The 72089-nt window shown below is 41.9% G+C and overlaps 2 protein-coding genes across 2 annotated transcripts; both read right to left on the bottom strand.

Annotated features, from left to right (window-relative positions):
• Positions 1-40674: 40674 nt before the first annotated feature.
• On the bottom strand, positions 40675-46570 carry LOC146638325 (sterile alpha motif domain-containing protein 3-like). The gene is made up of 9 exons (XM_085367689.1): positions 46477-46570; positions 43663-43858; positions 43414-43575; positions 42845-42932; positions 42590-42754; positions 42093-42299; positions 41691-41859; positions 41450-41529; positions 40675-40971 (listed from the first exon to the last, which is right to left on the bottom strand). The coding sequence occupies exons 1-9, from the start codon at positions 46568-46570 to the stop codon at positions 40675-40677; spliced, it is 1458 nt and encodes a 485-aa protein (XP_085223815.1).
• Positions 46571-57146: 10576 nt separating this feature from the next.
• On the bottom strand, positions 57147-60716 carry LOC146638324 (uncharacterized). The gene is made up of 11 exons (XM_085367682.1): positions 60534-60716; positions 60258-60436; positions 60069-60162; positions 59313-59669; positions 59100-59217; positions 58934-59025; positions 58718-58832; positions 58246-58347; positions 57877-58044; positions 57596-57751; positions 57147-57361 (listed from the first exon to the last, which is right to left on the bottom strand). Exons 1-11 carry the CDS (start codon positions 60714-60716, stop codon positions 57147-57149), a joined length of 1779 nt encoding a protein of 592 aa, XP_085223808.1.
• Positions 60717-72089: the final 11373 nt, after the last annotated feature.

Here is a 72089-nt window from a genome sequence, read left to right as displayed (position 1 = left end):
TACTGAGACTATCATTCCCTGAGTATTTAAACTGTGTGATCGACCTGTTTAGTTGTGCATAAGTGAAATGCTTTTCCTGTTTCACTAAATGACTGATGTACAATGCCAAGTCATTAGAGACTACACCTTCAAATAAATCATGACCCAAACATGGGGGAAGCCCAGTACAGACATGAAAATATTTCAGAGAATTAAAGGATGAGTCAAACTTTACCCCCTGTACCATGTCTTGGTCAGTGGTGGATAGCTGTTGTACACTCTCCTTGTGACCAGTGATGGTTCTTTTTGGACCAAGCTTTAGTGGTGTCTTTTCAAAGTCTGTCCTTTCAATCAAGCAGTATCTACAAAAATGCGTACTACAACTGAAGTTTTCAGTGAAACCACCTAAGCAGTGTGAACCAAGATTATCTCCACAAATGGAAATCAAGGCCGCTTTGAGGGTATTTCCATCATCTGTCTCAATCCCTGTATCTTCTAGATCTTTAAGGTCTGTGATAATACTTGAGAAAACTTTCTCCTGACCAAATGTCTTGAAGTCCCTTTCTCTGCACAGCATCACCAACTGCATGGGATCAACTGAAGAGCGATTGTGTGGCTGGACCTCACCTAGACTCATGTAAACCCCCAAAACTTTATGTTTTTTCTTCCCTGACCCAAGAGGATTCACAACCTCAAATCCATCCTGGTAAAGGATGATGGACAATGAAGAAGGATTGTCTTTTAACAGAGCATTTCTTTTACATTTCTTCCATCTGCCACATCCTCTACAACCATGTTGGAAGAGGTATGATTTTTGGATTGGTGATATTGCTCTTTAACACTTGACTGTCTAAGGAGTGATTTTAATGTCTCTTTGATGGAAATGTACTGGCAAAAGCATTCCTTTCCAGCAGCATCACTTCCCAGATAAATCTGGGTGGGTTCAACATAGTCAAAATACTGCCTGTAAAATGTTCTCCTTGTTTTGTCAGATCTGAGTATTCCTTTGTTGTATATTGTGAAGACATCCTCTTTAGAGAGATTTTGAATAATCATTTCTATCTCAGTTTGTGGTATGTCTAGCTCAGAAAGCTTGCCCTTCAACTTGTCAAAAACATCTGCCATAGAAGTGCTATGGACATGCAGAAATCCATCAAGAATACATTGTATTGTGCTCGCTGGCAACAGCATCTTGGCTTGCATTTTCAGGTAGAAAAGAGCCAAATTATGTAAAAATGTCTCTTGTTGATTATCACACTCCTCTAGATGATCACATGGAGTTGGAGTCAGATTCTCCTCAGAAGGCTGAGTACAGTCTATATTTTCGGGGAGAGTTGACACCTGAGTTGTTATCACCGGCTTATGTTTCCTGGATAAATGTGTGGCAAAAGATGAGCGCACTCTGAAATGTTTGTGGCAGTCATCATAAGGGCAGACAACTTTCTTGCCATCTTTAATATGAAATCTCAAGTGAGTGCATAATGCTGAAAAATTCTCTGCCACATAGAAACATGCCTCAACTCCACAAGCAAGATTTCCTTTAAAATGGGTGTGTTTAGTCTGAGCCCCGCGATAGCGGTGGTTCCTGTGCATATGGGATCTGAATGCAGAAAATGTTCGATAGGAAGAAGGACATTGCTCTATTCCACATGTGAATCGATAATTAGCTGTGTGCTGATGTTTCTTCGTATGATAACAAAATTGTCTTAATTCTGAACAAAAAACACCACAAAATTTACACCTGTACATGGCTGCATGTGTCTGAATTTGAATTTCCAAAAAAATGTTGTCTACCTTTATTCTCACTAAATATGTCTTTTTACCTGCTGTTTTGTCTTGTCTGTCAAAGAACTGAGGCTACATCACACTGTCAGCGCGGCCAGCAAGGGCAGGAGGACAGCAATGCACCACACTGGGCGGGAAAAGACAGAGAGACAACTGTTAATTTAATATTGCATTTATTTAACCCTTGAAAAATATATTTACATAAGCAAATAAAAGAAAAAAAAACACACAACCCATCTTTTCCAGAATAATTCAACTAATTCCCTTTTGACCAACCTAACACAGACGTTACATGGTTTTCATATGAAAAAGACCCTGGAAGACGTTGTATTAAAGGAAAAAAAAACATGCTCCCCTTCCCACTTAAAAAAATAATAAATATTAAACTTAGGTTGGAGTTCCTCGCGCCACCAACCTAACGTTATATTAACTTTTTAATGTTGTGTACTGCAGCTCACACAAAATTAAATAAAGCAGGCTAACCTACATGAGCAAGCTCAAAACTGGATAAGATTGTTTTAGCAGTCTCTAAATTTCCCAAAAAAAAAGTTGTCTTACTTTATTCTCATTAAATGTGTATTTTTACCTGCTGCTTTAGCTGAAGCTAAATGTCCCACTGTTAGCGTGGCCAGCTTCTCAATAGTCATAGAACAGAAGCGCAGGAGGACAATGCACCACACTCGGCGGGAAAAAGACAAAGACTGTCGTTGCGCCTGCGTTCCTCGCCCCTCTCCGTGGAAAATATATGTCTAAATATTTATTTGAATAAGAAAAGAAAAAAACACACACAACCTATTTTTTCCAGAATAATTCAGCTAATGTGCTATTTCGACCAAGCTAACACCGAATTTAAGCCCCCCCTCCCCCACACACACACAAAAAATATATATGCTCTTAAAAATTAATAAACGAGTATGTTAGGTAGGAGAGTCCTTTGCATTACCTTATGACGTCCCGTTTGCAGTTTCCACACAGAGGTCCAACAATAACGAGGTGCAAAATCTTTTGTCCTCTCGAGCATATCGTAACGAAGAGTTAACAAAGTTGGCCTGTCTTTCCTCTCCTGTCAATCACTGGATCACAGGTCATGTCAGTCAGGATATGGAGTGGTGGTTGGTAGAGATAGGTTGGTGGGCGGGGCCAGCATGCATTCAGTGTGTGTTTCACTAAGTTGGGTTGACTAGTTCCCAGAAGAGTTCTGTACATGTAAATGAGCAATTCAGTTACTGCTCGACTGAGAAGCCTCCGCCAAATTATTACAATATTCTCCACTGACTGAAGTTCGCCTTTGGCAACGCAGTGGCAAGCACACATTTGCAGCAGCTGTGCATGTGCATACAACTGCATGCAGCCGTGCACAGAATGATCAGAATTCTTGAACCTTACACACAGGCAAGTCCCCTAAAAAGTCAAAACCATAATACTTTCACTGGTATCATACTGACAAATGGCATAGGTTGGAGGAAAATCTGGAAATGGTTGGCAGTGAAAGAGTTAAAATGTAATGCACTATTGCAACCAACCACTGAAAGAGTAAAAATACACAAACAGTATGATGAACCATTCAAATCACATAATACAGTAGCACTACTGCTAATGTGTTAACGGTAGGTATAACTACTACCGCAATTTTAAAAAATACAGTAAGTAAATGTAAAAAACCTTAATATACCCATAATGCAAAGCAAATTACAGTAATTAACTGTAGAAATGTTTTCAGGTAAGTTACTGGGCATTTTGTGGTATTTTACTGTGAAAAATACAGCAAAGGTTAACAGTGTGTTACAGATGAACCTGCATACTGGGTTTTGCTGGGTAATGTGACCAAGATACAGCCAGAGGTTGGCCATAAGATAGATTTCTCCTCTTCAGCTGCGCCAAAAAAAAGGCTCTTGATCAAAACATAAGCAGACCATCTGTAGTGACAGGTAAAAGGAGCCGTCCTCAAAAAAGAAAAATCCCACCTGCTACTGTGGAGGAGTTGTCACTGCTATAATGCCATGATGTTTTATCTAGGGGTCTAGATTTATGCCTGTAGTGCACTGCCGTGTAAATAATTTGCATTTACTGAATATGTACTGACTGAGTCCCACTGTTCAAAAGTTGAATAAAGAAACAAACTAATTTTTGCCTTTTTTTTCTTTTTTTTTTTATTAAAACCACCTTATAGAACATCACATCAGGTACAATGTAGAATCCATCATTTATAGTTTACAAATGACAAAATGTTCACACAAAATCATGACAGTGTTTACATGATATCACCCACTACTAACATTACTTTATTTACTGTATCTTTTGAAAAAAATACCGCTATTTTAACAGCACAATACTTAAGAATATTTAACAGGAGCAGGTTTCATTTTCCCTGGTTTTATTATCACACTGTTCACCAAACGCAGTAAACCTTCACCATCTTATCCAGGAGGGTCACCTCTTCACCCTCACATGGAAGAAGTAATCTGATTGGCATGGTGGTATGTTTGAAGCAGGTCCCTTGTGTAGCGCTGGAACCCAGTCACGATGTTTCATCCTTCTCATAGGCTGGTTTGCTGCAATAATGCCAAATAATTAGCAACTCTATAAATAGAAGGTAGTTCTGCAAAATCACTCAGTAGCATGTTTGTTCTAATTTGCTATGAGCTCAGAGCGCATCGAAAATAAAACTAATAGGCTATAAAGAGTGATATGGACATATTTAGAACTTACCGGAATGAAAATGTCTGGAGCACCAACAGATATTTGGAGATGGAAGAGAACTGATATCAGCTCGTCTCACAGCTGCTATCCAGGCTAAACGCCTTCGTTTGTTAACATCGATACACGAGCTGCCTCATGTTGCTTCCAGGTTGGGAAAGAATGAAAAGACAAACCCTTTTCAAGCTTATTCTCTTGCCGGTCGTGCGATCGAACATTGCAGCCGACCACACAGCAAGAACGAACCATGGCTATGCTTTCACTCCTTTTTCACTTAGACCCCCAAAATGGCGGATCGGGCCAAAATCCTTTCCACGCCCACCCCCGTGACATCACGCTCCAAAGCCCTATAGTCCAGTTCTGAGATCCCTTCCCAGATGCCTTAACGCCCACTCACATCCTGGGCCATCTGACCTCAGGAAATCACATGATAGGGTGGGGCCAGGTTTCACAATGAGCTCACCCGAAACCCTGGCTGATTGGGACCCACACCCGCTTTCACACCTTGGCTCAGGTGATTAGAGGAACATAAGGGGGTCCTTTTGTCCGTCTTTGGGGGGGATACCCCCCGGGCTTAAATCTGGGACTCTCCACCATTTGACCCTAGAACTGAAGAAGCTTCTCAGATGAGAGGTGAAACGTCTTCAAGCAATTTAAAGAAATCCAGATGCTTTTCTTTGCAAGCACCTTAGCATACGATGACCTGTGACTGAGAACCATCACAGACAACTGCATGAATATTATTGTTTAGTCAGATTGTGTTAGATTCAATGCTAGAAAATAAATTACTCAAAGTTTTTTGCAGTTTTTTTCAGTGACGTTCTGCTGGATTGTATAATAGCATACCTTTTATCTTAACAACATATACAATGTAATTGTTCTGTATCACTAAAATATTATTCCCAGTACGTTGTTAGTTATGTGTTTTTAGCGCCCTCTGTGGTCGTTTCAAGTAATGCACCGTAGAAATGGTTTGTTTTGAAACAACTTTATTGAACAGGAAGTCAGCTCAAGGAAAGGAAGCGAGCGAAAGAAAGAGAGACATATCGGCACACGGCTTATGGTGTCCTGTCGGAAAATTTACTGTCTACATCTTTGGTTTACGGTTGTATCGCCGGTATGTACTTAAAGTTAAATTACAACTTGTTTTTGTACATTATGTTGCCGCTAGCGCAGTATTTGACCGTAAAGCTAATCTCGGTGCTAAGCTAGCTATCCGCGATGTCGGAGGTCGTCTGAGATAGCCTCAGTAGTTGTTTAAAAGTTTATATAATTAGACGTATGCTGTGTATTAGTATTGCGGTGTATAAATGTATGTTATGCTACGCTTATGTATGTCTTGACTGTATTTTTTGTCTTGTTTCTAGTTTTACCCTTTTGAATGTCAGTAAACCTGTTGACAACGCCCATCGGTCTTCAGAGTGGTGATATGAGAAAGGTGTTCACGCCCTTGCATCAGACATGCACCCGTAACGGCACAGTAAAACGGCGTCATCCGCACGAACAAAGATAACGCAGTCATCGCACACTAGAGTGAAGCTGACCACTACTACGCCTGGGAGCAACACGGCATACAGCAGTGAGCCAGCAGTCGTCTAATCAACTCCAACATGTCCAGCAAGGCGTCATCCCTCAAGACCCGGTCCGAAGCTTCGTGTGCCTCCTCTACAGGTTCTGCAGCAGCCAAAGCCAGAGCAAAAGCTGAGGCAGCCAAGGCACGGCTCAGATTCGCAGCTAAAGAAATGGATTTGAAGGTAGAAAAAGCACAAATAGAAGTAGCAAAAGCTAAAGTCGAGGCATCCATCGAATATTTACAGCATGAAAAAGATGTAGCTTCAGCCATTGCTGAAGCAGAGTCATTAGAAGCAGCTGCTGCCACACAGACAGAAACGCGCAGCAACATCTGTCCCTCAGTAACAGCAGAACGAACTAAACAGTATGTCATTGGCCAATCTACATTTGTGAGAAAAGAAAATGATGCTGCTCTTCAACAATCACAAAATGAAAATGTAACACAAAGTAAATCAGAGCTCACCTGTGATCAGCCACCAAGCCCTAAAAAGGAAAATGACCCACAAAAAATTCCAATTGGTCTAACAGATGATCCTGACTGTTGCCAAAAAACTCCAGTCATTTCCCCATCTCCCCATGCTAATAAAAATTACAGTACCAATTGGTCAAATCAGGTGTCAGCATCTAGCTTCCATGATGCTAGGCCTTTATACAAAGAGCCTAGAGAATCAAATGTGAGTGACTTCATCAGATTTTTTGCTCGTCGTGAAATAGTGGCAACAGGGCTGCTCCAGTTTAATGACAAGCCCCAAAACTTCAGAGCTTGGAAACGCTCATTTGAAAATGCTATAAGCGGGTTAGATCTAACGGCAAGTGAAGAAATGGACTTGATGTTAAAATGGCTTGGCAAGGAATCGGCTGAACATGCAGAACAACTCAGAGCCATACACATCAACAACCCAGTCAATGGCCTCAACATGATATGGGACAGACTTGAACAATGTTATGGCTCAGCTGAAGTGATCGAGGATGCACTGTTTAAAAGAATTGATGCATTCCCAAAAATCTCATCCAAAGACTTTGCAAAACTGAGAAAATTTAGTGACCTGCTCATGGAAGTGCAGTGCGCTAAAGCTGAAGGAGACCTCCCTGGTCTCGCGTTCCTAGATACAGCAAGAGGAGTAAATCCAATCATCCAAAAACTTCCCTTCTACCTGCAAGAAAGGTGGATTACGGTAGGAGCCAACTACAAACGCACAAAATGTGTCTCCTTCCCACCATTTAGTGTTCTAGTAGACTTTGTTGCACAAGAAGCTGATGCTAGAAACGACCCCAGCTTTAACCTCACACCATCACCTGATGCACCCAGACCAGACAAACTATCTTGGAGGGCAAACAGACAAAAAGAGATTTCTGTGCACAAAACTGATGTCATCTCTCGCACTAGTTCAGACACACAGAGGTTCCCAAACAAAACTGTACATGGTGAAAAGATTTATCCAATTCACAAGAAAGCCCATCCTCTCGCAGTGTGCAGAGCATTTCGCATGAAAACACTGTTAGATAGGAAAATGTTCTTAAAAGAAAATGACTTTTGCTTCAGGTGCTGTGCTTCATCTTCACACATAGCAAAGAACTGTAAAGCCAAGGTACAGTGTTCCGAGTGCAACGATGAGAAGCACTGCACGGCTCTCCACCCAGGACCAGCTCCCTGGCTAAAAGAAACCGAACCAGCAGCAGAGCATGGCGGGGAGCCTGACACCACTGAATCAGAGGAGATCACTTCTAAATGCACTCAGGTTTGTGGTGTGAATGAAGCAGGCACTTCATGTTCTAAAATCTGTCTCGTGAATGTCTACCCAGCAGGCCACCCACATCAAGCAGTAAGGCTTTATGCCATCCATGATGAACAAAGTAACAGATCACTAGTACGTCCGGAGTTCTTCGAGTTGTTTAATGACTGCGGCCCTAGTTCCCCTTACTCGCTTAAGACATGTGCAGGTACCAAAGAGACAATGGGTAGAAGAGCTACAGGTTATGTAGTGGCAGCTTTAGATGGTTCAGTCCACATCTCACTGCCTAGCCTAATTGAGTGCAAAAATATCCCAAATGACAGAGACGAGATCCCCACACCCAGTGCAGCTAGACACCACAGCCATCTAAAGTCAGTGGCTCACCTCATTCCTGCCTTGGACTCTAACGCCCCCATACTAATGCTTCTTGGACGGGATGTCATTAGAGCTCACAAAGTCCGCAAACAGATAAGTGGCCCTAACAACGCACCCTATGCTCAAAAATTGGACCTAGGATGGGTCATAGTAGGAAACGTGTGTTTAGGTGACGTCCACAGAACTCCTGCAGTAAGGACTCTGTTCACAAATGCAACTGAAAGGGGACGTCCCACAGCATTCGAGCCATGTCCTAATGTTTTCAACATAAAAGAGAAACATTGTGGGATACAAGTTCCACTCAACTTCAGCTCCCAGCTGGCAGACAGTGCTTGTGAACCTGATCATTTAGGATGTAATGTGTTCAAACAAACCAGAAATGACAACTACATCTCACCTTCCATCCAGGACAATGCCTTCTTAAAAATAATGGAGGAAGGACTAACAAAAGACACAGATAACAGTTGGACAGCTCCTTTACCATTTAAAAATCCACGCCGAAAGCTCCCTAACAACAGACCACAGGCCCTGAATCGCCTAATGTCTCTTCTTCGCACCTTTGAAAAGAAGAAAGAGATGAAGGAACATTTCATCACCTTCATGGACAAAATATTCCAAAACAAACATGCAGAGATCGCCCCTACACTAAAAGAGGATGAGGAATGTTGGTATCTGCCATTATTCGGTGTCTACCATCCCCGTAAACCCACGCAGATCAGGGTCGTCTTCGACAGCAGCGCCAAGTATGAAGGCGTATCCCTGAATGACGTTCTGTTAACAGGACCAGATTTTAATAACTCATTGCTTGGGGTCCTAATACGCTTCAGAAAAGAAGCCGTTGCCTTCACAGCAGACATCGAACAGATGTTTTACTGTTTCAACGTGCGAGAGCAAGACAGGAACTACTTACGCTTCTTGTGGTTCCGTGACAACGACATTTCCAAAGAAGTTGTGGAGTACAGAATGACGGTCCACGTCTTTGGGAACAGCCCATCGCCAGCAGTAGCCATATATGGCCTGCACCAGTCTGTCCAACGCGTCGAACCGGACTGCGATGCAGATGTGAAGCAGTTTGTCATGCGTGACTTCTACGTTGATGACGGACTCAAATCTCTACCTACTGTTGAAAAAGCCATATCTCTACTCCAAAGAACCCGAGACGCACTTGCAAACTCAAACTTAAGACTGCATAAAATAGCAGCAAACAGGAAGGAAGTACTAGAGGCATTCCCGACTCAAGATCATGCCAAAAATCTAAAAAACCTGGACTTCGAAAGTGATTCGGTGCCCATGCAGCGTAGCCTAGGTCTCCTCTGGGACCTAAGTAAAGACCGCTTCACCTTTGAAGTATCTGATGAGTCAAAACCCTTTACCAGACGAGGTGTTCTATCAACAATAAACAGTCTCTATGATCCGCTGGGTTTTGTAGCACCAGTCACCATACAGGGGAAGTCGATTCTACGCGAACTTACAGCTGAAAATGGGGACTGGGATGCTCCACTCCCTCCCGAAATGGAAGAGTCTTGGACACAGTGGAAAGACTCACTCAAAGACTTGCCTAACATGACCATTCCCAGAGCATACACAGACATTTCCCCTTCAACAGCCGTGAAAAAAGAGTTGTGTGTTTTTTCAGACGCATCTACCAAAGCCATAGCTGCAGTGGCCTATTTAAAAGTGACAGATGCAGAAGGACACAGTCAAGTAGGCTTTGTAATGGGTAAGGCTAAGCTAGCACCACGCCCAGATCAGACTATTCCAAGATTAGAGCTTAGTGCTGCCATTTTAGCGGTTGAGCTCGCAGATCTTATCTCAGATGAACTTGACTGTAAACTAGATCACACTACTTTCTACACAGACAGTAAAGTAGTCCTAGGTTACATCTACAACGAGTCTAGAAGATTTTATGTCTATGTCAGTAATCGTGTGACTAGAATCCGCAGATCTTCTCAGCCATGCCAGTGGCACTATGTAGCTAGCAGTCAGAACCCTGCAGATCACGCCACTCGTTCTGTTCCTGCATTCCAGCTGCCGCTTAGTAACTGGCTCACCGGCCCTGACCTTTTACATCAGATTCAGAATTCTCCAAATGACTCCTATGACCTTGTAGAACCCAACATGGACGCAGATGTAAGACCTCAGGTAACCGCACTCAAAACAACAGCCTCAACTAAAGAACTGGGCTCAGACAGATTCACCAAGTTTTCTACCTGGAAATCCCTCACACGTGCTCTTTCTAGACTAATACATGTAATCCACAACTTCAAATCACCACCAGGCAAAGCCAATCACTGTAATGGCTGGCATTACTGTGAAACGGGACTTACTGTGGATGAGTTAAAGCAAGCTCAGAACCTTGTCATTCGAGCAGTACAGCAGGACGTGTATGCTGAAGAAATCAAGTGTGTGCAAAAACATGGAAAACTACCCAAAACCAGTCATCTCAAAACCTTAGACCCCTATCTGGACAAAGAAGGACTCCTTAGAGTAGGTGGTCGCATCAGAGACTCAAACATTAGCCAAGGTGAGAAAAACCCTCTCATAGTTCCTGGCCACCACCATGTTGCAGCGCTTCTCATAAAGCACTACCACGAGCAGACCCAGCATCAAGGTCGCCTTTTCACAGAAGGAGCCGTTCGCTCCGCAGGATGGTGGATAGTGGGCGGTAAAAGAAAAGTGAGCACAATCATCTATCATTGTGTTACCTGCAAAAGACTTCGTGCCCCTTTGAGCACACAGAAAATGTCAAACCTCCCTCCAGACCGTCTCACAACGGATCCCCCGTTCACGAATGTGGGCTTAGATGTGTTTGGTCCGTGGTTTGTGTCTTCACGACGTACAAGAGGAAGTGTCAACCAGAATAAAAGGTGGGCTGTCATATTCACTTGTTTGAGTATTAGAGCAGTTCACATTGAAGTGGTAGAGTCACTTGATACATCTAGCTTCATTAATGCATTCCGACGATTTCTGGCCGTGAGGGGACCAGTGAAAACTGTTCGCTCTGATCGAGGCACCAATTTTGTAAGTGCATGTAAAGAACTGAAAATCCCTTCAAACTTGGACAACACAGCTGTGCACACCTTCTTAAAAGAACATGGATGTAAATGGACTTTTAACCCACCTCATGCCTCCCATTTCGGCGGAGCATGGGAGAGAATGATAGGTTTAGCACGGAGAATATTGGACTCTATGTTTTTTCAGCTTAAGACCACTAAACTCACTCATGAGGTTCTCGTCACCTTCATGGCAGAGGTGGCTGCTATCATAAACTGTAGACCCCTCGTCCCGGTTTCATCAGAGCCAAGTGACCCCTTTATCTTGACTCCAGCTGTTCTCCTGACTCAAAAGGTAGCACCCCTTCAGGCTCCAGCTGAAAAATTCACAGCATCAGACCTCTACAAACATCAGTGGCGCCAGGTTCAGCACCTGTCGAACATCTTCTGGGACAAATGGAGGAAAGAGTTTCTCCCTACCCTACAGCCACGCCGCAAATGGCAGTCTATCCAGCCTAACGTGAGCTTAGGAAATGTTGTGGTACTCAAAGACAGTCGAGTGCCAAGAAATGAGTGGCCTCTTGGTCTCATAACTAAGGTGTTCCCAAGTAAAGATGGTAAAATACGTACCGTGGAAATTAAGGTAGTTAAATCAGATGGTACAAAGGTGTTGACCAGACCTATCTCAGAGATCGTACCCTTGGTGCCTTCTTAATGTGTTGTTTTCTTCAACGTTTAATCGTGGCGTTTATTCACGCCAGGCGGGGAGTGTTCTGTATCACTAAAATATTATTCCCAGTACGTTGTTAGTTATGTGTTTTAGCGCCCTCTGTGGTCGTTTCAAGTAATGCACCGTAGAAATGGTTTAAGATAAGATAAGATAAGATAACCTTTATTAGTCCCACACGTGGGAAATTTGTTTTGTCACAGCAGGAAGTGGACAGTGCAAAAGTTATGAGGCAAAAATTAGAATACAATAAGAATAAATACAGTACACAACTGTACAGAATAGAATAAAATAAAATACTATATACAGTAGAATAAAATAAAATAAATATACAATAAGATAAAAATAGAATACAAATACAAATACTATATACAACTGAGTAAAAATACAACGATGACAGAAAGGATTATTGCACTTAGTATTATTGCATATGTATGGATGTGTGTGCTTGATCAGTTAAAGTCTTTATTATGGAGTCTGACAGCAGTTGGGAGGAAAGACCTGCGAAATCTCTCCGTCCCACACCGTGGGTGCCGCAGTCTCCCACTGAAGGAGCTGCTCAGTGCTGTCACAGTCTGCTGCATGGGGTGGGAGATGTTGTCCATCAGGGATGACAGCTTAGCCGCCATTCTCCTGTCACTCACCACCTCCACTGGGTCCAGAGGGCATCCTAGAACAGAGCTGGCCCTTCGGATCACCCTGTTCAGTCTCTTCCTGTCCCCAGCAGAGATGCTGCCGCCCCAGCAGACCACGCCATAAAAGATAGCAGAAGCCACAACAGAGTCATAGAATTTCTTCAGGAGTGGGCCCTCCACTCCAAACGACCTGAGTCTCCGCAGCAGGTACAGCCTGCTCTGCCCTTTCCTGTAGAGGGCGTCTGAGTTATGAGTCCAGTCCAGTCTATTGTTCAGATGAACACCAAGGTACCTGTAGCTGTCCACAGCCTCAATGTCCATACCTTGGATGTTCAGTGGTTGCAGTGGAGAATGCTTGTGCCTGCGGAAGTCTACCACCAGTTCCTTGGTTTTACTGGCGTTGATCTGGAGGTAGTTCAGCTGGCACCAGTCCACAAAGTCTTGGGTCAGACCTCTGTACTCCTTGTCGTCCCCATCAGTGATGAGGCCGACTATTGCAGAGTCATCAGAGAACTTCTGCAGGAAGCACTGGGTGGAATTGTGGGAGAAGTCTGCAGTGTAGATGGTGAAGAGGAACGGAGCCAGAACCGTTCCCTGTGGGGCCCCCGTACTGCAGACGACCCTGTCCGACACACAGCCCTGAGTCCTCACATACTGTGGTCGGTCGGTGAGGTAGTCCAGGATCCAGGTAGTGAGGTGATGGTCCACTCCAGAGTTCACCAGCTTGTCCTTTAGAACCGAGGGAAGAATGGTGTTGAAGGCACTGGAGAAATCAAAGAACATGATTCTCACAGTGCTTCCAGCGGTCTCCAGGTGAGCAAGGGAACGATGTAGGAGGTGAATGACGGCATCATCCGCTCCAATGCCAGGCTGGTAGGCAAACTGAAGTGGGTCCAGTGATGAGCTTATTAGGCGCCGAAGCTGAGCCAGGACCAACCGCTCCAGGGTCTTCATCAGGTGGGATGTCAGAGCCACCGGCCTGTAGCTGTTGAGGTCCTTGGGGCGTGAAGTCTTTGGCACTGGTACAACACAGGAGGTTTTCCAGAGCTGTGGGACTCTTCCCAACCTCAGGCTCAGGTTGAAGAGGTGCTCCATCACCCCACACAACAAACAACTTTATTGAACAGGAAGTCAGCTCAAGGAAAGGAAGCGAGCGAAAGAAAGAGAGACATATCGGCACACGGCTTATGGTGTCCTGTCGGAAAATTTACTGTCTACATCTTTGGTTTACGGTTGTATCGCCGGTATGTACTTAAAGTTAAATTACAACTTGTTTTTGTACATTATGTTGCCGCTAGCGCAGTATTTGACCGTAAAGCTAATCTCGGTGCTAAGCTAGCTATCCGCGATGTCGGAGGTCGTCTGAGATAGCCTCAGTAGTTGTTTAAAAGTTTATATAATTAGACGTATGCTGTGTATTAGTATTGCGGTGTATAAATGTATGTTATGCTACGCTTATGTATGTCTTGACTGTATTTTTTGTCTTGTTTCTAGTTTTACCCTTTTGAATGTCAGTAAACCTGTTGACAACGCCCATCGGTCTTCAGAGTGGTGATATGAGAAAGGTGTTCACGCCCTTGCATCAGACATGCACCCGTAACGGCACAGTAATAGTATGAAATATCATGCTTTATTATGATGTTAGCAGTAGTGATGGGATTTCCGGCTCTTTTTAGAGAACAGTCTCTTTCGGCTCCCAACCGGCTCTTCAATTGTTTTGTTGCTTTAATTAATTTATTATTAACAACAATATAAAATTATGCACAAAAGGAATTACTAATGTAAAAAAAAAACCTGTGGTTTTATTTATATATGGTTATATATAAATATATATGGTGGCCCCTAGAGACAAAACACGTACAAACTCCAAAACACATTTCTAGCGTTAACTGAACTTAAATTACACAATTAAAAGCATATGTGTATTGTTTGTGTATTTATACACAGGCACTCATATATATTCAAATAATTTAAAAAAATGTTCATTTACCTGTTACTACCACACACCAAATCCGGTCGTTTGTACTTGCTGACTTGTGTAGCCACTAGGTAACAAAAGCCAAACACTGCGCCTAGCATCCTGGAGCACTTTTGTTGTGTTTTGTACGTGTTTTGGAGTTTGTACGTGCTTCAGGGTTTGTATGTACAAACATCCCAGCCCATTGTTCCTTCAGTGGGCTGGTTTCAGTCATTATGCAAATGTACTGTTTATAAGATTGGGGAAACCTACAGTCAGCTGATGAGTGACGAAACATTTCTCCCACAAAACGCTACGTCCAGATGAACAGAATCAACTTCTGGAGATACATGTTTTGGAGTTTTTATATGCTTTGGAGTTCGTACGTGTTTTGGAGTTTGTACGTGCTTTGTCTCTAGGGGCCACCGTAAATATACTTTTATTTATTCACTCCACATAAAATGTAATAAATAAATCATATAATACAAAAACCAACTAGTCACAGTTCAACTTTTAACTATTTAAATTTTCAGCTTTTTCCTTTTAAACAAATTTAAAGTGAAACAACACAAAACACTGCAAACCACAACACAATTAAATATAAATTAAAATATGAAAACAAAAAGAAGATGCACATTCTCTGTCATATGGGCCTGCATGAATAAACTTTCTGAATTCTTTAACATCCACAACTGAAAATAGTTGTGGATGATTACTATGCCTTTCTAATGTGACGTTGTTGTCCTTGGCTCTTTTTCTCTCTCTTTCCCTCCCGCTCTGTTCCTGTGCTACTGCGAGTGTAACTACCGCCCCTCCCCCCTCTTCCCAGCGCAAAGCACAAGGCTCACGTGCGGAGTGAAGTGGAAAAAAAGTGTGAGAGAGAGGGTGAGAGAAAGAAAAAAAAAAAAACCCGACTCGCGTCGTTCCCTTCAAAGAACCGGCTTGAAGAGCCGTTTCGTTCGCGACCGACACATCACTAGTTAGCAGTAGGAAATTTGTTATCTTAGCCACTCCAGAAGCAAAATGCTGTAAATGGGCTTACTTTCTGTTGCAGGAGAGACATTGCTTTACTTCACTTTATTCTTTTTAATTTTTAGATCAAAGTATAATGTATCCATTCAGTATGAATACTGCTTTCCAGGGAGTACAAAAAAAACCCAGATGAGATACTGTAAACCCTGGTTTATTTGGTTTGTTTAATTGATATTTAATTGAGTACACTCCAGATGCATCAGCTCAGTGTTCTGGCATCACGCATACTGACTCACCAAGATGACTTAATGGGACATTCAAGTGGTATGAGTCAATTGCTAATGCCATTAGTTACACTGCTTTACCTCTTTTGATTACATATAAAATGTCTGCCAACGCCAAGGGTGATAATTTTGGATACATCACGTTACCTGCAGTTTAACATCTACTCCTTCACTACATCAGTGCCAAATCATCTAAAGCTAGATTTAGTGGGGGGAAAAACATTGGAAAAGCTCTTAACCCAAAAAGAGGAATGCCAAGATGCATGAGCTGAAACAAAATCCAACCTTAACCCTCAACAGGTCAACAATGCCCTGGTTAGTTTTAAGAAGTTGAGACACAGACACAGTCATGGTACTGCTGTCCTGTATGACATGGTCTTGTTACAAGCTAATATTGTAAAGCATTATTTCATAATATATTGCTAATTATATTAAATAGTTTGCTGAAACCATGTGTATCATTTACACATTGCGGGTTAGGTCTGTTCCATCCATCCTGTCAGGTTTACATTGTTGGATTGTCATTTATGCTTAGAAATATTTACTCATATATGCTTAGAGTTGTATAATCAATGGCATGTTGGTAGAGGGTTGATCCTTAATAGTCTGCAAAGACTTTGTGTGCATTCCAGGATAAACATATATATGTATATATATATATATATATATATATATATATATATATATATATATATATATATATATATATGTATGTATTTAGGCCCTGCGACAGACTGGCGACCTGTCCAGGGTGTACCCCGCCTCTCGCCCTATGACAGCTGGGATAGGCTCCAGCGCCCCCCGCGACCCTGAAAAGGAGAAGCGGAAGCGAATGGATGGATGGATATATATATATATATTAGGGGTGCAACGATACACAAAATTCACGGTTCGGTTCGGTTCGATACTTTGGTGTCACGGTTCGATATTTTTTCGATACAAAAAAAATGTTCATGCCTTTTTAATTTGTCATTTATTAAAATTATAAATATATATTTTAACTCAAAAGTACAGTTTTTAAATTTAACCCTAACCCTTGTGCGTGTTTTTTATTTTGACAGCGAATACGCACCTGCGGACCACTTATGTGCAGCCCTGGTTATTTAGCTCGTCATATTACATCCACAGAAATTCTTTTGTCCGTGAAACCATAAAGCTGTACTTTCTTTTTGCCTTACAGTCTGATTTGTCATAACGTCTCCGTTTTGTGGTAAGCTTTTCTTTGGCTGTCACTTCTTCACCCTGACCTGTCTTATTTGGCTCAGCAGAACTGAAATGCTTTTACACACGCACTCACATAAGCTCAGCGATTCTCTGCGCGATCAACCTCTCACATGTTTAAGCTTGCTGCGGGAGATTTCACTTGTCATGTTTGCATAGTAAGCTAACAATTAATAAGACGATGTCAGAGGAATTGGTGCGCAAATTATCATCACTCACAGATCAGTGCTGTCGCTCTCTATACACAGTTCGCGCGATTGCAAAGTGAAAGCAAAAAAACAAGCGCAAATTCAAACGCGATTTCAATATGTCACATATTGACAGTGGCTCACCGATGCCAATGACATAATTACCCAGCTACATTTCCGAAAGAATGCAAAAGCATTGACATATATTTTTCCTTCCTACAAAAGCCCGACGGGCAGGGAAGAGATAGATTTTGGTACCCCGACTGAAAAAATCGCTAGCCCGACGTCCTGGGGCTAGCGATATTGCGAGCCCTGTATCTGATTGAGGAATCACTCATCTTTGGAAAAGAGAGTTTATTACAGAGAAATGTCTCTTTCCAAAATAAAAGCTATACTATCCGCTTCTTCTGGGCTATATTCTCAGCAGCATATTAAACAGCTGTCTAAATGACTCGGCTAAAGTTAGTAGCATGCTTGCTTGTTTTTTTTCTGCTTCCACTTGTCTTTGCACTAGGATGATGTCGGCGTAAATGTGCAGTCATATTCGTTGTGTTCCCACTAGTGCTTTCAGGTTAATCTCGTTGAAATGACCTTAACGCCACAACACGGCAAATCTCCGTTAACGAGCTACCGCCGATCGCCCCGTGCATGGGGCTAGACGGCCAACACGTTAACGAGCTAACTGCGCTAACACACTAGTTCCCACCCATGTAATTGAGCATTGCATGGCACATCCAAGATACTGTTTTACTTTAGTCCATGACTCGCTTACCTTCAGGGTCATACGTCACATGAAAACCAAAATAATTCCAAACGCCAGATCTGAATGAGGGTGGGGGAGGTCCATCTTGTAAGGAGAGCTTAACTTCTGTCTCGCTAGCTTGCCCTGCACTCTTTCTTCTGACGATGCTGTCTGTGTTGAGCGCTCAGTGAATCTGCGTTCGACTACTCCGCCTAGGCTGCACTGTCGACCCTAGGCGGAGCAGTCGAACGCAGATTCACTGAGCGCTCAACACAGACAGCATCATCAGAAGTAAAGTTGATAAAATAAATTACAAATTTTGTATTGTTCGATACATATGCGTACCGAACCGAAAGCACTGTATCGAACGGTTCAATATCGATACGAATATCGTTGCACCCCTAATATATATATATATATATATATATATATATATGTTTTAGTCTAAGTGCCTTTTGTTTAGATGAACTGCTGGACTTCCAGAGCAGCAGGTTTAGGGAAGCTGTTTATGTCTGACACGCCCCCCCACACACACACACACTTACACAACGCACAGGCAAGGTACCCTTTGTTTGTATGTATGCCTCACATATTAATGAACCTTTGTATATTCATGTAACCTCAATAAAAGAGCAGTGTTACGAGGGAACGGACGAGAGCAACTGGGGTCAAGCGAAGGAACCGCGTTGTCCAGTTCTCTCCCGTGCACAAGAAACATAAAGAACTTTGCCTACTCGTGTCTTGCTTTGCTGTGTAGTTAAATTGTCTTGAACGTTCCAGCGAATAGGTTTAAGCACCAAACCTATCACATCCATTTTCCTTCACTTATCCAGGACAATGTCACGGGGCAGAAGCCCAGACCTCCCTCTCCCGAGCCATCTACTCCAGCTAATCCATGGGAATGCCAAGGCTACAAAGTGGCTCTAGCTCAGGAGGTAGAGCAGATCACCTGCTGATCGGAAGGTTGGTGGTTCGATCCCTGGCTCCTCCAGTCTGCATGCTAAGTATCCTTTAGCAAGATACACTGTAAGAAATGGCAGTGAAATTGACATAAAAACCATGTAAAATCCCTACAGAAATGTATAGTAAAACACAATTTTCCTGTTTCAATCACAGTGAATTTTTGTAAAGTATTAAACAGAATGTTTTTGTTATATTTAAAACATCAATGTGTGATTATGATCCAATTTATTTGTTAAAGCTACAAATATTGGGAACAAAAACAGTGAAATACTTTAATACAACAAAACAATTATGTTAATTTGACATGCAAATATTGTAAAAACTATAGTTTTAGTCAGTTGTTTTTAAAAATACATGAATTACATGTAAGTAACTTTACAAGTTTATACTGTAGGCCTGTAACAGACCTACTTTTAACATGATTCATGAAATTATGCAAATTCAGGTATAGGGCTAATAAAAATGTTTTCACCAAAAATGTCATTGTGAACCTGAGAGGTTACTTCTCTATTTTTATGCTATACAAAGATATACAATTATAATGACATTGTCGGTTTTTTAATCATTCAGGCTATTTGGAGCCTATTGTAGAGTAACCTATAAGAATAGTTCAGTTGATATTTAGACTAATACTTGATAACTTAGCACTAGCATGCTAGTTCAGCTGAAAAGCACGGGCAAACTTTTTAAATACTAAAAATGGTCACCTGCATCTTTTGTAAAAAGATATTGGTCACATTAAGAGGCTGTGTACAGTGGTCCCTTGTTTATGGCGGTAGTTACGTTCTAAAAATAACCCGCCATAGGTGAAATCTGAAGTAGCCAGCTTTATTTTTTACAATTCTTATAGATGTTTTAAAGCTGTAAAACCCCTCACTACACACTTTATACACTTTTCTCAGACAAGCATGAACATTTTCACACTTTTCTCTCTTGTTTAAACACTCTCAAAGTTCAAACCTTTGTAGAAAAATAAGTCCAGTATTACTGAATGGTTGTATGCATGTGTTTACAAAAAAGTAAGGAAAACGTGTAGGAAGCATAAAGCATGTTCCCCAGATGGTATTAATGACATGCACAATCTCACCCTCAGCCCCCAAATGACAGTACAGATGATTAAGAAAACACACATAAAACCATGTCATCTGCTAGTTCAGTCAGTGATATGCCAGAGAATGATAGTCAGTCTTATCTCAGAAACATGTGTCTCTTTTACCTTAAACTGCAAGGACAGCTGCTAATTCCTGCCTCTAATATACACACTACTTGGATTTGAAGGGGAAAAGGTCTTCTGGACTACATGACCACAGTTGGTGTCAGCAAAAGCAAGATGTTCCTTCAGACCGATGCAAGGCTTCAGAGGATACGGGGACTGCAGAGTGGCTGCTCAGATGATGTGAAAGAGGTGGTCCTGCTTCTGTTCAGCTACTTTGAAGAGAAGGAGTTGTTCACGCTTTTCCATGTAGAAGATACATGTCTGGCAGATGAGGTGCAACTGGAGCAAGTGTCTCTGACACCCACTAATATTCTCTTTGGTAAGTCTGTTTCATAGCTCTGTCTCTCTTTTTTTAATTGCACTGTTTATAAAATGTCATGTACTGCAGTGCTTATTAATATAACCTGTTAAATAATTTGTTCACAGGACAGTCCTGCTATTCCTTAAGAAGAGTCTTGATCGGAACCTCGTCAGCACAAACATATCCTCATTCATTTCTGCATTGTGCATCATATTTGGGAGCTACTACAATTTTAACATCCATTATCTGAGCTGGCTTCCACTCTGGAGGTTCTTCAAAGGTGAGCAAATATGTCTTTCTTATTTCTCAGACCTGAGAATCTTGCGTTACAACAATTGTGATTGAGACTCTGGGATCTGGAGTCTGGCTCTGAGGTGGCTGGAATCCAGGTCTGGCTCTGACTCTAGGCTGGGTTTGGACCCGGATTAAGACTGTTTTTATAAAATAACAGTCTGAATCTGGGTCCAAGCCTGGCTAAGATTCGGGGCCAGACCAAGACTGTTTATAGGTTTGTTTCCCCACAGGTGGTTTCCAGATGTTTTGGTATGGTAACTACACATGTGTTTTCTATGACCAGGGCCACAGTTGTTATTCTGCCCTCGCACTTAACAAGGCAGACAGACAACCATCATCCCATGTAGAAAAAAACCACACCGTTGTTCCTTTCTGTTGGATTTATTTGATTGGATGCATAGCATGGCTTTGTTGAAATACATGAATGGATGAATGGTAAAACTGTAAACAAACACAAAATATTCCATGTGAGCTAATATAAGCAAACATTCTTACAATTAGAAGATCCTATGACCTGTTACTATGCAAAGCAAAGCAGAACGAAACAGGCTAACAAGCTAACGTTAGCGGTTAGATTAGCGCTAATTAGCATCTAGGCTAATGACTAATAAAGCACATCATTGAGTGAATTTACTTTCTCAAAATATCACAAACAACACACGGCAGGTAGTGCTAAACATTCACTGGTAAAACACAACATTACTGCCAACTTACAGACTGTGCTGGCTTAAGAGGCAGCATAGGCAAGCACAGGAGTAGCAAACTGTCCTTCTCCCGTTAGACAGGAAGTAATGAGAAGTAGCACTTCCGGTAGAATGTCAAAAATAAAATGAACAGTGTGCCAGAAACGAATAAAGATTGCATGAACTTGTATAACACTACATAACGTGAGTGGTGACTCTTAAGGAGCCAGAACAGCTGTGGTGACAGCAAAGTGCGTGTTGCACGGGATGGGGATTACGGTAATTTTCGCATGTCATTTTTGTTTTAACAGGTTACTATGTAGAGGGTCTGCCACATGCTTGTTTCATGAAGATGGTTCTTGCTTTGCGGGAATGTTCCACAGTTTTATAGCATTTTGACTGAATTGTGTGACTGTTGTGTAAGTTGGAAAAAATGCATCCAATTGTTGTCAATTGTTTTATTGATGATGGCTGAAAAATAAATTTCACAAAAGTGATATTTTCCTCACTAGTCTTCTCTGAAGATGTATTTTTGCATGTTTAGATGTAGGCATAGCAGTAAAAACTTTGCAGGTTTATGATTTAAACGTTTACATTAAAACATAAAAATACAGCATAGTAATAGATTTTATGTATAATATACAGAGAAGCTTCATTTAAAATGTACAGTTCCACAGTTGTTTTACCAGTTCAAATTAGTTTTTTGTTTGATATTTCCCTGTTAATTTTACAATTTATGGATCCACGATAAGCAATTTATTAAATGTAAAAAATACAGCAAATATTCTATGAATATACAACAATTGTTGTGTGAAATTAACTTCTTTTTTTGTAGATTTAACAGTTGTGAGTTTCATTCACTGTAAATCACTTTACATATTTTGTATGTAAAGCGATCTACTCAGTGATTCTTGAGATAAGGGACAAAACATGTCCGACAGATAAAACCCAATTTTGTGGTTAAAAATATGCATACAAGTGTTAACCCAACTGCCTAAAAGACAAACCAAGGCATTTTTTTTATACAACAAAAGTATGATTTTGCATTTGTTATACATATTTATTTATTTTAAATGGTACAATACATTACCAGTACCTTAAAAATCCATTGTCCAGAAGCAGGTGTGATAATATTAAAATACAGAAAAAAAATTAAAGTAATGTAAAATTAAACATCATGGCTCTCGTCACTAAGTATTTAAGTCAATACCTTGTATAATATCAAAATATGCAATTGAAAATTTATTTTTACATATTTTTTAGGTGATTAAAATCGTGTCCAGAGTTTTTGTCAACACCATCAGATTTTTTAAAAGTACAAAAAAATCAGGAATTATTGTGGGTAGCTTACACTCTGAGGACCCCTTTACCACTTCCTGTTTGATACACATGCCATGAGGTCACTGCTGTGATAATTATTTTTATTTTTATTTCATTTATTGCACACCTTTCTGATAAAACTCTGTGTCACAACCATATTGTGTCAACACCAAAGTCGATGTAATCCAAGATTTAATTTTTTTTTTGTAAAAACAGCGTCATTTAGGTAGATTGTAGAGGCCATAAGCAACTGATGAAAAACAAGATGGCTTCTGTCAGATAAACATGTGTTATGAGAGAAAGTAGGGTATTTTGTCAACACCATCAGATGTCAACACCATCAGGATTTTTGTCTGACAGTGTTGACCCTTTTCCTAATGGTGTTGACAAATGCCACAAAAGTGTGCTATTCACCATTTATATTAAGTTATTTTTTACTAATATTTCAGATATATTACTTCCTGTGTATTTTACTGATATTTCTGCTTTACAGATGTGTCAAATATTATCAAATTTGTCTTATCTTGAATCTCATTGTTTATGTATACATTATTAATCCTGCAGGAAAATGCTTAGTCCGCTGCATTTAACCTATTCACTCAGTGATGCAGTGGAAACGGCTAATGACATCAGACTTAAAGACCGGATAGCATCTCCATCGCTTAATGCATAATTGTGTTGTGAATATTCATCCTTAATCTGTAAAAAAGCATAAGGTTCAGAAAAGTTATAGTAATTACAAAATGGTACGCTAGAATAGCAAAGGGGAACCTGTCAGTAGTGGAACGAAAGAGAAGGAACAGGGAGAATCAAAAAAGATGGAGAGAAAAAATTAACAGCCAGCCCAAGTTGAAGAAAGGGTTTCTCATAAAGGAAAGGGAAAGATGGAGAAATAGAGTGAAAAAGAGAAAAATAAAGAACATCAGTGATCTGAAAGAAAGAGAAAAAAGGCAGAAGAGAAGGTTTTGGAAGAAAGCACAGAGAGACAAAAGGAGAGAAAGTACAGCAGGGTCTAAACACACAACCACAGAGTACTTTAGGAATATATATATTTATCCCCACTGCTGTTCTGCATAGGCCTGAACCCCCTAAGTGAGATCATTAACAAGGCTGGCTACGGACACCAACTACGGAACGGAGCAGTTGTCAGCCACCTCCTGTACATAAATGACATCAAGCTGTATGTCAAGAGTGAACGAGACATCGATTCACTGATCCACACTACCAGGCTATACAGCAATGACATTGGAATGTCGTTCGTACTGGAGAAGTGTAGTCGGATGGTAACAAAGAGAGGGAAGGTAGTCAGAACTGAGGGGATTGAACTACCAGAAGGCAACATTGCAGACATAGAGGACAGTTACAAGTACCTGGGGATCCCGCAGGCGAATGGGAACCACGAAGAGGCCGCTAGAAAAGCTGCAACCACCAAGTACCTGCAGAGGGTCAGGCAAGTCCTGAGGAGTCAGCTGAATGGTAAGAACAAGATCCGGGCCATCAACACGTACGCCCCGCCCTGCCCGTGATCAGGTACCCTGCTGGGGTAATAGGCTGGCCAAAGGAGGAGATAGAAGCCACTGACATAAAGACAAGAAAGCTCCTTACCATGCATGGAGGGTTTCATCCCCAAGAATGACCGAGCTAAGATCCTGTGGGACTTCCAGATACAGACGGACAAAATGGTGGTGGCTAACCAACCGGACATAGTGGTGGTAGACAAACAGAAGAAGACGGCCGTAGTGATCGATGTAGCGGTTCCGAATGACAGCAATATCAGGAAGAAGGAACACGAGAAGCTGGAGAAATACCAAGGGCTCAGAGAAGAGCTCGAGAGGATGTGGAGGGTGAAGGTAACGGTGGTCCCCGTGGTAATCGGAGCACTAGGTGCGGTGACTCCCAAGCTAGGCGAGTGGCTCCAGCAGATCCCGGGAACAACATCGGAGATCTCTGTCCAGAAGAGCGCAGTCCTGGGAACAGCTAAGATACCGCGCAGGACCCTCAAGCTCCCAGGCCTCTGATAGAGGACCCGAGCTTGAAGGATAAACCGCCCGCAGGGGCGTGCTGGGTGTTATATATATACAGTGGGGCAAAAAAGTATTTAGTCAGCCACCGATTGTGCAAGTTCCCCCACCTAAAATGATGACAGAGGTCAGTAATTTGCACCAGAGGTACACTTCAACTGTGAGAGACAGAATGTGAAAAAAAAATCCATGAATTCACATGGTAGGATTTGTAAAGAATTTATTCGTAAATTAGGGTGGAAAATAAGTATTTGGTCAATAACAAAAATACAACTCAATACTTTGTAACATAACCTTTGATGGCAATAACAGAGGTCAAACGTTTACTATAGGTCTTTACCAGGTTTGCACACACAGTAGCTGGTATTTTGGCCCATTCCTCCATGCAGATCTTCTCGAGAGCAGTGATGTTTTGGGGCTGTCGCCGAGCAACACCAGACTTTCAACTCCCACCACAGATTTTCTATGGGGTTGAGGTCTGGAGACTGGCTAGGCCACTCCAGGACTTTCAAATGCTTCTTACGGAGCCACTCCTTTGTTGCCCGGGCGGTGTGTTTTGGATCATTGTCATGTTGGAAGACCCAGCCTCGTTTCATCTTCAAAGTTCTCACTGATGGAAGGAGGTTTTGGCTCAAAATCTCACGATACATGGCCCCATTCATTCTGTCCTTAACACGGATCAGTCGTCCTGTCCCTTTGGCAGAAAAACAGCCCCATAGCATGATGTTTCCACCCCCATGCTTCACAGTAGGTATGGTGTTCTTGGGATGCAACTCAGTATTCGTCTTCCTCCAAACACAACGAGTTGAGTTTATACCAAAAAGTTCTACTTTGGTTTCATCTGACCACATGACATTCTCCCAATCCTCTGCTGTATCATCCATGTGCTCTCTGGCAAACTTCAGACGGGCCTGGACATGCACTGGCTTCAGCAGCGGAACACGTCTGGCACTGCGGGATTTGATTCCCTGCCGTTGTAGTGTGTTACTGATGGTGACCTTTGTTACTTTGGTCCCAGCTCTCTGCAGGTCATTCACCAGGTCCCCCCGTGTGGTTCTGGGATCTTTGCTCACCGTTCTCATGATCATTTTGACCCCACGGGATGAGATCTTGCGTGGAGCCCCAGATCGAGGGAGATTATCAGTGGTCTTGTATGTCTTCCATTTTCTGATGATTGCTCCCACAGTTGATTTTTTCACACCAAGCTGCTTGCCTATTGTAGATTCACTCTTCCCAGTCTGGTGCAGGTCTACAATACTTTTCCTGGTGTCCTTCGAAAGCTCTTTGGTCTTGGCCATGGCGGAGTTTGGAGTCTGACTGTTTGGGGCTGTGGACAGGTGTCTTTTATACAGATGATGAGTTCAAACAGGTGCCATTCATACAGGTAACGAGTGGGGGACAGAAAAGCTTCTTACAGAAGACGTTACAGGTCTGTGAGAGCCAGAGATTTTCCTTGTTTGAGGTGACCAAATACTTATTTTCCACCCTGATTTACGAATAAATTCTTTACAAATCCTACCATGTGAATTCATGGATTTTTTTTTCACATTCTGTCTCTCACAGTTGAAGTGTACCTCTGGTGCAAATTACTGACCTCTGTCATCATTTTAAGTGGGGGAACTTGCACAATCGGTGGCTGATTAAATACTTTTTTGCCCCACTGTATATATAAACCTCAGTAAATTAAAAGTCATGGCATGCTGAAGACCAATTTTGTTGGGCATTTTAGCCTTAATTTCACAATAGAGCAGTGAAACCAGACAAGTAGGGAGAGTGAATTGGAAGGCACACAGCAACTGATAGCGCATCAGACTTGAACTTGCACCACTGCAATCTAGCTATATGGTTTATGGTCATGTGCTCACCTACTGAGCTAAACTGGCTCAGGGGTAGAGCTGGTTTGAGTATTCACTATGACTATTTTTGTTAAGTAAGTGTTTTGGAAACAATGCATCTTTATCTCCCAGCATACATAAAAACAAAGTCGATAAAAAAAGAACAAAAGATGACAAAAATGTTCAGAAGGATCTCTCCTCCACACAAGGGCACTGTGCTTTAAAGCTACACCAGGTTATAGTGTACCCCTGCCCACCCATCTCACCTACTTCTCGTTGAAAGGAATCAAATACTATTAGGTATCCTATGTGAAAAATTAGTAATCTTTGAATGTTTTATAGTTGCTGATACACGCTATACTGAAACATTTGCACCAGCCACAGACACCACCAGATAATCCACAACAAGGTTAAGGGGTAGGATGTAGGCTGCCATCCAACCTTTTACATGACATTTTAAACTATTTAGACTCAGTTCATGATACAAATGCATAATTGGAATTTCATTTGAAGCTAGAGCTTATGGCTTCTGAAAATGTACTTGTTTATCATGTGGCTAAAACAACCATAACCCACTCTGAACTGGTCACTGGTAACCTGATAATTGTTATGGGATTATAACTCTGACGTACGGTGAAATATGGAAACATTAAATGGTGCTGAAGAACACAGCTTACTGTGACTTTATCTGGCAGGTGTTGACCAACAGCGAAATATTTCTAACATGGCTACTGTCAATCCCCTGGAGACATGAAGTACACTCTGAAGATCATAGTGAGAGGCTGCAGGGAGACAGACCCATGAGCTGAAACCCACAGAGAGCTGGTGACATGTTCCACCCAAATGTCAGCATGTACAAAGCGTATTAATGCACCAGCTTTGTTTAGTCTTTGTCTTTTTTAGGGGTGTAGTTAGCAACGTGCACATAACTCACATTATACATACAAAAACACACTCATATATTAATGAGAAGATGACAGTGGAATCACAGAGGCCCTCTAGTGCTGTGCTGCATCTGTTCAAGTTGAACAAATGAGCAAGACTGGCATCTATGTGCATGCAATGTGATAAAAGCAAACAGGACTGCACTATTATATAACAAGAGGTAAACTATTTATGATGAGCTCACTCTAGACACCCGACCTACATACTGAAATTTACATCTTTCTTTTTCTTATCTTCTCACACCAGTTAAGTTTTTCTCTTTAATGTTTTAGTGTTTATTCTTCCTGCTACTTAATATGAACTTTCAATATCCCTTTGTTTTAAATTTTAACTTCAGTAGGTGAAGCAAAGTGCCTTCTCAGGAGATCAACAAAGAACAAGATGAAAACATTCTCAAGTTCCTAAAAATAGTTTGTTTAATCACCTTATATGCATGAGAGTTGCAACTTTGCTGAAGAATTTTTTACTTAGTATGATGAGCTTCCATTTTCCATTTTCTTATCATGATCATCATCACCATCATCACCATATAGTACTTTAAAAACACACCTGGTAGACCAAAGTGCTGAACAATACAGTTATAAATAGTAATAATATAAGAACTAAACAAAAGAATAAAACTAGAAAAAATTAATTAAAATGTTAGTCACCCACAGAGTTAAAAGCCAAAGAATAAAAATAGGTTTTAAATCTGGAGTTAAAAACCTGTACTGATGTAGCTTGTCTAATATGAAGAGGAAGATTGTTTTCAAAGCAACGGGGCCAATATGGAGAACACCCTGTCTCCTCTGAGTTTCAGCTGTGACTTAGGGACTGAAGCAGTTGCTCAGCTGACCGGAGGGAACGAGTGGGAACATAAGGCTTCAACAAATCGGATAAATAAACGGGTGCCAAACCATTTAAAGATTTAAAAACCAGTATTCGATTGGAAGCCAATGTAGAGAGGCCAAAACTGGAGTGATGTGGTCGAATTTCCTTCTACCAGTTGTCATGTATTTAATATATATTCTTAGTGCTTATTTGCTGATTATATTGTTTTATGTTTGCTTTTATAAACTAGATCCAGACGAGACAAGAACTAGGTTAAGGGTGACAAGTTGCCCTGGCAACAGACTTTAGAAAGAGGAAGTTAGTGCAAAGCTGCACCGGAAATTTCACACAAAGAATACAATACGGCAGCAGTGATCAGTGAGATGCTTGGCTACAAGTTGAACAGCCACAAGGGGCAGTACCCTCCATGGAGAAGGAGGCTAGAGGGTAAGATCAAAGTAGCACGGAGGGAGGTTAGCCAACTAACGGAGTTGCAGAAAGGTGCGACAAAGAAGGTGCATAAGAAATACAGCAAGCTGTCCATAACTGAGGCCTTGGAAACTGCCAAGCAAAGACTCACAGCCTTGGCCAGCCGCTTGAGGAAGTACACCAGAGAGATAGAAGGCAGGAGAATAAACCAGCTGTTCTCCACAGAACCAGCAAAGGTGCACTCTCAGTGGCAAGGGAACAATAATAATAAGAGAACAGCACCACCAAGGCTGGAGACGGAGCAATACTGGAAGAGCATATGGGAGAAGGACGCAACCCATAACGGCAATGCTCAGTGGCTAGTGGATCTGAGGGCAGACCACAGCGACCTCCCTGAACAGGGTCCAGTAACCATCACAGTGGCAGATATCCAAGAAAGGGTCTCTAGTATGAAGAGTTGGACAGTACCAGGGCCCGACATGGTTCACGCCTACTGGCTAAAGAAGCTGACTGCCCTCCACGAGCGTCTGGCAGCACAAATGAACCAGCTGCTAGTTAACGAGAGACACCCGGAATGGCTAACCGAAGGTCGGACGGTCCTGATCCCCAAGGACCCCAAGAAGGGACCGGTCCCCTCCAACTACCGACCAATAACCTGCCTCAGTACTACATGGAAGCTCCTGTCAGGCATCATATCGGCTAAGATGAACAGGCACATGGGTCAATACATGAGCGGGACACAGAAAGGAATTGGCAAGAATACCAGAGGCGCAAAACACCAGCTACTGGTAAACAGAACAGTCAGCCGAGACTGCAAGACCAGACTGACGGATACCGACTACGGAACGGAGCAGTTGTCAGCCACCTCCTGTACATAAATGACATCAAGCTGTATACCAAGAGTGAACGAGACATCGATTCACTGATCCACACTACCAGGCTATACAGCAATGACATTGGAATGTCGTTCAGACTGGAGAAGTGTAGTCGGATGGTAACAAAGAGAGGGAAGGTAGTCAGAACTGAGGGGATTGAACTACCAGAAGGCAACATCGCAGACATAGAGGACAGTTACAAGTACCTGTGGATCCCGCAGGCGAATGGGAACCATGAAGAGGCCGCTAGAAAAGCTGCAACCACCAAGTACCTGCAGAGGGTGAGGAGTCCTGAGGAGTCAGCTGAATGGTAAGAACAAGATCCGGGCCATCAACACGTACGCCCTGCCCGTGATCAGGTACCCTGCTGGGGTAATAGGCTGGCCAAAGGAGGAGATAGAAGCCACTGACATAAAGACAAGAAAGCTCCTTACCATGCATGGAGGGTTTCACCCCCAAGAATGACCGAGCTAAGATCCTGTGGGACTTCCAGATACAGACGGACAAAATGGTGGTGGCTAACCAACCGGACATAGTGGTGGTAGACAAACAGAAGAAGACGGCCGTAGTGATCGATGTAGCGGTTCCGAATGACAGCAATATCAGGAAGAAGGAACACGAGAAGCTGGAGAAATACCAAGGGCTCAGAGAAGAGCTCGAGAGGATGTGGAGGGTGAAGGTAACGGTGGTCCCCGTGGTAATCGGAGCACTAGGTGCGGTGACTCCCAAGCTAGGCGAGTGGCTCCAGCAGATCCCGGGAACAACATCGGAGATCTCTGTCCAGAAGAGCGCAGTCCTGGGAACAGCTAAGATACCGCGCAGGACCCTCAAGCTCCCAGGCCTCTGATAGAGGACCCGAGCTTGAAGGATAAACCGCCTGCAGGGGCGTGCTGGGTGTTTTTTTTTTTTTTTTTAATGTGTGAATGTATAAATGAAGTGTAAAATTGTTTTTGGATGAATGATTAAAGGTGCACATTGTTTTGAAACTGGGTGGGTGTGTGTGTGAGACAATTATCTTTTAAGGAAGTTCAGGGAAGTGTGCAAAATGCTGATGAAAGTATTGTGTGAATGATGCTACAAAACTGAGCTGAAAGAATGGTGATGGAAAAACTGCTAATTATCCTGAGGATTTGTGCCAAATGAGCTCTGTTAAGCACACTGAAGATTTTGATGTGAATACTTGCAGATGCAAAGAGCTTAGTATATTTAAGGGTGTGTGTGTGTGTGCGTGTACGGAGGGTGCATTCTTTTTAGATCAACACTTAGCAGAGATACAGAGGGTTTATAGACTGTAAATATAAAATAAGAGTTCGGTTAGGCTGTGAAAAACAGGTGGACTCTTCTTAACCTGAAAACATGAGTACAGCAGCAAAATGATAGATTAACAGAATTGGGATGAAAACAGGAAAGGCTTTGGCTTAAAATTTTACAGCTTCACCTCTCATTCTGTCCTTATCCTGAGAAGAAGCTTAAAGGACAGATAGAGCAACATCGTGTACTTGAAGAATTAACAGCAGGCAAAAGAAAGTGCAACTGAACTATAACACTGAAGACTCCAGCAGCAGCATGTAAGAAAACACTTGATGGAACATGCACTCTGAATTACAAGCTGGGAAGTTCAACAGTGAGATGACTGTGTGAAAGCACTGGACAGCACTGGACACTGGGTTTTATATTTGCCATGCTGGGAGTTAACCTCCAAAAAAAGACTGAAAAGATCAAAAGAGAAGGAATGAAGAGAGGAAACAGTTGATTTGGCCTGTGTTGATCTGGGGGTAGTGATGCGCGAATCATGAACGAATCGTTCAATACTCGAGAATCACTTTACTGACTCATGAATCATGATTCACAAGCCCAACTGACTCACTGACTCATCCCTGTTGGTGTTAGCAGCAATATATCTAGCTTATAATTAAAATTGTGGAGAAAAACACAACATCCAGTATCTTAACAAAAAAAATTCTGCTCAGAACTGGAAGAAAAACCCTGATTAGAAGCTCACATCAAGACAATAGCTCCTCGGTTCACAGTAGCATCGCTCTGCTAACATGCTAACAGCACATTTGAGCTACTCACCCCCGTCCTGTGCTGAATCGTAGGGTAAGCGAATGACTCAGGACTCACTAACCCCCTCCCTCCTGTGCTGAATCGTAAGCGTAAGCGAATCACTCAGGACTTGCTCACCCCCTCCCTCCTGTGCTGAATCTGTGGCTGTATCTCAATTCAGGGTCTGCACCTATAAAGGCTGCATTTTAAGGCTGATTACATCACAGTGGCGCGCCGAAGACTGTCCCAATTCAAAGGCTGCTCGAAATGCGGCCCTCAAATGCGTCCTTCATTTCCCTGAATTTTAAGGCTGTGGCGGTAGACTTCGTGGTCCCATATATCCCACAATTCATAGCGCGGCAGTCAGTGTGGATAATTCTGCCGCAGACGGCAGAAGCGGAGCGGCCGAAGAGTAAACTGTGAAAAGTAAGTACTGAATATTATGTCACTTATTTATGTGCAAATGTTTAATAATGAGGAACATTAAAACATTACTGTTGGCCACATGTCGGCAAAGTTATTTGCCATTAGCGATGTTTGTACGTTCAGCTTTTACTTGCTTTTAAAGCCTTTAAAATATAATAATACAATAGTCGACCTTAATCTTGCAGAGAATGTGATGATTTTGTGGATAATTAAAGTCAGTCATATATCCACAAACACAACAAGCTGAAAGTCAGTGATGCTGCTCGGTTTGTAGTCCTGAATATCATGGCACAAGCACGATTCACTGCACTGTTAATGTTAGCTATATTATATTGCTGCCTCTGTTCGGTGTTGTCAAGCCAAACGGACTTTAACATGTGTTTGAACGAGCTGACGGTTCACTCGTTAAGCTGAAAGAAAGATGCTTTAATCACAGGAGTCACACATGTGTCCACTGTACCAGCTGGGAACTCTTCTTGTTTAGCACTCGTAATAACACAAACACTAAATCCTCCTGTTTGTAGCAGTGTATACACCTGAGACTGTCACCTGTCTGTATGTCCTGCATTCTCTCTCTTTTTCTTTCTCTCTGATTGTGTAATAAAAGTATGAACATGTATTTATAAGTTACACTTGTGTTTGAATCCTGCAGCTTATCACACATTTGATTTCCATGTGTGACAACTTCAAGTGTCCAGAGTGAGGACAGACTGAGGCACCCGCTGCTGCACATCATCTGTGAGGCTTTGCACCCCTGATGATCCACCAGGACAAACTCAGCAGTGTGTGAGGAAGAGGAGGAGGAAGAGCCAGCAGCAGCTGACAGATGGAGGGAATAGACAGACTGTTCCCTGTTTGTGAAGGACTGCTAGAAAAGTTTAGAATAACTAATTGTCTGTCCTGAATCAGTCTTATTAGGTAATGTTCAAATAATTTTATCATTCCAGTGTTTGCAGTGTGGGAGAAAGTACTCGAGGCCTTCAAGTTACACACTATGAAAGGCAGAAACACGTTTAATGTTCAGAAACCTAAAGTATGTATCAGCAGCAGAATGGAGCTAAAAATAAATGTTTGTTTCAGTTCTATGAAGCTTTGTAATACATCTATATATACACTGTCAAAGATACTTGAGTGTCTTTGAGTGAAGATTTAAGGTGATAGGACATATAAATAGCTGCAACTTGAATCTTTACTGAAGTTCAGTATTTGACACAGAGTTCACTCACTCACATGTGCTGTACCAGTGTACCTGCACATGTGATGTGACAATAGAAGTGGTTTGATTTGAGAGTTCAAACTCACTGCTGTAATAACTAATAATGATTAGTGTAATAACTAATAATGATTAGTATAATAACTACAATATTGGCCATATCATATTTACACTGACTTTAGTCTCATGAACAACATTAACTATTTGTTATTTACTAACTAATCTTACATGACTGTTCAGTACAGATATGAAGCCCAACAATCATGTTTTACAGTCCTTTGTTCTCAGCCTCAGATACTTATTAAATCACACAAAACTCATGTAGAAACAAACAAACGAACGAACAAAATATGTTCTCCTTCATTTCTGTCAACCACACGTTTCCAGCTATCATGGTTGCTAGGCAACCTGGGCAGCGCAACGGAGGCTAGACTGTCCCATTTCACAAGCCTCACACTTCCGGCCTTAGCGGTCTTTGAGTACGCGGCCCTTGAGGATCGTTGAGGCTGCGTACTTTAAGGCTGCAGACCTTTTAAGGCTGCAGACGCCACAAAGATTGCGCGGCCACGTCCAGACGCTGTCATGATCCTGGGTCGTTGAGCCAGCGTTTTGTGTTTCTTTTTGGTTTCATCTTGTGTTTGGTGTTTCTTCTGATTCTGTATAATTCTTTGGGTTGGTTGTCGTGTTTATTATCCCTACCTGTGTCTCCCTTCTGTGCTCCGTTCAGGTCCCTGCGTTTTGTTGTAAAACAGTCTGTGTGTTTCCGGTTTTACTTTGTAGGTCTGCTTCTCATCATGTCCATTAGTGTCAGCTGTGTCCACCCCTGCATGTCATCTCCTCATTACCTAGTGTATATTTATAGTGTGTGTTGGCTTCTGTTCATCGTTGGATCGTCTGTGTTTCTCGGTGTAACTACGTCTCTCTGCATTCTCAGCCCATGTTTCATGCTTAGGTTTGTTATTTAGTTTTTCCAGTCTAGGTTTTTTTCAGTCATTCGTCTTTTCTCACTGCCTGTTCGGTCGCTCCACTTCTGTAAATAAAACATCACTTTCATCACCAGTCCACTGCCTGCATTTTGGGTTCTTTTTCTCCTACACCACACGGCTCACCCCGCCAGCCGTGACAGACGCCTTCCTGACCACTCCGCTCCGACTATCCACTTTTCTTGTTTTTTACTTATCTTTTGCTCTGGTTTACGTCCCAAAATCCTCTAGTCTTATAGTTCATGACAGCGGATCACTTGTAAACATCAGTGCCAAGGTTGCACATCTAATCTTGGACACTTTTAAACCCCACCCTTCCTGCCGCCAGAGATTCTACACGGCGCGGAGAACAACAAAGGACGGGCCGCTCATCCGAGGCGCAGAACAAAGAAGCGCCGGGGGAAACGCGCTGGTATTAGGAACAGACTGAGACAGCAGGCGCATCGCGCACCACTGCCCAGTATCCTACTGGCCAATGTACAATCCATGGAGAACAAGCTCGATGACCTAAGAGCAAGGGTCACCTTCCAACGTGGCATGAGGGACTGCATTCTGCAACATTCTGTGCTTCACGGAGACATGGCTGACCCCCACCGTGCCGGACCAGGCCGTAACTCCATTGGATTCATTCTTTGTGCTCCGTGCGGATAGAACGGCAGAGTCGAACAAAACCAAAGGTGGAGGAGTGTGTTTCATGGTAAACAGAAAGTGGTGTGATGCCAGGAGCATTTCTACTCTTTCCAGCGGCTGCTCGCCACATCTGGAGTTCCTGAGCATTAAGTGCCGCCCTTTCTATCTGCCCCGTGACATCACCTCGGTCATCGCCACGGCGGTCTACATCCCACCCCAAGTGGACACAGGTATGGCTTTGTCCGAATTACATGATGTGCTGAGCTCGCTTCAAAACAAGGACCCGGGCGCAGCCCTCATTGTAGCAGGAGACTTTAATAAAGCGAACCTCAGACAAGTCATGCCAAACTTTTATCGGCATGTCTCGTGTCCAACGAGAGGGGATCGAATTTTAGATCACTGCTACACGTCATACAAGCAGGGCTACAAAGCTGTCTCACACCTGGCTTTTGGGAAGTCTGAACACAACGCCATCTTTCTCATTCCCCAGTATAAACAAAACATACGGAGGGAAGACGTGACCACGAGGGAGGTAAAACGGTGGACTGCCCAATCAGAAGCTACGCTACAGGACGCACTCAACGACGTCGACTGGGACGTGTTCAGAGCATGCGCAGTCGACATCAACGAGTTTATGGAAGTAGCAGTATGCTTCGTCAATCTGCTAGCGGAGGAGATTATCCCCACTGCGAGAGTCACCACATTCCCAAAAAAGGAAACCGTGGATGGACAGATCGATCCGCACTGCAGTAAACGCCAGGACTGCCTCCTACAACGCGGGTCTCGCCACTGGCGATATGAGCGCCTACAAAGCGGCCTCATACGGCGTGCGGCACGCGGTGAGAGATGCCAAACGCCGGTACAGGGAATGTGTGGAGTCCCGCTTCCACCAGGGCGACACATGGAGTATGTGTCACGGACTACGCACCATTACGGACTACAAAGCCAGGGACACTGCGCCGATCAACGCCGACTCTGCATTCACCAACGAGCTGAATCAGTTCTACGCCCATTTCGAGGTTAGCTAGGCGGCTAATGCTATCTACCACTTGACTACCGAGGACAGTGACGTCATCAGCGAGAGACCAGTGACCAGCATCGCGGAGCATGACGTCCGAGCGGCATTGAGGAGAGTGAACACAAGGAAAGCGGCGGGGCCAGACGGCATCACCGGCCGTCTGCTGCGCTGCTGTGCTAACCAGCTAGCAGGTGTGTTTACTTACATCTTCAACGAGTCCCTGGCGAAGTCTGTGGTCCCCACATGCTTCAAAAGATCCACCATCATCCCTGTGCCCAAGAACAGCAAACCCTCATCCCTGAACGATTACCGGCCAGTTCCACTGACCTCGGTAGTAATGAAGGTGTTTGAGAGGCTGCTGAAGAACATCATCTCCTCCTCCATCCCAGACACCACAGATCCGCTGCAGTTCGCCTACAGATCCAACAGATCCACAGAGGATGCCATCGCCCACATCCTGCACACCACTCTCAGCCATGTGGACAAGAAACAGGGTAACTATGTGCGGATGCTGTTTGTTGATTACAGTTCAGCATTTAACACAATAGTGCCCTGCAGACTGTTCACAAAGCTCAGGGATCTGGGACTTAACAGCCGTCTGTGTGCATGGGTGTTGGACTTCCTCACTGGCAGAACTCAGGTGGTGAGGGTGGGTAGATGCGTCTCTAACAGCATCACCATCAACACAGGAGCACCTCAGGGATGTGTCCTCTCGCCACTGCTCTACTCCCTCTGCACTTCAGACTGTGTGGCCACCCATGGCTCCAACACCATTGTGAAGTTTGCTGACGACACAGTGGTGTTGGGTGCCATCTCCAACAACGATGAGGCGGCCTACATGGATGAAGTGAAGAATCTGGCATCATGGTGCCAGGACAACCACCTCCAGCTGAACGTCGGCAAGACCAAGGAGCTGGTGGTGGACTTCAGAAGGTGTCAGCACAGAGACTACAAGCCCATTATCATCAATGGAGCTCCAGTGGAGAGGGTGCAGTCCTTCAAGTATCTTGGTGTCCACATCTCCTCAGACCTGACATGGGCTGCCCACATTCAGGTCCAGACCAAAAAGGCTAGGCAGCGCCTGTATCACCTACGACAACTGAGGAAGTTCAGGGTCTCTCCAAAGATCCTCAGGATTTTCTATACAGGCGCTGTGGAGAGCATCCTCACACAGAACATGACATCGTGGTTTGGGAACAGCTGTGTGAAGGACCAAAAAGCTCTCCAGAGAGTTATCCATACAGCAGAACGCTGCTGCAGGATTGCTCTCCCCTCACTCCAGGACACCTACACCAGGAGATGCCGGACTAGAGCAGCGCAGATACTGAAGGACCCGTCCCATCCTGGCAACAAACTGTTCCAACTTCTGCAATCTGGTAGAAGGTTCCGCATCATCCGGGCAAGGACAGAGAGACTAAAGAGGAGCTTCTATCCCCAAGCCATCCGGGCCCTAAACACACACACCCGCCCTCTCACATCATCTACAATTGACTGAGACAGGACTCTCTTCCAGACACTCTAAACCAAGGCACAATGTACATTCCAAATTCCTTTAATTTTAAATATGTTTATATTGTCTACTCTGTAAAATAGTCAGATGTCTACTCATATTAATGTACAGAATTCACCTGCTTGCTGCTACTACTGCACATTCACCCAATGTATATACTATATATATATATATATATATATATATATATAATGTTCTTCCTCTACCACCCCCCCCCCCCCCCCCCCCCCCATTTTTGCACATGTCGAGGCTACATTTCACTGTGTGTTATACTTGTATAACTATGCATGTGACAAATGAAGAACCTTGAACCTTGAATTGGGATACAGCCATGGAGCGAGTGAATCACTCAGGACTCACTAACCCCCTCCCTCCTGTGCTGAATCGTAAGCATAAGTGAATCACTCAGGACTTGCTCACCCCCTCCCTCCTGTGCTGAATCATAGAGCGAACGAATCACTCAGGACTCACTAACCCCCTCCCTCCTGTGCTGAATTAGATGAGAAAATATATATTTGACACATTTAAGGAAAATACTAATGAAGTAAAAATAAACAAAATAAATGTTTATTAAGCAATTTTGATAGGAAATTGCTTAATTTTAGAAATGTTTTTGCTGTTTTTGTTCTCTATAAAATAGTTGTTTTCTTTTAGAATCACTCATCTTAGCAGTAGGATATACATGAAAATGTACATTTTTTGCACTCCCTGGTCAACTGACTCAGTGAATCAAATGACTCAAAAAACCTGATTCACTTTGGTGTTTGACTCATTAAAACTCGATTCAGTAAAAATAATCAAATTTACCATCACTATCTGGGGGCCCACACAGGAAACTGAAAACAGAGACGAGGATCAGTGAAAGGTGAACCTGGATGTAGTACAGTGAAAGCATATGGGAAATTGGATTGAAGATTGAGACTGAACTCATGGAGGTTTAGAAAATGTCCAGAACATAACAACAGAAAGGTAAAAAAAAAAAAAAGAAAAAAAAGGAGAGAGATAGATAAAGAAATAAATAAACTAACAATTACATGAATGAATAGAAAAGACACACACACAAATTGTTACATGTGAAATTATTTTTGGAGAGAATCAGAAGTGAGACAGTTTGAATCCACAGCTCAGTGCAAAGATGCATACATTACACCTGATTATTAAAAAAAAACACATGCAGTGAAGATCAGCTTACACTCAATATTAATATGAACACACAACATACACGCAATGAAGACATGCTTACATTCATGAATGTGAATACATGACATAAATGTTAGATTTAACATACTTAAAGCTTGAAGTTGAAGAATAACTCAGGGAGTTCCAAGATAATAGAGTGGTTTTTGTGAAAAGGAAAAAGGATAAAGCAGTGATTGAAAGTTTAAAGTAGTTTTAGAATAGTGAATTAGAAGTACTTTTGTGCCGATTGACCAAGACAAGTGATTATTCTAAAAAAAATAATAATAATAATAATAATAATAATAATGTGGTAATGTTTTTAATATGCATTTCTCTTGTCAAGGCAACTTATTCTGAGAGGAGAGAGTATGCAAGTTAGCTCAATGTGTGGTGACAAAAAAGAAGAACTGAAGCTTCCTGTCTATCTGTGAATGTAAATGTAGAATTTAGTGATGATAGATTGTTAGAAACTGTGTAGAAAAGGCTTAATGTGAATATTAATGTTGTGCAAAACTGTGTGGCTTTTAACAAGATTTTCTGTGTAATTAGCAGGTGAAATTATGTCAGTTGATCTCAGTCTCAGGACGCTGAAGAACCTGAGACCACTGAGATATGATGCGGGGAAAATGAACAGAGGGAGTGATTTTAAGTCTGATTTTAGACTATGTAAGTATTAGTTAAGCCAAGAGTTGGGCAAAACCTTTGTTGCCCTGAAGTTCTAATCCCCACAACATATTAATAGATTAATAAGTAAAATTTTTCTCTGATTAAGATTTTTGGGGTTGCTGTTTTAGTGATGGGTTGATTCTGTCAGTTAGGTTTGGGTTGTTTACTTATTTCAATAGTGGGAGTTTTACTAATCATGGAAACGTTTATAACTGGGCCCTTTAAAATTGTAACAGTGCACTTAGAGAAATCCTGTCAGGTGATTATGTTTTGTGTTTTGATGAACTAATAATCAGCTCTCTTTTTCTCATTTTTGTTCTAAGCAGGCCTGCAAGATTGAATTAACAGCGCTGTAAAAAATTTCGGGAGAACAAATTTAAGGTGACCTTTTCCAGATTACAACTGTGCCATCTGTGGGGATCTGATCAGGTTCTAAGATAATAAAGAACTCTTTTTCTAAAAACAAAAAACTAAATAAAACAAATGAATGAGCTCATGTTGCTGAGGGTGGAGAATTTGATTACTAGTCAAATTAGCATTCAGTCGTTCAAGGGTCAGAAGCTTCATCTGGTGAGAGTGTCCAGATGACACATCGGGAGAGGTGACTTAGAATGAAATAAGGTCAACGCCAACACGCTTACAGACACAGACATGACGTAGATTAGTTTCTGGGGTAGAGGTGAAAAACATTTTGCTTTGTCTTTGCTTAGCAAGAAGTAATGCAGAAGGTGTGAAAATAGGCATGCCCTGAATAGGTCGACAGGAAACATCTGGAGGCTGAGACAGCCATACACTCTCAGAAATAGGGGTGCCAAAGTGTACCAAAAAGGGTACAAATGCTTGTCGCTGGGGGTGTTCCTTTTTGAAGGACATTTCTGTACCCTTTAGGCTTGGTACATTTTTGTACCTTATGAAGTTGTACCATCTGAAGTACAATCATGTACTTTCCTAAGACATAAATGTACCTTCAAACTATAGTACAGAAATGTTCCCTTGAAAAGGGTACAATAGGGTACCTATGAGGGTACCCCCCCAGCGACAACCTATTTCGTACCTAAAGAGACAAAAATGTACCCCAATAGTCCAAAATATTTGGTTATTTAACCATTTATTTTCAATAATAGAATCACATCAAAGCATTTAAACAACCACAGGAATACATCCTTGATTACATTCGTATATTGCCATAGGACATGTCAAGAAAAATACATTCATTTAAAAAAAGTAAACAATCACATAAAGACATTAAACACCTGAACACAATGTTTTGACGGATCACACATGGCGTTGAAAAGAGTGATACTTGGAAAAAGCTGCCTGGCAGTCATTTATTCCACAAGTGATGCCGAAATGAGGCTCATGTGCGTGTACTAACCCAACATGTGTAATCATCTTCCTCAGAGTAAATGCCCTTTTTGAACATTTTGAACATTTGTGGAGTGGGGGCATATTTAATAGAGTTGGTTAAGTACCCTGGTGACACTTACTGGCAGGGGTTTGTCTCCCTGGTCTCCTATGTTGACAATGCAGTTCTGAAGAAAGACAAGTGTTTTCTTGAAGTATGCAGGGTAGGTCATGTTGAACACGAAGAAGGTGGAGAATGCTGAGATGTAGGCCTCATCCAGCGAGCAGCATGAGCAAACATCCACTCCTTCAACTGTGACAACACAGCGACACTGTCTTGAGAGGGCAGTTGTCCAACTCTTATCCTTCATTCGAATGGTTGGGTATGGACTCATGGGAGTATTCTGCAGAAGAGGAAGAAAAACATTAGTATACAGTATGTTTAAGCAATATGTGCCAAGTGGATTTTCAACAGATTCCTCAAATTACCTTCTTTTTTTTGCTGCAAAACAAAACTGTCTATTCTGATAACCTGTAAACATGGCCCCTACTCCAAACAAAAAGCTTCTTGACCAATGACTGTTGTGGTAGTGTTTGATAAGCTGCTAAAGTTTGACATAATATTCAAGGGCAAAAGCAATCACCCCTGACAGTCACACTACCTGTGAAGAAGAATTTCCCTAAGGGGACAATAAAGGTCTATCTATCTATATAAACACCAGACAAAACCCAAGAGCACAGCAGCACTGTGGATTAACAGCAGTGTTTCCCCTACATTAGCTTAGCTGTGATGCTGAACCGCAGCTGAATTCAGCTCCATGCCAACAAAACACAGAAAATGAAACTTGTGGCCAAAGGCTATGCATTGCATCATGCATTTACCTCTCCAAGGATGATGAAATCTTCTATCTTCTCCTTGAAGATGGATGGCAAGAGGAGAAGTGCCCCCTTGAAGTCAATTCCTAGGTCATACAGATGCAAATACACTTCATTAGATTTTGATAGCATGCAAATTCCCATTAACATGCTCTTGACATGGCACTATGGTACATCAATTATCTTTGGAAGAGAGAGCAAATGAATTGTCACAAAATTTACTATTTGTATGAGGTCAAATTAGCACCTGTAATGTCTTCAGCCAGTGCATTCTCTCTTGCCTCCATGTAGACCTTCTTCAGTGGCAAATCCTTGGTCATTTGAAGAACATTTTGAAGAACAGCAGTGAAGTTTTCACTAAAGCGGCGACAGATGTTGTCTTGGCAGGGATGCATTAAATCAACCTCATCACACAACTGGAAATGAAAAGAGCAGAATAGACAAAAGAATGACATTTTACATTGAGGATTTAAACTTTTGACATGTTTAAAGACACAGACTGGAGATAAATGTAAAGTGCTTTAACCCTTGAACAAAAATTCTAAAGATAATGAACAGATTGATTAATCAGTTAGTACAGAAAATAATAATCAGATTTAGAGACAAAAAAATCATTAGCTGTTTCCCCAATCATCTTAACAATTCTTACCCCTGCAGATGTCCCCAGGAATGGATATCTCTTTAATAGGTCCACAGTACACATTCCTTCAGCTACCTCTCGACGTCTCCATGCAAAGGTTTTTGTCATGCGGTCTTTCACCAGTGCTGTGTCAGGATGTAGCTTCTTGTGCTGATCATTTAGCACCTTGATATGAGCATCAACGGAGGCTGCATCTTCCCCCACAAAGCACGAATCCTTTGTCAAAGCAGATATCAGTATTATCATAAGTAAACTCTGATAAGTTAATGTTACTCGAAATGCGGTAATTTGTACACCAAATGCTTTGAAAAAAATGCAAAAATGTTGAATAGGAATTGCAAGTTGAGCTGACTTTTGTTAAATCAACTGTGAAGTTCCTTTTTCTATGTTAATGTTATCTGTTAACATGTTTCTTTCAATTAATTTTTACTTTTAGCTTTACAGTGAACATAATAAGACTACATATGTTACCTTAGCTCTTAGAGGCTGAGGGTGTGAGGACTTACGAGAGAGGGCTTCAGTCTCTTCAGACAGGAGCTGCTGGATTCCTCTGTGGTCCGATGTTTCTGCGTGCGTCCAAACTTTTCTTTAACCCGGTTCACTTCTTCGTTGCTGATTAGGGGAGCCCGTTCTGCTTTGAACTTTCTCTTGAGTTGGCTGTGCCAGGTGTCCTAGTTGTTTCAAATGTATATAAGTAGTTAATTATGGTTACTTTATATTAATATAATCTATAAAAGAAACAAAAAAGGAGAGGTACTCACATAACCATTTCCGTGTACATCTCTTGAGAAAGGATACTTCACAATCAGGGCTTTGATGACCTGGATGTAGTCTGAGTGGGTTGGGTACCTGTTTCAAACATAAGAAAAACAACCCACAGTACACTGATTACTCTTATCCTTTCCTGGGGGCTTTTCTGTTCTTCAATTCTTCTAATCATATTGTTATTACCGTAAATAGTATGTTGTAGACCAATGTCAAATCAATGTAGCTAAAGTTGATTTTAATTTTTTAAAAATGGGCGTGGACAAACAGCCACACCTCTCCCAAACTTCATTAATTAATTGACTGCAGTCCTGAATTATTAATTTACTCTTGAGCAAATTCGAAAATGAACACTTTGGCTATCATAGTCCAGACAAGGTCTGGAGACACAGGATGTATGGTTTTACCACTATTGCCAGTTCATTGGAACCGTGTGTCACACCAGACTCGAACGCTGGTCTCCAGATTGGGAGGCAGATGGGCTAAGCATTTGTTCTCTGCCTCTCTTACAACAGCAATATTAATATTAAGAAATTAATGTAATTATTCAGAAAGGAACCCTTACATTGTGTACTGTGACAGCATTTCATAAAGACTCCCAATTATTTTGTTTCGGTACTTCTGTTCTTTCTGGACTGGTTCTTTGAGATCCAAGCGACTCTGGACATCTTGTGGGAATTTTGGAATGGAAATAACTGCAGGCAGTCTACGGCAAGAAGGTATAGAACTGCAATACAGTAGGAAAACAGCATTAACTAGCCATTTTGCAAGCACTTAAATGCATATGCAAATTTAGACATTTATCACAACCTACCTCTGGTTTGCTTGGGACACTGGACCTTCAACTGTACCTTCAAATGGGTCGACCGGTTGTAAAGTGATGATGACTTCCTTGTAGCGGTTTGTGAAGTCTCTGAACTTCAGCTGCTTTTTGAAAGACTTGTCAAAAAGATATGCAACCATGGTCTCAGTGAGTCCACAGTCTACCGTCTCTCCATCTAAATCGTTATCTGAAATATAAAGTACAGTATGAAATAAAAATAAAACCATTTTCAAATTTAGTTTTAAAGTGACATTATGGTCAATACATAATAATAATAATAATAATAATAATAATAATAATAATGATAATAAGGTCAAGGTCAAGGTCAGATTTATTTATATAGCACATTTCCAACAGCCGATGCTGCACAAAGTGCTTAACAATAACAATAAAATTAAAAACTACAGTGTGATACAATAAAAACAATAGAAACAATAAAATAGAAGAATTGAAACAATACTAACTAATTCAGATAAATCCAAAATGCTTGGGTCATAATGTGTTAAAAGCCAGAGCGTAAAAGTGTGTCTTTAGTAAAGATTTAAATTGCTCAAGAGTTTGAGCAGATCTAATATTAAAGGGGAGACTATTCCAAAGTCTGGGACCTGCCACAGAGAAGGATCTATCACCACGAGATTTGAGGTTAGTCCGTGGAATGGACAACAATAGTTTTGAACTAGATCTCGTGGGTTTTCCTGGAGCATAGGCAGAGAGGAGCTCTGACAAGTAGGGGGGGGCTCGGGCGTTGAGTGACTTAAAAACAAAAAGTAAGAGTTTAAATTGGATCCTGTAGGGGACAGGGAGCCAGTGTAAAGAGGCTAAAATTGGGGTTATATGCTCTCTCCGTTTGGTACCGGTTAGCAGGCGAGCAGCAGCATTTTGAACCATCTGAAGGCGATGGATGGTGGCATGATCTAGGCCATAATACAATGAATTGCAGTAGTCCAATCTGCAAGTAAGAAAAAGGTGGATGATACGCTCGAAGACGTCAGCCGGAAGGTATGGCTTTATCCTGGCTAGCTGTCTTAGCTGAAAAAAACAGGACTGAACTACTGCACTCACCTGCTTATTCAATTTAAAAGAACCATCAATGTAAATTCCGAGGTTTTTTACATGTGTTTTACAATACGAGGAGAGGGTACCCAACGTGCTGTCGATATGATTGAAATTGCCAAAAATGACAACCTCAGTTTTGTTTTCGTTTAGCTGTAAAAAATTTAATGATAACCACTGTTTAACGTCGTCAAGGCAGCGTAATAAGAGCTGCGGTTGATCTGATCCTGATTTTAAAGGTAGATAAATCTGTAGATCATCCGCAAAGCAATGAAATGAAATGCTGTACCGCGAGAAGATGGAGCCCAATGGCAGCAAATAGAGTGCGAAGAGGGCGGGACCCAAAATAGAGCCTTGAGGAACGCCGTATTTAAGAGGAGCTAATTTGGAGTTGTGGGGGCCCATATTGACATAAAAGAACCTTTCTGTCAAGTAGGAGCGAAACCACTGAAGGGCAGATCCTTTTAGGCCAGCATGCGATTCTAGCCGTGATAACAGGATGTCGTGGTCAACCGTGTCAAAAGCTGCTGACAAGTCCAACAGTAAAAGGGCAGCAGGGCTGCCAGAATCCATAGTTAAGAGAATATCGTTAAAAATCCTTAAAAGTGCTGTCTCAGTGCTATGTAATGATTTAAAACCAGATTGAAATTTTTCTGAGATCATATTAGAATCGAGGTGTGCCTGCAACTGTAGATAGACCACTTTCTCCAAAACTTTAGATAGAAAAGGAAGCTTTGAGATGGGCCTGTAATTAGACAGAACAGTTGGGTCCAGGTTTTGTTTTTTAAGAAGGGGCTGAACTACAGCTTGTTTGAAGCATAGTGGGACGCAGCCTGTAGTAAGGGACGTATTAATCAATTTCAGAATAAAAGGGCCAACAATATTAAAAATGTTTTTGAGCAGACTCGGGGGAAGAGAATCAGAGGGGCAGTGTGATGATCTTAGGCCACTAACTATCGCGGTCAGGTCCTTAAGGGAGACGGGATCAAACTGCTCTAAGACAGCTGAACACACAGGTGGAGGGCTTTGAACTGAGACAACAGACAACGAAACAAGGGCCCTAATCGATAAGATCTTGTTATTGAAAAATGCTAAAAAATCATCGCACATACTTGGTGAAGAAGTAACTCCAGGATTATCACATAAACTAAAAAAGCGATTAAGAATGTTAAAAAGTACCTGAGGCCTATGACCGTTTGCTGATACTAAGCTATCATTGTGAATCTGTCTATATTCCCCAAAAGGAAGTTACAATTAATTCTCTTGATTAATTGTTAATATAAATTAACTGGTAATATAAAAATGTAAGTAAGTGTCCCTGCGCAGAGCTTACAGCTCTCATATTCGAAAATCCGACTAAGTAGGTGGAATGGTACAAATGTGTACCTTCCATTGTTTAAAATCCCTTTGAGCGGGAAACAAGTTAGATGCGATAAATTTTGCTTAGAAAACAATTTTGTTAATAGCTATATTTACATACTAGCATGTTTTGAGAAATTATTGATTTTTTTTACATTGTTGTACACGGTTCGTCACTATTTATTGATAAAACACTCGAATACCGCAGGCAGACAGACGTTGAACATTCCACCAACAGTCTAAATAGTCCACATTTGTACCTTTCTTTGTTTAAAACTTAGCTAACTGCTATCTTTCGCCCATGTTAAATCTAGCTCTTCGGACTTTTGCTAACTCTACTGTAAAATTACACGTTGTAATTTTTATAAAAACACAAAATCACACCCGACTTACCTCTAAATCTTTGCGCCTCGTCGTCTGACACATCAATGCCTTCTTCCATCAACCTTTTAAGGAGCTCCTCCGTGGATAACCCCCTGAGAGTCATTTTCTGCGTCAACGCTAGTCAGCGCGGAGGCGGAGCACTCATCGCTGCTGCCTTTTCGGCCTTTGGGATTAATGCGCGTTGCGAACTTGACACATGAAAATACAACATTGTGGTATTAATGCGCAGTTGTTTAGAAACCGTTATGCTGTCTTGGCGAACTATATTTGTAACTTACAAAATGTAGTCACCGTAACATAAAAATCTGCTTGACATTTTAACTTCCAAAGAACCTCGGTTTAACTTGATGTTGCAAATTCCATAAAAACATCACAATTAATGAACAATTCTAGGATGTAGTAAAAGCAAAAAAGTAAATGGCCAAACATAACAGTAAAATGATTTCACGTTTTTGAAAGATTTAAAACATTAAAAAATTATAACTGGAACTTAATAAAATGGAAATGGACCAGTTTTTTTTTTACATCATTTGGTTGTGCCTGCATGTCATTGTGTGTGTGTGTTTTTTAATATAATTTAACATAACTTACACAAAGGTAGGTTACAGATATTCTTTGCATCATAGGATAATTTACGTAGAGAGGAGAGGACCAACAGATTTGATTATAACATGTAGCTTTTATGAGCACACTCACATCTCATATGAATTTTACAATTAACCAGGCCCATCCAGATTTTCCCATGCTGACCCATTACCACATTCTGCCACTGTCACTGCAGTACAGGTCAAAATGGTACAGATTTGTACTTTATTTCAAATTGTACCTTTAAAGGGGCGTTTCTGGACTTTTAAAGACCAGTATTGTACTTTTAAGGGAACATTTTAAAAAAATGTACCTATAGGTACAAAAATGTTCTTCTCTCGTACCTCTATTTCTGAGAGTGTATAGGGCAAAATGTGGTTGAGCTTGTAACTGTATGTGTGCCTGCAAAATAACAGTTTTGTACAAGATGTGCTCGAGATGATCAGATAAGAGAAGAAGAGAGCTTATTAAAAGGGTGTCAAAGGTTGTCAAAAGTGTTGTTTACCCAAATAAATAAAATTGAAGATTATATATATGTATAAATGATAGACCCTAGAACATGATAGGTTGAACCAAGTTTAAATAATTAAGAGAACAATTGATGAACATAATTATGGAGGCATAGCAGGGAGAGGTGTTTTGTTGATCCTTTACAGGAGATTTCCGGACCATAGCGAAAATCACGGAGCGGTTGGCAAGAATACAGGAAGGACCAGACCGAACGGAACTAGAAGAAAGGGGCACCCAAAAGAAGAACAGAGAATCGCACAGTTTCAGAAAGTTTGTTGTGTAGGAGATTAAAAGAACCGGAGTCAATTTTTAAAGAGGAAACAGGTTAACGTTATAGAGGCATTTTCCAAAGAGTGACAAAAGTAATGTAGGACCTTTTACCAGAAAAAGTTAATTATATCTGTTTGGATTCTACCGTGAGCAGTGAGGGAAGTCAGAAGTGGATTTAAACTCGGATTCTACTTAAAAAGGGGGTAATACTTAAGGGAGGACAGTTCACAGCCCGCCACAAACGTGAGGTGCTCTCTAAGAGCTTGGTCTTTGTTATATTTTAGCTATTAGTGTCACATGAAAGTAAAACTTAATGGGATAAATTAGGGTGATGTGGTAAATGGGATAAATTCCCCTGGCTGGTGTACTCCCTTAATTCAGTAGTCCAGGACTTCCTGCTCTCAACTCTCCACCTCCACTCTCCTAATCAGGTTGCTCACCAGCCCGGTCAGCTGGTGGATGCACAGCCTGACACGCCGGCCCCGACGTCTACCCGGAAACGACGTTCGCGCCTCACGTTCCTCACCGCAGTCGACTTCCCGGACATCTCAAGAGCCGGCTGTGGTGAGTAATAAGGACACTTTTTCATTTCTCACCTCATCTGCTTCTTTGTTTACAGTGGGTGGTGACACCGCCGACGCTGCTGTAAGGCAGCCAACAGTAGCTAGCGTTGCCTCATTCAGCAATCTCCACACTGCTCACTTCTTCACCATCTGTAGCAGTGCCACCTGCTACAACGCCACCCGGACCTGCTCGGCCCGAGCCGGAGGAGCTCGCGCTGCCAGCCGAGGAGCAGCTCAGCGAGCCGGAGCTGGAGCAGCTCAGCGAGCCGGAGCCGGAGCTGGAGCAGCTTAGCGAGCCACCAGCTGAGGAGCCTGCACCGCTGCAGCTCAGCGAGCCACCAGCTGAGGAGCCAGCACCGCTGCAGCTCAGCGAGCAGGAGAAGCCAGCGCCGCTGCCGGTGGAGCCAGCGCTGCTGCCGGAGGAGCTCAGCTTTACCACCCCATTCACGTGGTCATCAAAGGTAAGTGCAGAATCAATCTTTACTCCAAGAGTTGTGATCAAATTTTTCAAATGAAGGGTCAGAACAGCGAAATCAACATCTGGAGGGTCGGAAAATCGATTTGTGCCAAATAAAATCGCTTTTGCAATTGTTAAAATTTAAAAAAAAAATTTAGCCATCCATGACTTATCATCACTAAGACAGTCAAGGAGAGGTCAAATTGGGAGGGTATCCACATGACTAAAAGGTAAATAAGGCTGGCAGTCATTAGAATATAAATGAAATGGCACTTTGTGTTTTCGGAAAATCACGTCAAGAGGGAGAAGATTTAGCAAAAATAAAAGTGGCCCAAGATCCCTGCGGCACACCCCAACACAGAGGGGCCACAGAGGATGAAGCCGACCCCAACATACAACCCGTTCTCACTCCCGACGCGTAAAATAATGACGATTTGTCACGTCCCTTAACTTCTCATGCTGACGCCTAAGGTACCCTTCCACGTTTTTATGTTACGCTGTGGGTTGTCAATTCATTCCAATATGAACCCGCTCGCGGCGATCAGAGACGCTTCGAGCAGAGGCTCCAGCCATCCATTTACTCCAGTAATAACCCCGTCACGGCGAAACATGACGCCGTGAAGCACAATCTAACTGGAGAACCGGGGACCCTCTCCGCGAACGGGTTTTTCTCCCTAATTTAATGCTTTCTTTTAATGACATCGTTAACATTTCTCAACAAAAACACGTGAAAGTATCACTGATAATTCAACAATAAAATCGCTTCATGTTGTGGCCATCACACAGTGTTTTCCAAACTGATTCACGATCTGAAAGTGCGCAGATTTAACGTACATAATCCTTTGTTAGGTTTATTATTTTCATTTCACACGTAAAACACATTTATAGATTCATTCACCACTCTTGTTAGTTTTGGATGCGCTCGGCTCCAACCAATCAGACCAATTTACGCAGACGCACTAATCCCGTAACTGCACACTACCCATAATCCTCAACCGCCATCGCTATGGAAATGAAGATAACAACAGCTTGGTGCTACCCGTTATTCCTTTATTTACTCTAAAATAATAACCAGCGATAATACGAAATTAAACTGGCCCAGTGTTTAATTATGTAATTAAAAATTGCAAATTTTAGTATTTTTTTTTTACAAATTGCAATATTTATCTACAGCGCACCTTTAGCGACACGTCAACAGATCTTAAGCAAGGCGATTGGATGGTTTTTACTGCAATGCATCTTGGGAGTCGTAGTAAATGTATCTTTCAACTCACGGTCCTGCAGCGAAGTTTTCGAGTGGACACAAGGCAGATCCTAGCTAAGTAAGTTGTGATAAACTGTGGGTAATTTGCATGTTCACTGAAATATTAATTTCAGTGATATTAAACTGATATTAAACTTGAAATGTTTTCACAGAGCAGTCTGTGTACCAAGAGAACTACTTCTGCAAAAGTTTATTTAATTTTTTTTGTGATGTATTCTCATGTGTAAGACACTTGCTTGGCCACCCAGCTAATGTTAGTACTGCTCTATTTTAGCAATGTATCTTTTCTGTAATCAATTCAGGTTTTTTTTTAACCCTATTCACGTAATTAACTCAATATTAATGACTTTAATCTCATAATTGATTTTTTTTTCTAAATATGGTGTAATACTGCCTCGTAATATAAGTTATTTCTTTGGTCATAAATTATTTTTGTAATCGTTTCACCAAAACAGACCTGAAATAATCCCTACATGTTCCATTTTCATTTGCAGAAATGACAAAGCCAAAAACCAAACCATGCCCTTCCTGTCAGGCCCCAAACACCTGCAACAGGAAGACATGCAGTGGATGCCTGGGCAGCCTGAACGTAAAGGAGGGATTGAAAAAAAAACAGGAACAGTTTAAAAACAGTAACTGGGCTGCCTCTGTTAAAAAAAAACAGAAATGCGAGCAGGGTGGTTAATTCAGCCCAGTTGTCAGTAAGTTTAAAAGTTCTGATCTAATAAGTGGTTGGTCTGGTAGACAATTCTTTATTAATCACAGTTGTCAATGTTTTCTTGTATATCATGAAGTAAGAAACTAACAAGACATGTATATACACATAAAATATTAATTTATAAAAGAGCATAAATAAAAAAGTTATTCACATCAGAATAACATCATCACACTAAAGACATCCAACTAGAAAAAACTTGTTAAAAACTATTTTTATTCAAGCTACTTCTGATTTTTAATTTAATCGGCTATTAACTGAGAGACAAAACATTTCAAGATGGATTTTATCATACATTTACAGGTTTGGTCACCATAAATACTTTTTAACTATCGACAACAATAAAACAACAAAGATGTGAAACTTAAAGGTTTGTTATACATCAATTTGCTTACATGAAAGACTGGCTGCATGTTTTTCTTTGTTGTTCTTGCAGGTTTCAAAGCTACATGCCCTGGGCTACCAACCAATTCTGTTTCTTGGACAGTTTGACCGTAAGGGCCGTATAGTAGGGGACGTGATCACTCAGATCGAACCAGCGGAAGGTGCTGCACGTGACATCCTCATGAAGATGAGGAAGCTTTATGAACACCTTCTGAGAAGTAAGATATGCTTTGTCCATTATCTGTAACCAGGTGTCCTTATCAGATAGCCTATCCTAGCTGTCTTTGGGTGATACTCATGGTACACCCTAGATAAGAAGGCAGATCATCACGGGGTACATAGAGACAAACAAGATGGTGAGGATGAGGATAGTTAACAGTCACCAGCTATTCTATTCTACTCTACTCTATTCTGTTCTATTCTATTATTCAGCCAAGGTTCAGACCAGTAACCTTCTTGCTGTGAGGTGACAGCTGCCCTACATGTCCTGTTGCTAACATGAAAATAGTGTTATATCTGCCTTATTACCTCCCCATGTGTCGGTCACATCACCAAAGCTAGCCATACTGAACCTCTGGTGTTACCCACCTGAACAATTTTGTATGTGTGTGTGTATAGTATGGTCTTTCACACTCATGTATATACAAATGTAATTTTAAAAATCTTCACGAAAACCAGACCTGATAATTCTCTTCGAGACTTTCTAGTATAACAAATGTTATATAATGTTACCAATATGAACACCAAGATTCTTAAATAACTTATATACTTCTTAAGAGGTTACCTGATTACCTCCCTGAGGTAGTTAGCATCACCATTGTACAAAACTCCTAAGTCACAGTACTAGCTTGAAGTGTCAAATGTTATTCACTACAAAGTCAGGAAAGTAGTGTCATCCGAGGAAAAAGTCATTATCTATCTGGATTTATAGTCACACTCATTAATTTTTTAATGTACAATGTAGAAAAGCACTACAGATGTCACACTACCCTAGAGGGCACTTGTACTGAATTATTTGGGTCAGTGAGTGTGCGAGATGACTTATTTGATGCCAATATTTACCAGTTGTATCTTTAGTAAAAACTTAACTGAAAACATGCAAATCACTACTTATTATGTGTTTATGTGTACTGTACATTTTTTCAACCCATTTTAATGAATGTTTAATATTTAAAATTTTTCAGAATTACAAGCTTCACCTCCTGCTAAAAGTTCTACACCAGCAGCTGGACCATCCTCTGCTGACAGTGTCGATGCTGGACCAGTCCCAGACCCAGAGGCTCTAAACGAGGAATTTATTCTTCATTTAGAGCCTGTACCAACATCTTCCCTCTGTCAGCCTCCTGCATCCTCCTCTTCATCTCTGCTTCCTCCTGCATCCTCCTCTCCATCTCTGCTTCCTCCTGCATATTCCTCTCTGTCTCTGCTTCCTCCTGCATCCTCCTCTCCATCTCTGCTTCCTCCTGCATCCTCCTCTTCATCTCTGCTTCTCCTGCATTCTCCTCTCCATCTCCACATCCTGCATCTCCCTCAATTTCTACGGTGTACACCTCGGATGTCCCAAACAAAAAAAGGACAAGGAAAGGTTAGACGTTATGGTATTGTAAATGTACGAAACACATGACAGGTTCGTTAAGTTTGTTAAGATTTCTTTTTCTTAATTTTTGCATTTTTTCCAGTTTTACAGAACTCATGTAAATATTTCATTTGTTATTTTTCAGAATGCCGAAAACACCGTACACAGAAGATTTTCAAATATGAAGAGATAGTAGACAGGAGAGTTGTAAATGTAAGTAATTTAGCCTGCTGTTGTGCAGATTTGTTTGCGTCTTTGGACTTCCCGGATTTGAACTGTGCCTGACTGAATATCCATAAGCTTTTGTATTTGATGAATCTACACTAATTCAGCCACTGAGTCAGGATTTCACTCCAAATAGGACATTAAATAAGAACAGACCACCTGATACGACCTGGTCGTGCTGCCTTCCTGATGTTTACGTTCTTTAAAGTCCTCCTGACATCATGCTCAGAAGGAGTGATTGATGTGGAGGTGCTCCTTCCCATTCAGTAACATCTGCTTCAGTTAGTTTTGCTTGTGAGCCACAATGTAAGCAGTGTTGCTTTGCTGACATGCACTCGATGCTGGCAGTACAAGCATTGTAGTGGTTCTTATGTTTTTGTAAACTAATTGTATAATATATTGAGCCATTCAATAGTACACAAATGTTTATAAGCTCCTTTTTGTATGCAACTTGCATGTCTTTCTTAATTAATTGTTTGTTTATATCATGTTTTTCAGGAAAAAGAAGAAGTTAAAGTCAAGTGGAAGCCTTGCTCAACATGGTATGTAGTAACAACTTTGTTGGACGGGAACAGACATTCATATTGTTGATAAATAGTTATCAACTCAATTTGAATTCATGTATTTGGACTAGAGTAAATTGGGAGCTTTTAGCTATCGAGCTCCTCTTCTGTGAGGAGCTTGATAGCTGTCCACCTCCAAAGTCCATTATGAGTTTTGGAGGTGGACATGGTCAACACTTTTAAGAGTAGGCATAAGACTTTACTTCTTTATAGAGCTTATAGTTAGGGCTGGTTCAGCTCAGCCCTTAGTTATGCTGTAATAGGACCAGACTGCTGGGGGTTAGTGTCCCCCCCCCCCCCTCTCTCTGTCTCTTTCAGGGTTATGCAGGCTCAGTATTGGTTGAAGATGCAGTCACGTCTCCTTTTACTGAAAACTCTCCCCCTCTCCCTCACCACCATCTGTAAACATACATGTCTCAGTAATGCAGTTCATGCATGTTACTAACTAAACTTCTTCCCTGGAGTTTCTGTGCTCTCTCATCCAGCAGGTTCCAATGGATCGTGGCTGCTGCTGTGGTCCTGCTTGACATCTACTACATATATTAATACTCTCTGACTTGATTTGATTAATTTATATTACAATGAAGGTGTATAAAGCATGACATGAATATAGAAGATATTTCATCCTAAAAAATTGTCATATGTCACAACCTAAATTGTCCTATTTTGTGTGTGGTTGTCGTTGTTGTTTGTTATGTTTTTCTCCTGACAGTGGCAAAGTGTGGGATGACACATGGGAACCTGCGCAGTTTTACACACAGTAAACCAGGCACCACAGGTCGCAGAGATCGCACAGTTCACAGCTTGTAGTTCAGCATAAAAGTTCAAAATAAAATATTTACTATACATTTCAACCAGTGTCAGTCTCTGTTTCACTCTCTAATTGTGGCTTAAGTACCTAACACATTCATGAATCTGATCGATCAATAATATCTTCCCTGCACTCGACATCTCATAGTTTTACATATCAGCCAACATTATTGTCTACATCCTCATAAATATAGAAGTGACTTGCTTATTATAACATATTACAAGGTAAAGTAATACTGCACTGCACGTATAGTAAGTAACACCTACTGTGTATGGGAGCCTAAAGTGAAGTTAACTGCACCAGTACCAGCTTCAGAACATATTGTATATTATATGTTTCTACCTTTTTGTAATATGTCATGTTTAGATGCAGTGACAATTGCACATTTGGAGTTGTGGTCATATGTGGTCTTTATATACAGGGTATTAAAAAAAATTGACTTTTTTTGCTATTTTTCTTGTTTGTTTGCACAATATTATTGTGTACATATTACATATGTAACATTATTGTTAATATTATAGATATCAAAGATACAATTTGATTGAGGGTTTTCCTGTCATAATTTCAATAAAAATGCAATTACACACGTAAACAATAGGATCAAAATAAACTTTTAAAAAGTCTGTTGATCAAATGCTGATTTTCAAAACATTCTAGAGGAAAACAGAGATAAAATAATCTGAACAGTAACAGTGATTGTGGATGATGATGGAGGCTTCAATGGATTATTCTGTTTCAATCAATAGGTTCGTATCTATGACAATAATTTGATAAGTTTAACAGGTTGGTTTAGGCCTGGCAATACAGCAAATATTCACAAACTTTTGTTTTTGAAGAATGTTTATCTTTTTTGGGATGAAGCTATCTGGCAAAATGAGACAACCCTATTAACCTCATCTTTATGTCTTTTTTGTGGCTATGATACTGGATTTTGGTTTGATGCATATGCAGGTTACAGCTGGGGAATGGCAGTATGTTGTGGATTGATTTGGCATGTTCAACCACTGTTACACCAAACTCTCTCACTTATAACATGATAAAGGCCTCTTACTCAGTGTCATGGATTTTCTATACTTTTGGGGACACAGGGCCAAAGTCTGAGGCAATAACTCAGATCAAAGAAGGCAATGATTCTAAAATGGGAGTTATTTATATCATTATATATATCCAGGAATATGTGCCTGAGGATAGTTGTCATGAAATCAATATTAAATCAAAGTATTCCTTAATTACCACAGCTGACACGAGTTCTCCATAGCTGCCTGCTGTCTCAGGATCTGTCTCCAAAAAGGACCAGGGAGCGCTAACATGTTATGTTCTAAACTGATGAAGAAAATGCACATTAAACATAGTATAAACTTACTGAGTGAAGTAATGTCAAGAGGATTCCTTTAGCTCCTATTGGGTTGGTTCCTTGATCAATGCAATACAGAATCATTAATCTGGTTTTATGTAATGTCCTCAAAACATGTCAAAATGAGGCTCACTAGTCTGTGTGGCCTCCACATGCCTGTATGACCTCCCTACAACACCTGGGCATGCTCCTGATGAAGTGGCAGATGCTCTCCTGATGGATCTCCTCCCAGACTCCAGGACTAAAGCATCTGCCCACTCCTGGACATTTTGTGGTGCAGTTGGTGGATGGAGCGAGACATGATGTCCCAGATGTCCTCAATTGGATTCAGTTCTGGGGAATGGGCGGGCCAGTCCACAGCATCAATGCCTTCGTCTTGCAGGAACTGCTGACACACTCCAGCCACATGAGGTCTAGGATTGTCTTGCATTAGGAGGAACCCGGGGCCAACCGCACCAGCATATGGTCTCACAAGGGGTCTGAGGATCTCATCTCAGTACCTAATGGCAGTCAGGCTACCTCTGCCGAACACATGGAGGGCTGTGCAGCTCCCCAAAGAAATGCCACCCCACACCAAAACTGACCCACTGCCAAACTCATGCTGGAGGATGTTGCAGGAAGCAGAAGGTTCTCCACGGCGTCTCCAGACTGTCACAAGTGCTCAGTGTGAACCTGCTTTCATCTGTGAGGAGCACAGGGCGCCAGTGGCAAAGTTGCCAATCTTTGTGTTGTCTGGCAAATGCCAAACATCCGGCACGGTGTTGGGCTGTAAGCACAACCCCACCTGTGGACGTCGGGCCCTCATACCACCCTCATGGAGTCCATTTCTGACCGTTTGAGCAGACGTACACATTTGTGGCCTGCTGGAGGTCATTTTGCACAGCTCTGGCCTTTCTTTCCTACCTCACAGTACCTTCCCTTACCATTTGTTTCCTACTCTTTTACTTCTTCTTTGATGACGGTTGTCTTTCTAGATAAGCAATTTCATTTGCTCTGGGGCGAGTCAATGGTTCGGGTGCATTCTGGGACTGTCAGTTCACCAGTGTGCTGGCATGCTTCTTAACAAACACACCACTACAGCAAACATCTTAATTGTACTTGTTGATTTCTTCAACAAAACACTGAACAAAAAATTTACTTGTGAGTGTGCTGCCTGGTGCTTTTAAATTTTGTGATAATTTGAGCAGCCCAGAAAGCATCCCATAAATTAAATTATGTTATTGTATCTGAACATGTACACTAGTCATTAAATTAGATGGGAAATAATGATTCAGGGTAAACAACTGCACCAAGGAAATTCCATTTTTCTTCTCAAAATGTAAAATGTCTGTTGAAAAATCACATTGAACAGAGATGTGATTAACTTTTTATTTTACCAAACATAACATCAATGATGACACAATCAGTCTTCATCAGAAGTGCTCAAATCACTCTCAGTGGCATCGTCTGGAATGTCCTCCTCCTCCTCCGAGTCCATTTCCAGGAGTGGTTGGTGGCTGAGGATTCTCTTGTACACGTCCTTTACTTTGAGCATTTCAGCTTTCAGTTCACTTTGTTTTTTTAAAACCAGGCTACAGAGTCCCTTCTGTGCATCCTCCGACATGCCAACAAAGGAGGCTGTAAAAAGAACAAAACAAATAAATATGAGAAAAGTAAAAAAAACAAAACAAAAAAAAACCTCACCTCATAAACACAAGGAATTAGGATGCTGTAATTAAACATTTTTTTAAAAGGGAGAAGGCAGTGTTAGCTAGCAATCTAGATATAGGTAAAAGATCCAGTAAGACTTTAGCATCTGCTCTTATTTTCAATCGATTCATCAAAAAATTAATAAATAAATAAAGTGCTTACAGTCTGAGGAGATTGTCCCCAACACCACAGAACGCATTCGCAACACTGTCCAGTGATGCCGCATCTTCCTGCAAAGGATCATCTCCTCCTCTCTCAGGCGCCTCACAGCCATCACCTTCTCAAAGACCTTTCTCTTTGTCCGGAGGTCAGCAGCAGCTACAGTTTAACAACATCAGATGGGAAAACATAGTAGCATATTATGATTCAAGAACAAAACATTCAACTACTGCTCAGATACTGGGAGTTTGTTTAAAAAGGATATTTATAAATCAAGAGCTTACGTTCACTTGTGCTCTGCCAGGGCCAAATATCGGTCTGCATGAGGGCATCACTGGATACGATTTGCTTTGTTGGTTCAGCGAGCTTGTTGTAGTCGTCAACAACAGCCGCCAAGCGTTTCTTCTCAACTAAGATGACCTTGCGAATTCTGTGTCGCCTCTTGTTGCTATCTGTAAATAATCATAAAAAATTCACACCTTCACATAATGTATATAGTTTCATTTTAATCTACACTCATCAATTTGTTTGCTAGAACAAATCACATCCAGCTTAAACAAACCTGGATCTGATTTTATTCTGTTTACAAAGTAGCTGCACAAGCTGTACAAACTAAGTATCAAACGGTCCGTTTCAAAGAAACTGGGACGTACCATTTTGTCTGTAAAGACTTTGTGTTCGCACTCTGATGATGACGACAAGCTCCTCTATTCGTGCCTGCAACGCTCCAAGGCTGCCATCAGTTTGATCACTTTCTAAGTGAGAGGAATATTAATCAGAATACAGGATGAGTAACAGTCACCAAACTACAGTGGACTCTGTAATCACTGACTTGATGACATTCATTATAAGACATCTGGAGCCTTCATGTGCTGCTATCTCATGATAATCATGAGATAACAAGTATGTTGGTGTTCAGGTTTATAAAACCAACTAGTACGACATCATTTCAACCCAGGTTCTATCCAATTTGATGAAACGCAACAACTCTGCCATAAATTTGCTTTTACAAGGCTTATTTTTCATTGTTTGTTGACACTGTCAGAAAGATCTTAACTCTAAGTTCTTTAATGAGGCCATGGTGGGTCCTATTGTTATACATGAGTGCATTATATTGAGACTCACCTTCAGCCCATTTCTGCACATCGGCCACCCATTGCTGCAGTGTGTCGTCATCCACTCCCAGCTCATTTCTGGTCGCATTCAGGCTCTCCACTTGTTCTCTAAGGATCCTTATGATCTAAGAATGCATTCATAAATGTCATTCATATTGACATTAAAAGAGTACTGGTGTTTTCCCCCCATTACCACACACATTAAAATGGGTGTTGAAAAAATGACCTTTAGATATCGCTGGCTCAAAGTGCGGCCCAGTTGTTCCACTTTCCTTTTGTTCCACCCCAAAGCCAGGAGGGTCAGCATGTCTGTTCGCCCTGCATTTCAGTTAGTATACAAATTAGAATTAATGAGCAGGAGACTGAGTGGAATCTCAGACACGGACACACACCTGCTTTAGACATGTACTTCGTTGTGATGGCCGCCCTAGACAGGAAACTGTTTACTTGTTCCACCTCTTCTCCAACTGTTGAACCGGCCCCATCCTGAAACGCACCTCCCCATTTGATCTATAGAAAGGAGGTCACAATACATGACTGCTGAATTCATTCAACCTTATAACAAAATGTCTCAAACTAATCCAAAACTACAAGCTGCAGTATACCTCGCATTTCCAAGTGTGAGCCTTTGCATGCATGATGGAGAGAAAAGGACGCATTGACAAGAGGTTCCTCAGCTCAGGGCACTGCTGAGCCACCTTGGTTAAATAGGGGAAATATTTACAGGCCACATCGGAGCAAAGGAACGTAATATGTCCTGGGACGTTAGCTGCCAACTTCCTCTGGAGAAAAAGGGGGTAAGCAAAGATCTCCCCTCGAAACATGTTCAATGCAGCTAAGAGGACTCCGTGGCGACAAACAGCTATTTCCATGCCCTCCTCATCCAACTTCCCAGTGGACTTTTTGGACGACTCCTTTGCTGCAGTCCAAGATGAAGATCCGCACAACCCTTTCCCCGGGACCTATACACTCAAAGATTTTAACATAAAAGACATGACATGATTAAGCCCTATCAGGGACAAACTTTTTAAAACAAATGCATAACAATTAGCTGAATTAGCCTCGAGTCACACAAGACCTCATATCTCCCCAGGACAGCACTGATAACACAAAATAAAAATCATGTTGTTTTTTTTAAATACACATGGTGACAAAATTAAGTACACATTAAATAGTATTACGACAACACCAAGAGAAAAAAAAAATATCGACCCATCCATATATGTCTACACACACACACACACACACACACACACACACACACACACACACACACACACGTATGTGTATATGGTTACGGCATTAACGTCATTTTAACAAGATTAACGCTAACAGCACTAATATATATATGTGTATCTTACATGATTTGTGTGTCTCTGGATGTATTTCACAAACTCAGCAACTTCCTCATCTTTTTCAATGAAGACACCTTCAAAGTTCCCCTGCTCTGAAGTGCTGAACGAACACAGTGACAGTTGTTTGAAAAGAAACATTAAAATACATTTTTCTACAAATCCATATTTGACTTATGTACACAATGCATAACGTACCTTGCATTAGACTGAAAGCGATAAAGCTTGCGGTTTCCATCAACTGAGACGGCAAGCATGTCTGGAGTGCAGGCAGGGCAGCTAAAGCATGGTTCCTTGCACATCCTGTCCACCTCAAACTTTACAGCACTCCACTCCAAGAAACTTTTACTGAAGGCATCAGCTGATATTCGGCCATTCTTTTACATAGAGGACATACAACAGAATATTCAAGGACAGTCATCATAAACATTGATTTGCACAATTTCCTTAAACTTAGCAAATTTAGAAACTCACCCTTCCAAAATGGGCTGTTCGTTCATCCAGCATTTTGACAAATGCCTTGAGTGACATCCCTGGTGCAGCCTTCTTAATGTCATAGAAAGACTGAAAGACATCCATTGAAAACAGGGTGCAGAAATTTAAGGTGCCAGGCCAATATCCACTACCCAGGATGTCTTTAACTGAGGGGGACCACATTAGGCCACAGCTGGTGCAGCTCACCACTGGCAGTGCAAGGTTATAACGGCCTTTAGAAAGGATAAGGATAAATTCAGTCATGGCTCAAAGCATTCATTTTTTTCATGTTGTTTTCAAATCGGTCTGGTAAATCCAAATGACCTTTGACAGGTGCCCACATATACTGCGGGCCGAGGGTAATTAAAACCAAGATAGCAATGCACAATTTGCAATAAAACCTCCAAACACATCTATTGTGTATGTAGTGTGTGACAAAAGGGCAACTTACCATTTATGGTTACAAGAGCCACAATTGCGCCGGGTGAAACCTCAACCTTACCTGCTGGGCAGTCACACACATGGTCTGGCCTTTGCACAGGCAACAGCCGAACTAACATTAAAACACACAATATATATAAAAAGAATTAGAAATTAACTGATACACAATAAATATACAATAACAGCACCCACTCATACTCATACATAGCAAGAAATGCATAAGACTTCAAAACTGTACCTATTGGCTTGTGAAACTCTGATGAAGGCTGCAAAAACCCTCCTGTTACTGCCTCTCTGTTGTGCAGGACAAAGCGTGTGTGAACTGCAATATCACAGTCAGCACAAAGGAATGGAAGAGGCAGGCAGTCCAGACACCTCACAACTACTTGTTTGCCACACTGACACACACGGTGTGACTGTGGATCCAGAGTAGCTAACATATTGTCTATAAGACAAGGCCTGGCCTCTTTCCACTTTTGCGAGGACACCATATTTCTGATCGCCCAGTGAGTAGCAGCTGACTCAGACGACGTCTCACAAGTCATGGCTGCGTCCTCTTCTCCATCCTCCAACAACTGAAGGAGCTCCTGACGAAGCACCTCAGTTCCATACACTAAAAGAAAAAAAAATAAAGAAAGGAAGAAACTCTTCCACAAAGTGAAAAACACTCTAGGCAGTATGTTTCTTAGGACTCCACAAAAGCCCTGCATAACTCAACTATAACAACAAATATAAAAGTAAACAGAAATCACAATATATACAAGAAGGTAAAGTACCTTTTGTTGGGTTGACACTGGCAACATAACTAGGTTCTTCACGTGGACATTGATGCTGCTCTCTGGACACGGGGGGGGGGGGGGGGGGGAATGAAGAATATTTACTTACTGAAATTCTTTGGTGAAAACAAGTTGTGAGATAAAATCAATGGTTGTGTGAACACTGACCACGTGGCATGCAACTAGTACTTCGACTGGTCGATGGTCTTTGAGGAATAAAAGCTCCCTGTCTGTCACGTTTTTTCCAGCGCACTGGTCTTGGCTGAGGTTCACTCTGTGCATCATTCTACGCAATTAACAAGGAAAAAAGGGAACACCTAAAATACAGTCTATGATTAAAGCAAAGATTATCAAACATCTTAAGTTAACCAACTTAATTTGACATAAACTTTAAAAAAAATTCAAATAACATAACGTTTACTCCGTACAAAATATTAGACAAGCATGTTCCCTCTTTAACAACTGTTTCCACTAAAAATGTTACCTGCATATCTTGAAGGAGTTCGTCAGCAGCCTGAAGCTCTTCCTCCAGCTCGGGATCCTCTGAATCACTCATTTTCAAGCTAAAGAGGAAAGAGATTTTTGCAGAACTCAGTGACATAAACACATAACTAACGCAATTCAAATGATTTTCAGTCTTGGCGCTCCAGTTAATGTTAGCAATTAACGTTAGCATCATCAGTTTGTAAAGAGCTAGCAGAACTCTTAGCGCAAAAACTGCTTTACGCACCATGTGAGGGTATTTTGCAGCACACAAGTCCTTTAACGTTTGTAATAGATTTAATCCATCATCGTTGGATTAAATGGCTAATGCTGCAGTAGACACGTGTAGTTGTTACCTAGCAAGCATGCTGACGGTAGCTGTAGCCATTTTTAAATACATTACACAGTTTCCGAGATCAGTCACCTCTGTTTGTTTGAAGCTTTTATGAAAAAACAAACTTTGAAACACACATCAAGGTATTACTTTAAATATATGTATTTTTTACATACCTGCATTAGAATCAATCAGTTCCGCCTCATTTTCTTATTCTTATAAATGGGTCTCTCCGTTCTCCCATCAGCCTTTGCTTACACAGGTTGCGTCTGATTGGCTGGAGCCGAGCGCATCCAAAACTAACAGGAGTGGTGAATGAATCTATAAATGTGTTTTACGTGTGAAATGAAAATAATAAACCTAACAAAGGATTATGTACGTTAAATCTGCGCACTTTCAGATCGTGAATCAGTTTGGAAAACACTGTGTGATGGCCACAACATGAAGCGATTTTATTGTTGAATTATCAGTGATACTTTCACGTGTTTTTGTTGAGAAATGTTAATGATGTCATTAAAAGAAAGCATTAAATTAGGGAGAAAAACCCGTTCGCGGAGAGGGTCCCCGGTTCTCCAGTTAGATTGTGCTTCACGGCATCATGTTTCGCCGTGACGGGGTTATTATTGGAGTAAATGGATGGCTGGAGCCTCTGCTCGAAGCGTCTCTGATCGCCGCGAGCAGGTTCATATTGGAATGAATTGACAACCCACAGCGTAACATAAAAACGTGGAAGGGTACCTTAGGCGTCAGCATGAGAAGTTAAGGGACGTGACAAATCGTCATTATTTTACACGTCGGGAGTGAGAACGGGTTGCAACATAACACGAAAGCTCCTGTTAGACAGATATGATTCAAACTACAACAGTGCCAAGTCAGAAATTCCCACACAATCGTGAAGGCGAGAGATCAATAGATTGTGATGCACTGTGTCGAAGGCAGCAGTCATGTCCATTGAGACCAGCACTACATATTTACCACAATCAGTAGCTACCAGAACATCATTCATAACTCTTACAGGGGCTGCCTCCATACTGTGAAAAGGTTTAAAACCGGATTGAAAAATTTCTGACAATTGCAAGTCGTTCAAGTAGTCCATCAACTTAGTATAAACAATCCTTTCCAAGATTTTTCTTAGAAAAGTTAGCTTAGAGATAGTTCTAAAATTTGACAAGACTGCCAGGTTTCTTAAGCAAGGGATGTATAACCGTGTGCTTAAACTCACTAGGTACGCGACAAGACAAAATGTGAGGTCCAATAATAGGAAATGCCTTTTGGAGAAAGCGGGGAGGAACCACATCATTCGGAGAATCACACGGTTTAGCATTTAACACTAGTTTCTCTAAATCAGGCAGAGCAATTGGTTAAAAAAAAGAAAAAAAGTATGCCAAGTATGCCTAGGCATTATATCAGTATACCCCAGTAATCATGTTTCAATAATGGTAAATGCCTCAAGATTCACCATCGTAAAAAAAAAAGGACACATGGTTTACTGGCTTCAAACTTAATTTTCAACAAGACCTAAGCTCTAGCTATTAAATTTGAAATCTATTTAAAATCTGCATCTGTGTTTCATGACCCTACCATACACCATTTCCAGTGTACCATGCGGGCTAGCTTTGCAATACCTTAGATCTTCATCAGTACAACAGCAAGGATGTGGATATTGGCTTGACCCAGTGTATTGGACTACTGACCAATGAGCCAGTTTACCAGTAACTCGGAAGGCAGAGTAAGGCATCTGCTGATCGAAAGGTTGGTGGTTTAATCAGTGGCTCGAGTCTGTATGCCAAATATCCTAGGGCAAGACATGATCCCCAAGTTGCTGTCTGATGAATCTATTGGATTGTGAGTGTTAGATAGAAAGCACTTAAGCATAGACAAAAGTGCTTGAATGAATGGATGAATGAGGCATATTGTAAAAAGTGATTTGAGTGTCCTAGGGCCCCACCAGTCATGAAGTCACCGAGTTTACAAAATTGCCATTGCCATTATAAATGCACATTGCTACTTCTTTTTCTTTCTGCTGTTCCATTTAGGAGTCACAACACCTCCATCACCCTATCCCCAGCATTGTCCTCTGTGGTACCTACTCTCTGCATGTCCTCTTCACTACATCAGTGAACTTTCTCACTTACTGCCTTCAAACACAATTCCCCCCTTTCCTCTTCCTTTGTCTTCGATCAGCAGTGGCACAGTGTCCACTGGCACCTTGTTGGCCGCCAGCACCAGAGCCCATATCTGTTAAGATGATCAGCATGTTTGATTTGGGAATTATTTTATATTGAATACCCTTCCTGACACAACCCTCCCTATTTATCTAGGCTTGGGAACACCACTAGGAATACAATGGCTTGTTTCACTTCATTAGTTGAACCAGTAATGTACCAGTCTCTCAACAAATGTGGATTCAGAGTCCACCACTGCCATAGTTTTACTTATCTGGCAAAAAGAACAATGTTGTATCTGAAGGCTTCCCAAGATATTGTGAGATGTGTACAGTGTTGGCTACTACAAGTGTTTTCAGTTGACATTCTATTAAAATTCAGGATATTTCACATCTTAAAAGGACCAGTCGCCAAAAGGCAGAAATTGAGGAAGTTATAATGTAATGCATGCTGGAATGGGTTCAGCAGGAGTCTTGACAATGAAGAGGCACTTCAGTCAAGGGTAAACTAAAAGCATTAGAATCTTCACAAATATCATAAGGGAGCTCAATTGGATTTTCATTACTGAAATTGACCTGGAACACATCATATCATCCTGCAACATACAGCACACTAGCTCACAGACTGTGTGTGAACAAGTGTAATAAGCAGTGTAAAAAGCAGAGCACGTATAAAGTCTTAAATGGTTTCTGGCATGTCCTGGTTAATCAGTGTCCTCACAAACTATTAACCAAGGACTGGATGTCTAAACAATGTGAGGACCTCATGCATAGTTGAGTGTATACTTTGTTTTCTGCTACTGATGATAAGGTGAAGCACATATGAAAATTAAAGTCCGGCAATTTAACATGACAGTCAATTTCACAGTGCTTGAATTTCTTATTATAATTTTATATATTTTTTCCTTCTACCCACATTAATATACTCAATTTGCCATTCACAAGCTTCATTGAAAATAAGTCCGTGTGCATTGAATTGTATCTACCGTCTTATTATTGGATAACTAATTGTGGATGTTATAAATAACTGAGTAATGCTCTCCTCCTTCATCAAAGAAAGCAACATCTAAGTACTGGGCAAAAGTCTTGAACTACCCAGCATTATATTTACCTTCAAGGAAGCCCAATTTTCATGTACTTTGGTGATTATGAAGAGACAAAAAGACACGGTAACTGTTGAGTATACAGTACTGTTACTGTGCCAAATTCTTGAGCCAACCCTTCTTTATATTTTCCATCCATGGAGCCAGACTTGTTTGTAATTCCTTTAAAGTGGTATTGGGCAGCAGTTCTCCGGCCTTTCTGAAGGTCATTCAAATTTGGAAACTGTCTGCTTTTAGACTTGTTAGTTCAGTCCTTGCATCTTACGATTTTCAGAGGAGTGCTTTCTTTTGTTTGTTTGGTCACCCACTTAACACTGACCTATGAATTATTAATTATTAAGCATTAAACAAGGCAAATAACTGAATAGATGGACCAGTGTTGTGTCAACACATAATTGATAATGTAGGAAGGAGCCAATTTTAAATTTGATCTATTGGTACTTTGTTACAAGTGCCGTATTTATCCTGCTTTTTACCTTTGGTTTAGAAAGGTATTTTAAAAAATAAAGGTTATTATTACTAGAAGTCTGTTGCAAAAACATAAAATGTATTTCATAAAATAGTATTTTTGTTGGTGCCCATGGTCGTCTACATGCCCACATCTGTGAGCAGTAGCAGCAGAAAATGCCATTAAGCTTTACAATGTGTTTGTTGCTTTTGCTACATGTAACGTGTTACATATGGCTTGTGTTCTATGTCCTCTGTGCTGTTTGTGTTATTTTCAGCCTCCATAGGAACAAATGTAAAATTCTTTGCTCTCAGCAACTGTGGCAATGCTGTTTGCTGTACACACATTTTGATAAGCAGACTACTATGCTACATTATGAGCCAGGAATGGCGATTTTAATGCTGATGGGTGGGGGGTTGTTTTGTTTTTGTTTTTGTTTTTTTGGGGGTGGGGGGTTGTCATGTTATATATACCTAAAAGGGTATGTATAACATGATAGACCGGTACTGTTCATAGCTAATATATTTATATATATTTATTTATTAGTTAATATTGGACGGGCATGTCAAGACTATAAAAAACATCAAACACCAGCACTTACTCACCTACAAACTAACAGGTTTGCAGCCATAGCTCATCCACACACTGTATTCTGACAGTACTTTTTTGTCACTGTGGTAACTTCTCTCACACACCAGGAAAGCTTCATTTCACTCAGCAAAGTAATTAATTTAATTTAGACTTAGTAACTTACACGCTGGTTCAATTAAGCTGTTGTTTTGTTATTGTTTGATTTTTTACATTAATTTCTGTTTTGTTGTCTTTTGCCATAGCTCAGAGCCCTCCATGAACCTGGCATACTGCACTGTGCTTTGACTTGAAGGTTTCTCCAGATTTGTGGCTGATATGATTGAGTCACTGTAGTTTGGTGCTCAGGTTAGTTTTATTAAAGGGACTAATAAAGGTTTATTTTATTATACTTTTTATGCAAACTTTCAGAGATTTTTTATACTGGTTAAGCAAGTTCTTTTTAAAATATGTCCTTAGGCATTAGATAACACTTTTGCTTTTTTAAATTGTTTTTAATAACCATGCTACAAAGAAGTACGTATGTCAGTAATTACACAAACAAACCGGGAAGCAGCTAACTGCTGTATGTCAGTCAAATTATCCTGTGCTGTCACTGGTAGTCACTTGAATTGCTCACTTTTAAGCTTGCACGTTTATCTTGGGATCTCTGGATGCCACATTGCTATGAATCACAGATATATTCATACTAACTAACGTTAGCATGCATAACAAGTAGGATCCACTGAAGGAATGCTAATATATACAAATAACACATTCATGGATCCCCTTTTCTACCATCAGTGAAAGCAGAAGAAGAATAGTGAGGATGGGGAGATAACCTTTATAATGATGTTAGGTTGTGAGGAAATCTGGAAAGTGACGCTGCTCTAGGAAAACGTGTATTTGCAACAGTGCCTGTTTTAATACCATTTAGAACTGCAAGAGGGCCAAAAGGTAGGTAAGTTTAACCATGGGCAAAAGTGAATGTTACGTCCCCACTTAAAAGTCTAGGCGATGAGGGTGGGGGACAGTAACAGTTAGATCCAGGTGGAATGAAAAGAACGCCAGGCAGAGGTATTTAACATAAAATAGATCTTTATTGTAGGCAAACACCTCAATAATCATGTAATGGCAACAACAAAAGGAGACAGCACCGCTGCTTTAATAAGAAATCAGGGAGGTCAACCCAAAGTGGTAATGACCACTCAACAAAGAAAGCAACAATAAGGCTTCAACAGAAAGAGACAGCAACGCTGCTAACAAACAATATCCAGGCAGGCCACACAAACTAATGAAGGCCGCCGTCACTCATGGGCAATCACTGCTCAGTTAAGCACTACTCACACACCAGAGCCACACACCAGAAGGCTGGTCACACGCAGCAGGCTGTTCCACACCTAAGTCAGTAGCACACTCTGACCAGCACAGAGGAAAACCACCAGAAACCTCTCCCTCCTCCTCCACACTGCTCTTCTCCAGCTTATATCACCCCTGAGGGTAATTGGTTGTAATGAGAGCAGATGAGCAGCAGGTGTGACCTAAAGGAGAAGGCAGGAGCAGAGAGAGACAAGGGGAGGGGCCAGAACGAAGGAGGAGGAGAGGGAGAAGACAACACCACGCCCACACACTCCCACAGCCTCCCAGGATGTAACATTCCCCCCACCCTATATCCACACTATACAAAACACAGAATAGACCCATCACTATGCACTGCGTGAGAGTGCATCAGCCACCAGATTTTCAGTCCCTTTCTTGTGCTGGATAACCAGATCATAATCCTGCACCAGCAATGCCCAGCGCATTAGTCGCTGGTTGTGGTTGTACATGCGCTGGAGGAAAGTGAGGGGGTTGTGATCTGTATACACCGTTACCGGAAAAGAGCTAGAGCCCACATACACAGTGAAGTGCTGCAAGGCCATCAGCATCGCTAGAGCTTCTTTCTCTATGGTGGAATAGTTTAGCTGATGGCACTTGAACTTTACAGAGTAGTAGCAGACTGGGTGACACACACCCTCTGCGTGGTCTTGTAACAGCACCGCACCAGCTCCGGTGGCACTGGCGTCGACTTCCAGCTTGAAAGGCTGAGAGAAGTTAGGGGCAGCCAGAACTGGGGCGCTGCAAAGGAGGGATTTTGCAGACTCGAAGGCGTGCTGGCATTCCCCTGACCACTCAATAGGGACGTTGGGGCTACATAGCCTTGTCAAAGGGGCCACAACTACCGCAAAGTTCTTGCAAAAACAGCGGTAGTATCCAGTCATTCCCAGGAACCGTTTTAACTCCCGCCTAGTGGCTGGGGCCGGGTAGCTGAGGATAGCCTCGACTTTTTTCTCCACTGGGCGTACCCGCCCGAAACCCACCTGTTTCCCCAAGTACATGACTGTCGCTTTGGCGAACTCGCACTTAGCGAGATTTAGGGTCAACGAGACGTCAGCCAGTCGCTGAAATACCGATCGTAGGATGGCCACATGCTCTTTCCACGTGGCTGTGTATATCACTACATCATCCAAGTACACATTACATTGAGGCACGTCTCCTAAAACCAGCTGCATCAAACGCTGAAATGTGGCCGGAGCGTTTTTCATGCCAAATGCCATCACAGTGTACTGCATGAAATGGTCGGGTGTGACAAATGCAGAAATGTCAGAGGCACCTGCCAATATCCTTTAAGAAGGTCCAGTTTGGAAATAAATGTGGCAGGACCTATGTTGTCAATGCAGTCCTCCATACGAGGAAGTGGAAAAGAATCGGCGACAGTCACTGCATTTACCCTACGGTAATCGGTGCAGAAACGTGGGGTGCCATCAGACTTGGGCGTAAGTAAACATGGAGAGCTCCAAGGGCTGTGACTCTGTTTCGCCAAACCATTCTCCACTAGATAACTGACCTCCTTCCTCATCACCTCGCGCTTTCCCATAGGGCAGCGGTACGCGTGCTGTTTGATTGGGGTTGCGTCACCAACATCGATATCATGTTCACAAACATTAGTACGCGAGGGCACATCACCAAAGAGAGAGGGGTAGGAGTGCAGTAGATTAAGCACGTCTTCGCATTGTGAAGGGGACAGATGAGACAAGTGGGCTGTTACTTCGGCTAAGTAAGCTGAATTCGCCAACCGTCCACACTGTTGTCCCTCAGAAAGTATATGCAGATCGTCGTCAGCACTGGCCTCTACACTCAGCACGGTGGCAAAGACAGAGCTGGAGGTTGCCGCACTGGCAACAGTCTCATGGGTTTCCCTATCATGGTAGGGTTTTAACATGTTGATGTGGCACAGGCGTGTTTTCCTCCTGCGCTCTGGGGTACTGAGAACATAATCCGTCTCAGACACTTTCCTCACTATGATGTACGGTCCCGCAAAACGGGCCGTAAGAGCAGAACCAGGCACCGGTAGCAACATTAAAACCTTGTCCCCAGCCTGAAAATGCCTTTTCACAGCCTTTCTGTCATGCCACGTCTTCATGCACGCCTGGGCAGTACACAGGGCCTCTTTCGCTAATGAGGTAGCACGTTGCCAACGATCCTTACATGTCTTCACAAAATCTGCCACGTTAGTTTTTGGAACACCCCCACTAAGGAACCTCTCTTTCAACATCTTTAGCGGGCCCCGCACCTCGCGGCCAAACACAAGTGTAGCTGGGCTGAATCCTAAGGACTCTTGCTTAACATTGCGTATTGCAAACAGTACAAAGGGGACACCCTCATCCCAGCTTCTGCCCGTGTCATGGCAGTACTTTTTTAGCATGGCCTTAAGTGTTTGGTGCCAACGCTCAAGTGCACCCTGCGACTCTGGGTGATAAGCACTAGACACAGAATGAGAGACGCCCAGGGAAGCTAAAGTCTGTTTAAATGCTCGAGATAAGAAATTAGTTCCCTGGTCTGTTTGCACTGTTTTTGGAAGACCAAAGGTGGTGAAAAACTTGATTAGCGCCTTAGTAATGTTTGCAGTGGTGACCCTCCGCAGAGGAATTGCTTCAGGGAACCGCGTGGACAAACACATTATGGTCAACAAAAACTGATTGCCTGCTCGTGTTCTTGGCAACGGACCAACACAATCGACCAAAACATGCTCGGACGGCTCACCAACAGCAGGTATTGGACATAGTGGGGCGGGGGGCACAGTTTGGTTTGCCCACCAGTTGACACGTATGACAAGTATTACAATACTTCGCAACATCTGCCTTCATCGCCGGCCAGAAGAAGTGCTGCAGAATACGGTCATATGTTTTAGTTATCCCCAAATGTCCTGACCATGAATGGTCATGGGCTAATTGTAGCACGTGCTGACGCAAACTAGCCGGGACCACTATCTGTTGGACTACACTCCAGTCCTCCCCTGGCTTTGAAGTCCACCTGCGCATTAGCAATCCATCACATACAACAAATGTCTGCTTCCTGTCTCCTGTCAGATGATCACTCTCATCTACGGCAGCAAAACATTTGGTTAACGATGGGTCTGCTTTATGAGTGATAATAAGGGCATCCCGTGTGAGGAGAGGGGGGGCTGCGGGTTCAGGAGCAGGCTCAGCCACTTCTTGAGCCAGTTCCTTGGCATCAGGACCCACCTCCCCCTCCGAGGGCATCACATCCATCCCCAGCATAGAGCCGACCACTGACCCTGACAAGTCAACCACTTCTCCCTGCCGATGGGCCTGTGACCGGGTAAGAACACCTACGGGAAATACATCCGGGTGCTGCCGGTTTAAAACATCTGGCAAGGGGCTTGGGTCAGGGGTCTTTGTGACCTCTGGGGCAGGATAAACCTTCCCACCTGCAATGTCATTGCCCATTATGAAGTCCACACCATCAATCGGGAAACAAGGACACACAGCTACAGGAAAAATGCCACTTACTAGGTCACTCTGCACCCAAATTTGATGGAGGGGGGCTGGCACATAAGTCATTCCAATGCCCCTAACAATAACATCAGTGCCGCTGGCGGTTTTTTCATCAAAGGCAAGTGCACTAGCCAGTATGAGGGACTGTGAACCACCTGTGTCGCGTAGAATGGTCACAGTACGCCCATCTCCAGGCTTACCAGAGAGTGACACCGCTCCTTTGAAAATGAAAGGTTTAAAACATTCATCAGGCGTTTCAGTGCTAAGTGGTCTGCTACCAGGAGAAGCGTTTTTAAATCAGCCCTATCCCTTTTGGTTTACGTGGTGTTGAAACTGGCTGTCTCCGCCTGTAGGCCTCGCAGTCTGCTATTAAATGGCCGGATTTAAAACAGTAGAAACATT

The sequence above is a fragment of the Diplotaxodon limnothrissa genome, linkage group LG2 (assembly GCF_057381915.1).
Source record: "Diplotaxodon limnothrissa isolate DT_005_m linkage group LG2, D_limnothrissa_male_GT1.1, whole genome shotgun sequence".
Taxonomy (NCBI): Eukaryota; Metazoa; Chordata; class Actinopteri; order Cichliformes; family Cichlidae; genus Diplotaxodon; species Diplotaxodon limnothrissa.
Note: the sequence above shows the minus strand (reverse complement) of the source record. Positions and strands in the feature narration are given on the sequence as shown.

Coding starts and splice junctions, on each gene's coding strand:
- LOC146638325 (XM_085367689.1), bottom strand. CDS start 46,570: ATGACTCTCAGGGGGTTATCCACGGAGGAGCTCCTTAAAAGGTTGATG. Junction 43,859..46,476: donor CGAGGCGCAAAGATTTAGAG/GTAAGTCGGGTG, acceptor TTTATATTTCAG/ATAACGATTTAGATGGAGAG. Junction 42,933..43,413: donor ATGCTGTCACAGTACACAAT/GTAAGGGTTCCT, acceptor TGTTTGAAACAG/GTACCCAACCCACTCAGACT.
- LOC146638324 (XM_085367682.1), bottom strand. CDS start 60,716: ATGTGGTCCCCCTCAGTTAAAGACATCCTGGGTAGTGGATATTGGCCT. Junction 59,026..59,099: donor GAAGTACATGTCTAAAGCAG/GTGTGTGTCCGT, acceptor ACTGAAATGCAG/GGCGAACAGACATGCTGACC. Junction 57,362..57,595: donor GGGGACAATCTCCTCAGACT/GTAAGCACTTTA, acceptor TTCTTTTTACAG/CCTCCTTTGTTGGCATGTCG.